Raw genomic sequence first — 72,089 nt, forward strand, 5'->3', positions numbered from 1 at the left:
TAGTGGATTACATGTTAATTTCTTATAACAGGTGTCACGAACAGCCGGGTGGGGGTCTCGCTGTTCACCAATTTTGACAATAAGTTAATGAGGCTGCTTAGCTACTAATGCCAAATGTCCGCACCGTCGCATTTACAATCACGATATTCTGCACAGACACCCCATGTGACTCAGGGAACATCATAGACTATGTTTTGATGGGAAAATTTAACCCCTCGCTTTAGTTACTCTTGAAAAAACATGCCTCCATTAAAGTCAATGGAGCTGCGAGCTATTAGGTTATTATTAGGAGCTATAATTGGTTGCTATAGGAAGAAAATAAATTGTTAGTATAAGAAGTTTGTGTGAGGTAATAAGATGTCGGTGGGGAGACGGATGGAGAGAGAGACAGAAAGAGAGACCGACAGTCGAAGAGACAGACAGAGGCAGACAGACAGATAGACAGAGAAGGGGATGATATATGTATCATGTATATACATACACAGCAATCATTTTGCATAGAGCAGAATAGAGCATTTCTATTTCAAATAGAGCAGAAGATAAGAGATGGTAAATTTTATATAATTCTAAACAGTGGACATACGAACCGCTCACCACAATGGAAGTCAGCCAGATTAATTCCACCAGATGAGTATCCTTGGTCCCAGCAGAGTTCATGGCAGCCAGCCGTATATAGACATGAAGCAAGCAGAGGAAGGATTCATCTCAGACTCCAAGGATTTGAATAAAAGGCATTCCTTTATTTCAGCTTGTTAAACCTAATGAAGGCGTACTGCCATCTACCATCTGTCAGTGTTATCAGTCGGTGTCATTATACTTTTTTATTTTTTATATATATATATATATATAGCAGATGTTGAGGCTTTATATACCTCCATAAGGCATCACGATGGCCTCTCGGCTACTGCTTGGTTACTCCGCAATAGTAATTTGGATCCCAAAATGGCCACACTATTATTGACATGGCTAGAATTTATTTTAACACACGTTTCTGTTTTCATAAACAAATTTACCTCCAGACGCAAGGGACCATGATGGGGGCGGTGTGCATATTTTCATATGCAAACCTTTTCATTGGTGCTTGGGAACTTGAGATCTTCATCAGTGAACCCATACCTTAAATGAAAAAAAGCACAACAATGGATGAGGTATATTGATTACATACTCTTTGTATAGGAGGGTACAATTCATGAGCTTGACAGTCTAATGGCCCAGCTGAACACTACAATATCAATGTAAAATTGTCATAAATATGGCAAAAGCATTGATTTCCTCAACATTAAAATAAACATTTGCGACAATGGTGACATTTCTACTGAAATTTTTAGAAAGGAAACGGCCAATTCATATATATATATTTATTCTTTTTAACAAGTTGACATAAAGAAATGCCTTTTATGATCTGTTTTTATTGAATTTTCACAACAAAACAAACAGCCTTGTAACAAATAGTAAGAAAGTAGTAAAATAGAAGAGAGAAGATTAAATAGACAATTTGCATGTATGGTCCCACTACGGGTTGACCCATCCTATATCCTCCATTACATATAGTGGTTAAAATGCTAATCAAGATCTTATCATTTACTCTACATTAACATTGCTCCCTATATGACCAATTCCAAAATATTTCGAATTCACTATCTTACTCTAATTTGAAACTATGCTATTTTCCTATTGTTCGGTCTGGGGAGGATCATAAGCTTTGCCCCCTTGTTAACAGAATGTCTTCTGCCTGGCGAGGACAAGAGTGAAGATCGAAAAAAAAGTGTACGTGATAGTAGGGGGTAAGCTTTGCGTCCACGGTGTAGGGTAATGAAGTTCCAGAGGGTATTTGATTACTGAGGATGTGTATGAGGCAGAACAGGGAGAAGTGAGATGTTCTAGTGTAAGAGTAAAAAGTACCAAGAGAGAGAAGGAAGGGAAAAGAAAGAGAACAAAGAAGAAAACAATAGATAGAGGAGAAAGGGAGAGGGAAGAAAAACACGCACAAAAAAAAAAAGGGGGAGGGGGAGGTGGAGTGCATGGTTTGGAGGGGGCTATATGAAGACGGGGAGATTAGGAGAGAGGGGTAGAGAGGGGGAGGGAGAGGTGATGGGGTTAAGGGTAGATGTGACTTGCCCTTAGATTCTCCTTTACTGAGCCAGTAACCTCGAGAAGTCCTGAGTTTCCTTAAACATGATCCAAAGTTGCTAAATCCGGGTGTAGGTGTCAGTAGTGTCATTGGCTATTTTAGAAAGTTCTTCCATTAGGGCTATGTGTGAGAATTCTTTAAACCAGTCCCCAACAGGTGGCGTCTACGTCCTCCGCCAGTATCTGGGAATTACTGATCTAGCTGCAATCAGGCAAAACCTGAGGAGATCTCTTTTTTGTGCCCCGATGGAGCCTGGCAGCATGGAGAGAATCGCCACCTGAGGGATAGGTCTGACCTGGGTTCCTGTAATTCTCGTGTAGGCCCCGAATACCGCGTCCCAGAAGGGTTTGAGTTTATCGCATTCCCACCATATGTGGGACATTGTCCCCTTTCCAATTCCACAGCGCCAGCATTTATCCGGAACTGAAGGAAATAGCTTGTGAATTTTGGTAGGGCAAAGGTACCACCGTGCCAGAATCTTGTAATTCTTTTCCTGAGCAAATCCTGCCACCGACATTTTATGTGTAAAGAGGAAAGCTTTTTGTCTGTCCCCTTTGAAAACGTAGTTCCCAATTCCCTTTCCCATGCCTGGACATAGTCCGGGTCCGGGTGATCAGGCTGTCCGTTAAGGTGTCTATATATCACTGAGATCAGATGGGGGGTGGTGAATCCCTTAGGAACAAACCTTCAAACACTGTTGGCGACGTCAGGTGAGGGTGTTAGCCCTCGGCCCTCCATTTCCCCAAAAAGGACCGCAGCTGTACATACTGCAACCAAGAGAGTTTCATGGGAGAATTCCTTGCCTCTAACTGTTCTCGCGTGGGGATATGTGTGTCCTGTAGTAAGTGAGCCATTCGAAGATCAGAGTTTTTGTGCCAACGAAGGAACCTCTCCACCCCCAACGCAGGAGGAAACTCCGGGTTGTTGAAGATAGGGGTCAATGGGCTGAGGGGTTTAGTCAGCCTGCTGTTTGTTCTCAAACTATCCCACAACGTCAACGTTGCCTTCACCAAAACCCCCTTGGGTTCAATATGTATCTTATCCCGTTGTCCCACCCATGGGAGGTTCTTCAGAGGTGTCTGTGTGCAATTTTGCTCCAGTTCCACCCACTGTATTGCGTCTGTCTGGAAGTGCCAGTCAAACAATCTGACCAACACAGACGCCTGGTGATAAAGTCGTAGATTTGGCAAACCCCCCCCCCCTTGCTTGTGTCTAGTAAGGGTGAGGAACTTTATTGTGGGTTTTGCTTGCTTCCATATAAATTTTGTAAGAGCGGATTTCATGGTTTTAAAAAAGCGTATTGGAGGGTTGATGGGTACAGCCTGGAATACATATAAGAATCTTGGGAGGATGTCCATTTTAAAGGTGTTAATTCTTCCAAACCAAGATAGAGTTTTTTTGTTATATGTGTTGAGGTCCCTAAGGGTCTTGTCTAATAGGGTTTGGTAATTTAGTGTGTACAGTTTACTGAGGTCGGAAGGTATCTGAATTCCCAGGTACTTTAATGAGTGTGCCTGCCACTTGAATCGGAAGTTGTTTTGGGATCTTTGGACTTCCGACGCTGGCAATGAAATGTTTAGGGCTTCCGTTTTTTTGTAGTTGACTTTGAAGTTACTGAGGTCCCCATAACGTTCAAATTCCATCATAATTGAGGGGAAGGTGATATGGGGTTCTGAGATATATAGCAACAAGTCATCTGCATAAAGGGTCGTTTTGTATTGTTTCCCAGCCACACTTAGACCCCGCACACTGGGGTTCTTCCTGATAGCCATTGTCAAATGTTCCATAACAGTGGCATAGATCAATGGGGATAGCGGGCATCCCTGTCTAGTACCATTGTGGATCTGGAATGGGGTTGAAAGGGAGCCGTTAGCTTTCATCCGTGCTGTAGGGCCATTGTAGAGGGCCATTATTTTAGTTAAGAAACCTCCCCTCAGTCCAATCTGTTTAACCCCTTAACGACCGCGGGCAGTAAAATTTACGTCCTAAATGTCATAATGTTACTGCCCGCGGTCCTCCGGCGGCAGCATGCCGCGATCGGCGCACATCTCAGCTGATTTTCACAGCTGAGATGTGTGCCTGCTAGGCACGAGCAGAATCGTTATCTGCTCGTGCCGATTAACCCCTTAAATGGCGCTGTCAATATGTGACAGCGCCATTATAAGCGCGATCGCGGTAAACTTTTACTTACCGCCCGATACCGAAAGTCACATGACGCGATCACGTGACTTCCGATAGTTGTCATGGTAGCACAGGGTCATGTGATGACTCCTGTACTACACATGACTTGCTTTCACTTTCGCCGTGCCAGCGGCACAGCAAAAGAGAAAGAGAGTGTATCTGCTGTTTACAGCTGTGTATCTGTGATCAGCAGATACTGCAGAGCGATCGGATTGCTGATCGCAATAGCTCCCTAATGGGACTAGTAAAGTAAAAAAAAAAAAGTTAAAAAAAGTTTTAAAAAATTAAAAAAAAAAACAAAAAAACCTAAAAGTTCAAATCAACCCCCATTCACCCCATTGAAAATTAAAGGGTTAAAAAAATAAAAAATATACACACTTTTGGTATCGCCGCGTTCAGAAACGCCCGATCTATCAAAATATAAAATCAATTAATCTGGTCAGTATACGGCGTAGCGTCAAAAAAATTCCAAACGCCAAAACAACGTTTTTTTTGTGGCCACAACTTTTGCGCAAAATGCAATAAGAGGCGATCAAAACGTAGCATCTGCGCAAAAATGGTACTGTTAAAAACGTCAGCTCAAGACACAAAAAATAAGCCGTCACTGAGCCATAGATCCCGAAAAATGAGAATGCTACGGGTCACGGAATATGGCGTAAAACGTGCGCCACTTTTTTCGGAGAAACTTCCGATTTTTTTTTAACACCTTATATAAAAGTAAACCTATACATGTTTGGTGTCTACGAACTCGCACTGACCTGAGGCATCACACCCACACATCAGTTTTACCATATAGTGAACACAGTGAATAAAATATCTCAAAAACCTTAGTGCTATCGCACTTTTTTTGCAATTTTTCTGCATTTGGAACTTTTTTGTCGTTTTCCAGTACACTATATGGTAAAACTGATGGTTTCATTTAAAAGTACAGCTCGTTCTGCAAAAAATGAGCCCTCACATGACCATATTGACTGAAAAATAAAAAAGTTACATCTCTCAGAAAAAAAATGGCGAAAAAAAAAACGGAAAGCAAAAAATCGTCCGGTCGTGAAGGGGTTAAGGGCCGCCTCCATAAAACCCCAGTGTACGCGGTCAAAGGCCGCCTCGGCATCTATTGATAACAGGCCCACTCCACCCGGGCACGCCCCCGCCCCAGCGATTAACAAGATAGTCTTGCTCACATTGTCCCTTGCCTCGTGTCCCTGTATAAATCCCACCTGGTCCGAGTGTATTATGTCTGGAAGTATCGGTGACAGTCTATTGGCTAGTAGTTTTGCAAAGATTTTGATGTCTACGTTAATCAACGAGATTGGGCGATAGTTTGAGACCATCGTTAGGTCTTTCTCTGGTTTGGGTATTACGACTACGTGGGCCTCCAATGATTGCGGGGCAAACCCGTTGGTATATGTGACTGAGTTAAACACCTTTGTCATAAAGGGCGTAAGTTTGTCTCTAAAAATTTTAAAAAATAATGGGGAAAACCCATCTGGTCCAGGGCTCTTTCCGCTAGGTGTATTATTGATTATTGAGAGCTTCCTCTACCTCCGCCTCAGTGAACTGTTCCTCAAGCTGTGCTGATACTTCGTCCCCTATTACCGGGAGGGCTGTGTCTATTATGCATTCTTCTACCCGCCTTTGAAATTCCTGGGGATCCAGGTCTGAGAATTTTCCTTTGATATTGTATAAGTTGGAGTAAAATGTTTTCATTATGTCTAGGATTTCTACAGGGTTGTGTTCCTCTGTCCCATTTGGGTGCCTTATTCGGGGGATGTATTTAGTCTGTATACGGGGATGTAGGAGGCGTGACATTGGGCGACCACATTTATCCGAATAGTTGTAAAGGGTCTTTTTGAACTGATTTTTGAATCTAAGGTAACTGAGATTTAAAATGGATTTCAGTTCATCTCTGCATTTAGTGAGTTCTATGTGTTTCTGAAGATGGTGTACCCTTGTGATGAGTTTCTAATATTTGAACTTGGGCCAGGAGGTTCCTCACCTTAGCCTCTTTAGCCTTTTTGATGCGTGATCCCTGTATTTTATAAAAGTGCCTTTCAGGACACATTTCAGAGCCTCCCACTTAATGGGGTATGGTGTGCTGTCCCAAGCATGTACTGAAAGGAATGAGTCAATTGAGTCTCCAATATCCGCCACGCACGTGGGATCCCAAAGCAAAGTGTTGTTGAGTCTCCAACTCCAGTTCTGCTCAGGTCTATCCGGTGGGGACAGTTTCGGAAAAATTGGTGTGTGGTCTGACCACACGAAATTGCCGATGGAGGGGCTGGGTTGCCATTTGAGAGCGTGGTGACTTATTAGAAAAAAGTCAATTCTACTATATGAATTGTGGGGGTTTGAGAAAAATGTATAATCTTTTCCCTGGGGGTTCATTATCCTCCAGATGTCTACCAACTGCACTCTATGTATTTCTTTTTTCAACGCCCGCAGGGACCCCTCCAGGACAGCGCTCCTCCCCGATGTGGTGTCCACCCTCGGGTTCAATGTTAGGTTGAAGTCTCCTCCTATCACCACCACCCCCTCAGAAAACCTGGATAAGGTTTTCAGGAAGGAACCGCACGCTTTTGCTTGATTCTGACTCGGCGAGTACCATCCCACCACCGTGTAAAGAGTTGAGTCGATTCTGATTTTTATCATAATGAATCTGCCATTGGGGTCTATAATTGAGTCAACTACTGAGTGACCCAGGTTTTTATGAATCGCTATGGAGACCTTCCTGGAACGCGATTCCGAGTTGGAACTGTGGAACCATTCGGTAAAATATCTATCTTTGATGTTAGGGACATGACCCGTTTTAAAGTCTGTTTCCTCTAGGATGAGTATCTGGATCTTTTGTTTATGCACGCCATATAGAACCTGTGATCGTTTCTGCGGGGTGTTGAAGCCTCGAATGTTAATCGAATGTTAATGGATCTGAAGTTTAGAGATGCCATGTTCTCCAGTCACTGTCGTGTCAAGACTTTGTAGGGCCTGTGTATCTACTGATGTGTATTGGTAACTGGGGAACAAGGGTAGGATGGGGAAAGGAGAAGGGGGTGGGAATAGAGAAGGAGAAAAAAAAAGGGGGGTAGGGGAAGAAAGAGAAGAGGGCGGTTGATAGGGAAGTGGAAAAAAAAAGAGAGCTCAGAGAGTTTTTAAAGAATCAGGAAGAATAGGGTATTGAAGTAGGAGGTAGTAGGGCGTCCCCTAAAGGAGGGGTACCCCTAGAGTCAGAGGGTATGGGGGAAGTAGTTTTCCTACTGTACCGCGTCCAGCGAGGTTAAACTCCCCCTGTTAGTAGCGAGCTTTCCACCGAGGAGATCTCCCCCCAGACCGATAGAACCACAATCTGAAACTCAAAACATATCAACAGTTATCTCATAACCACCGCTCTGGGTAAAGTCATGATATCATAAACAACAAAAAAAGATTTTTAAATAGTGTATCGAACACTCTGCGTAGAGAGGCAATCGCCCCCCATTTTTCCCATTCCCCCCCACCTCTCCCTCAATTTTTTCAAGTGACTACCACTGTCTCTAAGGCAGCGGGCTTAACTGCCCCTATGATGGTCTTTGATCACACTATTTGCACCTCTCCCTCCATCTCCGCCTCAGATAAGACAGTCTCATCAGTTTCTTCGGGGGGAGAAATAATGGGTGTCCCTGTGAACGAAAAACTGGTAATGACTTGGAAAGCGATGACCTCTCAGCGCGCAACTCCAATCTCAGTGATCATCCCCCCTCCTTCTGGGGTCCCGCCTTCTCTGAGGAAGCGGCGGTGCTGGGTGTGGGGGTCCCCCTCCCAAAAGGCCTGAGGGCAGCTGGGGCCAGTCCGTGACCTCCACCGGCAGAAGGCGTAAAGCTGCAGTAAAGGCGTTGATTCCTGTGGGATGGCTGAGGGTGTGGACTCTACCATCTTGTCAGACCCTTAGGCGGAACGGGAATCCCCACGTGTATGGCATGTTGTGTCGTCAGAGGACGTCCAAAAGAGGTCTCAGCGCCTTCCGTTTTTGCAGTGTCCATCTTGATAAGTCTGGGAGTATTTGAAGTTGTGTATCTTGATGACGAATGGTTCCAGAGGCACGGGCCCGTGCCATTATGGCATCTTTTAGCTGATAGCGATGAACTCTGCAGATCACGTCTCTGCGGTAGGCTGGATCCATTGATTTGGGTCCTAAGGCCCTGTGAACTCGATCTAGTTCAAGGTTGGTATCCAGAGGAACCTGTAGGAGTGAGTTGAATAAATGACGTGTTGTTTTGTCCAGCTTACCCGGTTCAATAGACTCTGGGAGGCCTTGTATCCTTATATTATTTCGTCTTCCTCTGTTTTCTGCATCATCCATTTGGTCAGCTAGGTAGTGCAGTTGGTAAGAATGGATTGACAGGTCAGAGGAGTGGGTGTTCAATGTTTGTGACATAGATGTAGTTGCCTCCACGGCGGTCACACTCTCCCCCACGTGCTGTATATCATCTTTCAGGGCCCCCAGTTCAGCTTTATATGCATTTTCTAATCGGGTAACATAGCTCTCCATTTCCTCCCTTGATGGCATATTTTTGATTCTGTTGCTTAAGTCCCTAAGATCTGTGAGGGCTGCCTTCCTCAAGGACCTGTGGCCTTCATTCCCTTGCTGTAGCATCTGATCCTGGGTTCCCTGTGGGGTGTCAGCGCCTCCCCAGGGGGAGCCTGTATTCTGAGAGTGGGCTTCCTTCCCCTGTTTCAGGGTCCCTGTCTCCTGAGGCTTAGCTATATGCTGTGAGTCATGGGCTGGGGTTGCCTCTGTATGTGGTGAAGCTACAGTCTGGAGGCACTCCATCTGCTGCACTATGGGGGGTGGCTGCTGTCCCATCCTATCAGCCTCATTATGTTTTTGTGGGTCCTGTCTGTGTCCACTTGCCTGCTGTTTTGGAGAGGTGTCTGGGATTATCTTTTCCACTGCTGCCCCTGCCTGCAGCATTCCTTGGGCGCCGCTTATCTCTCCACACCGCTCCTGAGGTCCTCCCTCCACCTCCGCCTGTGCTGCCAGCTCTGGTGTTCCTCCTGCTTCCACTGCGGCACCATCTTGGCCTCGTGGTGTGGGTCCCAGTCCACCCCCTTCTCCTCTGACCTGCATTTGAATCGTTGCCTGCTCGCCTCCCACCAGTTCCGTTGCTTCTCCGCTGTTCTCTCCAGGGGTGAGTGTGTCTGCTGGCGGTTCCCTCTGCTCCGCACCGCCGCCTGCCTGCGACGCCATTACAGGCCCTGGTCCCCGCTGCTCCGTCTGGCCCGCTCCCGACATGAAGCGGGATATGTCCTGGGACAGGGGCTCCACGGTGCCTATCGCGCTGGAGGGTGCTCATTTCTTCTTTCTAGCACCCATGGAGGTCCTTCTGGGTGCCGTGGTACTCTGGAATATTGTGTTTCTGTCGGCCTGGGCTGGGAGCTAGAGAGACGTGTGTCTTTACTCCTCCATAGCCAGGCCACGCCCCCCCCAAGAAATGCCTTTTATTCAAATCCTTGGAGTCTGAGCTGGATCCTTACCCTGCTTGCTTCTTAAGTTTTATATATTCCATCCAAAAATAGACAGTGTTTATAATATATACAAGATGTTAAAAATGGGATCAATACAAATACAGTGTAGACAATTACATGAAAATCAAAGGGATAAACATGAAACTTACTAAACTCGTGCCGTAGATGTGTCGTCTAAAAATTGATGGAGCTAGGGTCTCCAGAATAAGATTCAAACAGGCAGCACCACCACATTGGTATGCCCTCCAGTACTGACCAAGGTGAAAAATGAGCTTCTGACCTAAGTTCACCCTCCCATCTGTGACCTCATTTTACAATATCTTGTAGGCTGTGCCGAGGACTTCCGGAAAATTAGATAATTCTAGTTTTCGCATATCTGTGCCCCTGGGCCACACAGGTGAGAGATATTAGCGTCATATTTTATATCTCGATTTTTTTCATTCGCATGAATACCAAACACAACGCATCTAGCATGATTTTATTGGCCAAAGCCCATTTGTCGGGATACCAGCAATCACTTAGCAAAGCCAAACGGTGCTCCGTGTTCAGCGGTTCACTGGGATTCCAGCAACATACTTTTCATTTTTCTAGCATTAACGTGTCACCTAAAAACTGGGTTAATAGCTTTTCTACTTAAAAGAACAAATGAGCGTTTTTGTGTGTACATATCTGGATTCAGTTGTTCCATCCCGCTTGTCGTAAATACCAAAACTCTCAGGCCGATCAGATAGTGTCATCATGGCGATCTGTGCTAGTGCTGGGGTGGGGGGTGGTATAAGGGACCGTAAGAGTTTTAACATGACACCTCCCCCTTTATGAGGTAGCATGGGAGATTGATTTGCCAATAGTCTCCCAAGCCTACCTCGCTGGCATTCCCCTCCTGGGACAGCCCGTAAGCGTTGCCATGTTCGGTTCCCTTCTTGTGTTGAATGGTAAAATCATACTGCTGTAGAGCCAAGCTCCACCGCAGTAGCTTACCATTGTCGCCAGCCACCCGTTGCAGCCAGCTGAAACAGTTGTGGTCTGTTACTATGGTGAAGTTACATCCATATAGGTAGGGCTGCAGTTTCTGCAGTGCCCACACTATAGCGAGGCACTCCTCCACAGTGGTGTAGGCCACGTCCCGGGGTAAGAGCTTGCAGCTGAGAAACACCACCGGGTGCTCTTCCCCCTCCCCGTTTTACGTGGCTGAGTACTGCACCTAGCCCAAATGCACTGGCGTCTGTCTGAACTATGAACCGTCGAGTGAAGTCCGGGTCTTGTATGAATGGGGAACTGGTGAGGGCAGCTTTCAATGCTCTGAAGGACCGCTCACAGTCAACTGTCCAGGTGACTACTTGCAGTAGCTTCTTTTTGGTGAGGTCCATCAACGGCTTAGCATGGGCACTATAATTAGGAACGAACTTCATATAGTACCCTGCTTTACCCAAGATGGACATAACCTGCTTATTTGACTTGGGGGTAGGCCAGGAGGTGATGGCATCAACCTTTCCTGGCTTTGGTTTGAGAGTTCTGCCATCCACTTGGTGTCCGAGGTACTGCACCTCTGTCATGCCGATCTGTCACTTTCCTGGCTTTACATTCAGACCAGCTCTCTGGATCCACCTGAGCACCTGTTCCAGGTGCCCCGGGTGTTCCTGCCAAGTGGGACTAAAGATAGCAATGTCATCCAGGTAAGCGACTGCAAACCCTCCTAGTCCCTCGAGCAGCTAGTCGACCAATTGCTGGAAAGTGGCAGGAGCATTTCTCATGCCAAAGGGCATGACAAGAGATTCATACAGCCCGAATGGGGTGATTAAGGTGGACCTTTCTTGTGCTTCCTTGGACATAGGAATCTGCCAGTACCCTCGACTCTGGTCCATGATTGTCAGGTACCGAGCCCCAGCTAAGCAATCTAGCAGCTCATCGATGCGTGGCATTGGGTATGCGTCAGGTGCTGTAATGGCATTTAGCCTCCTGTAGTGCACACAAAACCAGGTCGTCTGGTCCTTTTTTGAAACCACCAGTAATGCGATGTCATACAAAAAAAAAGTATGAACAGAAAAACTGTATGCAATACAGTGAAAAAGAAAAGAAAATATGAAAAATAGTATAAAAATATGTATAAATGAGGTGAATGCTAGATGTGTAGAACAATATGTGGGGAAAAGCAATCATAAAATGTCTATGAGAAGAATGAAATATTATACATGAAATACAGTATGACAAAAAATGAGAGTAAAAGAGGACCGTAGGAAGAAAAATGTGTAAAAGGTCAGTGTATGTAAAGAAGTGCCAAAGAAGTGTGTAAAGTGTAATTCATGCAAAATAATGAGTGTATGAATATATGCAACAAATGGATGAAAGTGCAAAAAAAGTGTGTAGTATGTGATATGTGAGCGTATGAGCTTGCAGGAACATGAATACTGTAATAAAATTGATGAAATTGAAAAATAATAATAAATCCCCAGCAGTAAAATATATATGTACAGTATATATGCAATTAAAGCATTAATGTGCAAAAATGTATAGTATGTGAGATGTGTACGGATGAGCTTGCATGAACATGAATACTGTGATATACTGTATTTTTTGGACTATAAGACGCACTTTTTTTCCCCCCAAATGTTGGGGGAAATTGGGGGGTGCGTCTTATAGTCTAAATTTAGGGCACGACTGCGGGGAATGAGGGTGCTGAGGTGGAGCGGGTCATCGGGGGCATGGGCAGGCTGTAGCTGCACCTGGTGTGACCACGTGCGCCCGCTCATTTCATATGCACGCCCATCATCTCACCCACCATCTCTCAGCGCTGAAGCCGGCGCTGACAGGTGGGTGGGGGATGCGCGCATACTAAACAGCTGGCCGGCATGATCACCCCTGGCAACTACAGCCTGGAGTGATCATGTGTAAATAAACGTTCACACTCACCTTTCCTCGCTCCATGCACCATCGCTCCTCCTCCCGTTTGTGCCAGCAGCAGCGCCGCTGACCTGTGTAGAGCCATCCACGATCCCTGCAGCATCGCTCGTCCTCCTGTCTGCCGGCCGCGGCTGTGTAGAGACTAGTGGTGCGCACAGCGATGACGTTATCACTGTGTGCACGTGTCCACATAGCCGTGGCCGGTACAGACAGGAGGACGAGCGGTGCTGCAGGGATCGTGGCCGGCTCTACACAGGTCAGCGGCGCTGCTGCTGGCACAAACAGGAGGAGGAGCGATGCTGTGTGGAGCGAGGAAAGGGGAGTATGAACGTTTATTTTTTTCTGTGCCACAGGATGCGACCGTACACCAGGATGGGGTATATAGCAGGATGCAGCCATATGCCACGATGGGTGTATATAGCATGATGCGGCCATTTACCAGAATGGGGATATATAGCAGGATGCGGCCATATGCCAGGATGGGGTATATAGCAAGGTGCGGCCACATGCCAGAATGTGGTATATAGCAGGATGCGGCCACATGCCAGGATGGGGTATATAGCAGGATGCGGCCATATGCTAGGATGGGGTATATAGCAGGATGCGGCCATATGCTAGGATGGGGTATATAGCAGGATGGGGCCATATGCTAGGATAGGGTATATAGCAGGATGCGGCCATATGCTAGGATGGGGTATATAGCAGGATGCGGCCATATGCTAGGATAGGGGTATATAGCAGGATGGGGGTATATAGCAGGATGGGGGTATATAGCAGGATGCGGTCATATGCCAGCATGGCAGTATGTAGCAGGATGCGGCCATATGCCAGGATGGGGTATATAGCAGGATGCGGCCATATGCCAGAATGGGGGTATATAGCATGATGCGGCCATATGCCAGGATGGGGGTATATATCAGGATGCGGCCATATGCCAGGATGGGGGTATATTGCAGGATGCGGCCATATGCCAGGATCGGGGTATATTGCAGGATGCGGCCATATGCCAGGATGGGGGTATATAGCAGGATGCGGCCATATGCCAGGATTGGGGTATATAGCAGGATGCGGCCATATGCCAGGATGGGGGTATATTGCAGGATGCGGCCATATGCCAGGATGGGGGTATATTGCAGGATGCGGCCATATGCCAGGATGGGGGTATATAGCAGGATGCGGCCATATGCCAGGATGGGGGTATATAGCAGGATGCGGCCATATGCCAGGATGGGGGTATATAGCAGGATGCGGCCATATGCCAGGATGGGGGTATATAGCAGGATGCGGCCATATGCCAGGATGGGGGTATATAGCAGGATGCGGCCATATGCCAGGATGGGGGTATATTGCAGGATGCGGCCATATGCCAGGATGGGGGTATATTGCAGGATGCGGCCATATGCCAGGATGGGGGTATATAGCAGGATGCGGCCATATGCCAGGATGGGGGTATATAGCAGGATGCGGCCATATGCCAGGATGGGGGTATATAGCAGGATGCGGCCATATGCCAGGATGGGGGTATATAGCAGGATGCGGCCATATGCAAGGATGGGGGTATATAGCAGGATGCGGCCATATGCCAGGATGAGGGTATATAGCAGGATGCGACAATATACCAGGATGGGGTATATAGCAGGATGGGAGCACATACCAGGATGGCAGTATATAGCAGGATGGGGGCTATACCAGGATGAGGGACATATATATACAAGGCAGGAGGATCATATACAAGGCAGGAGGATCATTTCCAGGATGGGGTACCTTAGTAGAGAATTTGGGGACGTTACCCCCATAAGGCCCTGTGCGCACTTGCCGGTTTTTGCTGCGGATTTCCTGCGGATTTGCTGCATGTTTTGCTGCAGAAAATGTTCATAACATCTCTGCAGTGATTCACCAGAAAATCCTATATGAAAAAAAGTTGTGCGCACTATGCGGATTTTGACAGCTGCATGTTTTGCTGCGGGATTCCCGCAGCAAAAACAATTGCATGTCACTTCTTTTCCGCAGGTAGCTGCGCCATTTCACTCCATTGACTGTAATGTAATCATGAAGTCCCGCAGGGAATAACGCAGGTAGCAAATTCTGTGCAGTTCATTGAGCTTTCCTGCGTTATTCCCTGCGGTATTTGGGTTTTCGGGACATAATGTTCATCATTGCCCTGCGTTTTGCAGGGAAGTGATGTCATTATGACAGGAAGAGGAAGCTGAGCCAAGAGTAAACACACACATATCCGACACAGACATATAGAAAACACAAGAAATATCAAAAAACTGACCCGCACATCCAACAAATGTGAACAGGTGCTAACTGAAAAAACATAGTAACTATAAATGCAAACAGTTGCACACTGAACAAGCCAAAAATGTACTAGGGAAAATATGGCACTGCATTACTGCAAAAGAGAGATATTTAGTTTATGTATTGGCCAATGCATGTAAGCCCGGAAACCAAACGGCAAGGTATATCTCTGTAATCTGGGAACGTTAGGTTCCCGGATTACAGAGATATACCTTGCCGTTTGGTTTCCGGGCTAACATGCATTGGCTAATACATAAACTAAATATCTCTCTTTTGCAGTAATGCAGTGCCATATTTTCCCTAGTACATTTTTGGCTTTTTCATTGTGCAACTGTTTGCATTTATAATATATAGAAAACACACACATCACACTCTCACACACAGACATATAGAATACACATAGAAATGAAACGTACATATATATATAAAAAAACAAACAAAAACGTGGGCTCCGCTGTATTTGTACCGTCCAGCTGAGGTAAATACACAGCAGCGGCCCGGTATTCTCAGGCTGGGGAGGGCGAGGGCAATGGTTAATGCCACCTCCCTCCCACAGCTGAGAATATCAGCCACAGCTGCCCCGGTATTGTCGCTTCCATTATGCGACAGTCCCGGAGTGTCCCCGGCTCTTCCAGATTGCCGTGATGCGGTGGCAATCCAGGTAATAAGGAGTTAAATGGCAGCAGATCGCTGCCATTTAAGTCCAGGCTTAATCATGGCAGTGTCTATGAGACAGCTTTCGTGATTAACCCGTAAGTAAAGTGAATAAACACACACACACCGAAAAATCCTTTTTTTTTTAAATAAAAGACAAAAAGCCCCTCTTTCACCCCTTTATTAACCCCTCCAACACACAGCTCCTGCGAAAATCCACCGAGGTCCCACGACGCTTGCATCCAGCTGCGACTGACACACTGTACTGAATGCAGCCTCATAACGAGCCTGCAGAGGTAGCTACAGGACATTTCTCACGGTCGGTAATGTGAACACACCACTGATCGTGAGAACTGCAGCGTGTCCTCACAGGGACTCTATCTAATGACTATCTATCTATCTATCTATCTATCTATCTATCCATTATCTATCTATTTCTCTATCTATATCAGAAGGAAATTACCTTTTTTTTTTTTTTTTTATTCTTTCAATGTGCTTTATTGCATTAAATGCATTAAAACACATGTACCAACCCGCGGAAAAAACGCACCGAAGCCACGCCAAAACACAATAAAAGGCGGATTTGGATGCGTTTTTTTTTGCGTTTTTTTTTCCGCGGGTGCGGTAATCTTTCAGTGCCTGCGGAATTTTCTTAAGAAAATTCCTTTTCTCTATCGTTTCATTGGGGGACACAGGACCATGGGTTATGCTGCTGTCACTAGGAGGCTGACACTAAGTAAACATAAAAAAGTTAGCTCCTCCCTAGCAGTATACACCCCGAGCCGGAGGCGGGCTCAGATCAGTTTTAGCTTAGTGTCGTAGGAGGCTGATGTGGGCCATCTCGGCCCCCCTCAGCCATGTATGTTTTTGCGCTTTTTTCTTTTATTTCGGCGCCGCTCATCGCTCTCATACCTGTCGTCTTCTTCTCTGCAGGTATTCGCTTCACTCATTCTCCGCAGCCCCGTGGGTACCACTCCCCAGGGTCGCAGGGGCTTGAGACTTCGGGGCCCTCTCCCCCGCCCGTCCCCGTGGTACCACTCCCGGGGGTGCGCGTGTGGGCAGGTTGTTTTGTGGGCACCCCTGATTCGCCCTGAGGTATCACCCCAAAGGGCGTACAGGGGAGTACAGCAGGGATGGATCCTCCGCAGCGTGTGTGATAGATGGGGCCCTGTCACGCTGCATTCTCCTGGAGGGGGCTGTCTACCCCCATCATGATGTCCACTACCCTGCCTTCAGCACGCTCTCCCCCGGAGCCTTCCTGGACGAGCAGCGCTGTTCACAGGCAGGGCCAGGGAGCCCTGCCTGCACCGCATCCATCGCTGAGCCGGCGCTGCCGATTGCAGGTAGGACCGACTTCCCTGCTCTTTCCCCCGGCCCTCTCCATAAATTTAGTCCCCGGTCTCGGCCTAGTCGCTCCTGCGTCCTAGCCACGCCCCCGCTGCAGCGCTATTGGCCGCCGGTCGTCTCCCTCTGTACCTGCCACTGCTCTGCCTCCTGGCTGATGGTGGGGGCTGTGAATCCTCCGGTTTTTTCGCGCCGGAATCCTGCTCCTCCCCCAGCCTCCTCCAGCGTCCCCTCGCCATTTTAGCCTGCCTCTGGTCCCCTGAGGCTGCAGCGCGCCGGCGTTCTCCCTCTCTGGCCAGCTCACTCCTGGACTCCCTCTTCTGGACTGGTGGGCAGCACGCAGGACCTGGGTAAGCTCTGCTCCTAAGGAGTAGCCCTCACTAGGTAGCATTCTCTGAGTTTAGGGACAAGTTAACCCTCTCCTGTCTCCTTCCTAGCAGCCACCAGGGAGAGTACCTGTTTGCACCATGCCTAAGGCTAAGCCCACCCAATCCAAGCAGGCCCCCTTTGCACTATTTTTTGCATGCTCCTCCTGCAGCTCCAAATTTTCCCAGGGTCAGGACGCCCCACTATGCTCCGTCTGTTCTACAGACGCGCAGCCTCCGCAGAACTCCGCGGCCGACGTTTCTGATACCGCAGACGCCACAGCGCCATATGCTGCAGGGCCCTGCGTCCCGCCCCCCCGACTGGCTAGCGTCCCTGTCCCAGTCCGTAGATTCCCTCTCTGAGGCTTCTCGGACCATCGCGCAAGCTCTACGCCTGCTGCCGACGCTCGCCCAGATTCCCGCAGACCCGGCGCAATTGCCTCCGGAGCAGGTGAGCACCGTTGCAGGGTCCTCCTCTGCTGCTCAGAAACGGACCCGCCAGGTCTCGTCCTCAGACTCTTCCCAGGTTTCACCTTCATCCCCAGGTCCAGACCGTCAGTCCTCCAGGGAGGCTTCTGACTGCTCCGAGGATGATTCCGATGCGGTACCCCTGCAGGACTCAGAGCAGGCGGCCGATATTCGGCACATGGTAAATAGCCTGATAGAAGCAGTAAACCAGACCTTGAAGGTACAGGTGGACCCAGTCTCCTCCCAGAGCACCCAGATCTCCTTTAAGCGGGTGAAGCGGGCCCAGAACACATTCAGCGGACATCCAGAATTCGCTGAGTTACTGCGCAGCCACAGGCAACAGCCGGACAGGGTATTTACCAGCGGTAAGTCCATCGATTTGCATTATCCCTTTCCTGAGGGTCTTCGAAAGGATTGGGCAGGTTCCCCTGTGGTCGACCCCCCAATCTCCCGCCTGTCTTCTCACACAGTCCTTCCACTCACTAACGGTACGTCTTTCAAAGACCCTACGGACCGTACTATTGACAGGTTGGCCCGTTCCGCCTTCGAGGCAGCGGGCTCATCCCTCTCTCCGGCCTTCGCCTCGGTTTGGGTTGCGAAGGCCCTGATGTCCTGGGCGGACACGCTACGCTGCGGTCTCCGCGCCATTCCTACCAATCCGGACCTGGTTCCCATCGCCTCGCAGATTTCCCTCGCGGGTGAGTACTTGCTCAATGCAGCCCTGGCGTCTGCAAGTTGCGCGACCCAGGCCGCCAGCAACAATGTGGCCATCCGTCGAGCCCTTTGGCTCCGGTCCTGGAACGCGGATGCGGCCTCTAAGAAGTCACTAACTTCCCTGCCCTTCCTAGGGGAGCGTCTCTTCGGAGATAGGCTGGACCAGCTGATCTCCGATGCAACGGGAGGAAAGAGTACATCTCTCCCCCAATTGCGCCCCAAGCGCTTCCAGAATCGGCGCCCCACCGCTCGTTTCCGGCCCTTTCGCAGTTTCAGCTCCAATCCCCAGCCGCGGAAAAGCCGCTCTCCTCCGAGAGACAGGAAGACCCCGTCATTCAAGACCAATCCCGCCTGGCGTTCACGCCCCCGCTAGTCCACGAGATCCTCTTCTGGTTACCGCCGTCGTTCCTCCAAGTGACTCGCGGTCGGCGCGCAACAGCGCCAGACTTGTGGGAGGGCGTCTGTCTCGTTTTCAGCATGTGTGGATCCCCCTGACCGCCGATGCCTGGGTCAGAGAGATCATCACATCAGGCTACAAAATAGAATTCGAGGCAAAGCCACCAAGACGTTTTTTCCTATCTCGCCCTCCCGAGTCTACCGCGCGGGCTCGCGCGTTCTTTCACTCCATAGACTCCCTCCTCCGAACCGGAGTCGTGGTACCAGTCCCTCCCGCAGAGCGTTTCAAGGGGTTCTATTCCAACCTTTTCGTGGTCCCCAAAAAGGACGGCTCTGTCCGTCCCGTCCCCGACCTAAAGCTTCTGAACAGGTCGGTGAGACCTCGGCCGTTTTGAATGGAGTCACTCCGGTCCGTCATCGCGTCCATGGAGGTAGGCGAATTCCTGGCATCGCTGGATATTCAAGACGCCTATCTTCACGTCCCGATAGCCACCTCTCACCAACAGTTCCTCCGTTTTGCGATAGCGGAAGATCACTTCCAGTTCACGGCTCTTCCCTTCGGCCTCGCATCCGCACCCAGGGTCTTTACGAAGATCATGGCTGCTGCCATGTCCGTCCTGCATGCCAGGGGTGTCATGGTCATCCCGTACTTGGACGATATGTTGATAAAGGGCTCTTCCTTCGAGGACTGTCGTCTTGGGGTTCAGGTCACGATCGACACCCTTTCACGGTTAGGGTGGCTGATAAATCAGAAGAAGTCCTCTCTGATCCCGGCCCGTCGGATCACCTTTTTAGGCATGGTATTCGATACCATCCAAGGGCGAGTTTTCCTCACACAGGAGAAGATCTCCTCCCTACAACGAGGACTCTGCGCTCTCCGGCGTCAGCGCCAAGTGTCCATCAGGTTCGGCATGCGAGTCCTCGGTCGTATGGTGGCGGCGATGGAAGCGGTACCCTTTGCACAGTTCCATCTCCGGCCCCTCCAGCTGGCCTTGCTGAAGAAGTGGGACAGATCTCCCTTTTCTCTGGACCGCAGGTTTCATCTTTCGCCGGAGACCCGCCACTCCCTCCATTGGTGGCTCAATCAGCGCAACCTCGCATCAGGGAGGTCTTTCCTCCCGCTCCACTGGAAGATAGTGACCACCGACGCCAGTCTCCAGGGCTGGGGAGCAGTGTTTCGACATCACACAGCGCAGGGCCGATGGTCACCGAGAGAGAGTTGCCTCCAGATCAACATTTTGGAGATAAGAGCCATCCGGCTAGCCTTGCAGCAGTTTCGGCACCTAGTACAGGGTTGCCCGGTCAGGATCCAGTCGGACAATGCGTCGGCGGTGGCGTACATCAACCACCAAGGCGGCACAAGAAGTGTCGGGGCGATGCGAGAAGTCAAGAAGATCTTGCACTGGGCCGAGTGTCATCACTCCCTGATCTCAGCGGTACACATCCCAGGCGTGGACAATTGGGCGGCGGACTTCCTCAGCAGGGAAGGCCTTGCCTCCGGAGAATGGTCCCTCAACCGGGAAGTCTTCAACCAGATCTGCGACAGATGGGGAGTTCCGGACGTGGACCTAATGGCCTCCCGGTTCAACCGTCAGGTTCCGCACTTTGTAGCGCGGTGCCGCGACCGCTTGGCTTTAGGAGTCGACGCCCTCACCCTGTCATGGAGCCAGTTCAGTCTCCCGTACATCTTCCCTCCGCTCCCTCTAATTCCGAGGGTCCTCAAGAAGATCAAGGCGGAAGGGATACCGGTCATCCTAGTGGCTCCGGACTGGCCCAGGCGAGCATGGTTCGCAGAACTAACTCAGCTCCTCGCAGACGCTCCGTGGCGCCTTCCAGACCGTCCAGATCTCCTGCAGCAGGGGCCTCTCTTCCATCAGAACTCACAGGTCCTAAATTTGACGGCCTGGCCATTGAATCCTGGGTTCTAGCTAAGGCTGGTTTTTCCTCAAGAGTGATTCAGACAATGATTAGGGCCAGGAAGCCATCTTCATCAAAGATTTACCACCGCACGTGGAAGGTTTTCTTCAGGTGGTGTGAAGAGCAGAATATTTCTTCTCCTCTCGCCTTCTCCCTTCCTTCCCTATTGGCATTCTTGCAGTCAGGCCTAGATGCGGGTCTCTCGCTCGCAACACTAAAAGGCCAGATATCGGCATTATCAATCCTGTTTCAGAAGCCACTGGCCGCTCGTTCACAGGTTAAGACCTTCATCCAGGGAGTGGCCCACCTGGCACCGCCGTACCGTCGGCCTCTAGAACCGTGGGACCTTAATCTAGTCCTAGGGTCACTTCAGGGCTCCCCATTCGAGCCCTTGCGAGAATCTTCCCTTTCTCACCTGTCTTGGAAGGTGGTGTTTCTTGTTGCCATCACTTCTATTCGCAGGACGTCAGAGCTGGCAGCTCTCTCTTGTCGTTCCCCCTTTTTGATTTTTCACCAGGACAAAGCGGTTCTCCGGCCAGATCCCGCTTTTCTCCCAAAGGTGGTCTCCCCGTTCCATCTTAACGAGGAAATCGTCCTTCCGTCCTTCTGTCCTGGCCCCTCTCACAGCTTGGAGAGGTCCTTGCACACCCTGGACCTAGTGCGTGCACTTAGAATTTATGTCTCCAGAACCGCGCCGTTCCGTAAGTCAGATGGTCTGTTTGTTCTCCCTTCTGGTCCCAAGAAGGGTGAATCGGCATCCAAGGCCACAATTGCCAGATGGATCCGTTCCGCCATATCAGAGGCCTATTGGATTCGGGACAAGTCTCCGCCGCGGGGGGTAAAGGCGCACTCTACCCGCGCAGTGGGAGCCTCTTGGGCGATTAGGCATCAGGCGTCAGCCGACCAGGTCTGCAAGGCCGCCACCTGGTCTAGCCTGCACACCTTTACTAGGTTCTACCAGGTTCACACCCAAGCATCGGCAGATGCTATTTCTTTTTCGCTCTATTGGGAGACCCAGACAATTGGGTGTATAGGCTATGCCTCCGGAGGCAGCACAAAGTATTACACTCAAAAGTGTTAAGCCCCTCCCCTTCTGCCTATACACCCCCCGTGCTCCCACGGGCTCCTCAGTTTTTTGCTTTGTGCGAAGGAGGCAGACATGCAAGCACAGCTCCACAGATTAGTCAGCAGCAGCTGCTGACTAGGTCGGATGGAAGAAAAGTGGGCCCATATAGGGCCCCCAGCATGCTCCCTTCTCACCCCACTTTTGTCGGCGGTGTTGTTAAGGTTGAGGTATCCATTGCGGGTACGGAGGCTGGAGCCCACATGCTGTTTTCCTTCCCCATCCCCCTTAGGGCTCTGGGTGAAGTGGGATCTTATCGGTCTCCAGGCACTGAGACCGGGCTTCATCCACAACTCCTGTGGAGCCTGATGGATAGGAGCCGATACCGTTCAGGGACATGGCCCTGCATCTTAAAGGTACTCTGTATCCCTATGGGGACCGCGCACGGCATCACCTCAGCTTTGCTGGGTGTGCTAGTGCACCGGGGACCGCGGCGCTGACCGGGTCTATATGTGCCATTACACACTCAGCGTCGCTGAGTGTGTTTATATGTAAGGGCTACCGCACTGACCGCCGTTGCCACGGGACACTGCGGCGCGGCTGGGACTTGTAGTTCGCCGGGGACTTTCATGCGACCGCGTTTATTACTACGGTCCCCGGCTTCATTGCGGCCTAGTTTCCCTTTTTCTCTCCCGCCCTCAGCCCTGACAGGCAGGGGAAGGGCGGGACGCTGCACGGAGCGAGCAGCAACGAGGGCTGGAGTATGATTTACATGCTCCACTCCCCTCACCGTGCACAGTGTGAGCGCCCGTTTCGCGCTCTTTCCAGGCCACGCCCACAGCTTCCTCAGCTCGTCAGGACGCCGCAGCCATTCCTGTCAGCTCCACCGACGCTGCAGAGAGGGACATATTCATGGGAGACCCAGACATGGTCTCTGGTGGCCTCACAACCGCTTAGGCGGCTGGTAAGCAGCACATGTGGTGCTAGCCCCATGGTGCTGTATTGTATTGGTACATTATTTGTGTACTGTATATAATTTACACTGTATGAGCACAGTTCTTTCTGGCTATATACCCTATTGTGTTACTCAGGGAAAACTTTAGCATGGCGCCCACAAAAGGCAGGGGTGCCAAAACACAGGCTTATTATGTTGCCTGCGCCGCATGTAAGACCCAGCTACCGGCAGGTTCCACTGACCCTCATTGTGTACAGTGTTCGACCCCTGTGACACTTCCTCAGCCGGATCCTCTGCTAAGAGGGGCCCAGGGGGAGCCACCTATTGACAATGTCCAGGTGACGGGGACTGAGTTTGCAGCCTTTAAGGATCAACTCTCTGAGACTATGGCTAAGATACTAGAAGCCTTGCAGTCCAGACCGGTATCTCAGCAAAGGGACTCTGTTGAATCATTGGTCCCTGACCCCCCTCAGTTGGACCAACAATGTCCTCACGGGGTATCTCATACCTCCCAGACGGAGGGTTCGGACTTAGAACCTAGCCCCAGATCGTCTAAGCGGGCCCGCTTAGAATTTCCCTCGACATCATATTGTTTAGGGTCTCAGCGGGGGGATTCTCTGGTTGATGATGCGGAGACAGCTGATCAGGATTCTGATCCTGGGAGCGCTCTCAATCTTAATTCTCCAGACGGGGACGCCATAGTGAATGATCTTATTGCATCCATTCATCAGTTGCTGGATATTCTTCCCTCAGCCCCTCCGGCGGAGGAGTCAGATTCTCAGCAGGAGAAATTTCGCTTCAGGTTCCCCAAGCGTACACAGAGTATGTTTCTAGACCACTCTGATTTCAGAGAGGCAATCCAGAATCACCATGCTTGTCCGGATAAGCGTTTCTCTAAGCGCCTTAAGGATACACGTTATCCTTTTCCCCCGGAAGTGGTTAAAGGTTGGATTCAATGTCCCAAAGTGGATCCTCCAATCTCCAGACTGGCGGCTAGATCCATACTTGCAGTGGAAGATGGGGCCTCGCTTAAAGATGCCACTGACAGGCAGATGGAGCTCTGGATGAAATCCATCTATGAAGCTATCGGAGCTTCTTTTGCCCCAGCATTCGCAGCCATATGGGCGCTACAAGCTATATCAGCAGGTCAAGCGAAAATTGAAGCGGCTGCGCCACAAGTGGCTTCCATTACCTCCCAGACCTCGGCAATTGCGTCTTACGCTATGAATGCTGTCCTGGACTCTGTGAGCCGTACGGCAGTTGCGACCGCCAATTCGGTAGTAGTCCGCAGGGCCTTGTGGCTACGGGAGTGGAAGGCAGATTCCGCTTCCAAAAAGCGTTTAACCGGTTTGCCAATTTCTGGCGACAGGCTCTTTGGCGAGCGCCTGGATGAAATCATCAAACAATCCAAGGGAAAGGATACATCCTTACCCCAGCCCAAGCAGAACCTCTCCCAACAGAGGAGAGGGCAGTCGAGGTTTCGGTCCTTTTGGGGCGCGGGCCGGTCCCAATTCTCCTCGTCCAAAAGGTCTCAGAAAGAACAAAGGAACTCTGATGCATGGCGGTCTAAGTCACGTCCTAAAAAGGCCATTGGGAAAACCGCTAACAAAGCGGCTGCCTCATGACTTTCTACCTCCTCTAGTAGCATCCTCGGTCGGTGGCAGGCTCTCCCGCTTTTGCGACACCTGGCTGCCACAAATAAAAGACCGCTGGGTGAGAGACATTCTCTCTCACGGTTACAAGATAGAGTTCATCTCTCGTCCCCCGACTCGATTCTTCCGGTCCTCTCCGCCTCCCGAGCGAGCCGAGGCTCTTCGGCAGGCGCTGGGCACCCTGAAGGCAGAAGGAGTGGTGGTCCCTGTTCCTCTTCAGCAACAGGGCCACGGTTTTTACTCCAACTTGTTTGTGGTCCCAAAGAAGGACGGGTCCTTCCGTCCTGTCCTGGACCTGAAACTTCTCAACAAACACGTAAAGACCAGGCGGTTCCGGATGGAATCCCTCCGTTCCGTCATCGCCTCAATGTCCCAGGGAGATTTCCTTGCATCGATCGATATCAAAGATGCTTATCTCCACGTTCCGATTGCCCCAGAGCACCAACGCTTCTTGCGCTTCGCCATGGAAAACGAACACCTGCAGTTCGTGGCACTACCATTCGGCCTGGCAACAGCCCCACGGGTTTTCACCAAGGTTATGGCTACTGTAGTAGCGGTCCTCCATTCTCAGGGTCATTCTGTGATCCCGTACTTGGATGATCTGTTGATCAAGGCACCCTCTGAAGAGGCATGCCAACACAGCCTCGACGCTACCCTGGAGACTCTCCAGAGTTTCGGGTGGATCATCAATTTTCCAAAGTCAAATCTGACACCGGCCCAATCGCTGACGTACCTTGGCATGGAGTTTCATACCCTCTCAGCGATAGTGAAGCTTCCGCTGATCAAACAGCAGTCACTACAGCAAGGGGTACAGTCTCTCCTTCAAGGCCAGTCACACCCCTTGAGGCGCCTCATGCACTTCTTGGGGAAGATGGTGGCGGCAATGGAAGCAGTCCCTTTCGCGCAGTTTCACCTGCGTCCCCTTCAATGGGACATCCTACGCAAATGGGACAGGAAGCCGACGTCCCTCGACAGGAACGTCTCCCTCTCTCAGGCGACCAAAGCCTCCCTTCGGTGGTGGCTTCTTCCCACTTCATTATCGAAGGGGAAATCATTCCTTCCCCCATCTTGGGAAGTAGTTACGACAGACGCGAGTCTGTCAGGATGGGGAGCGGTTTTTCTCCACCACAGGACTCAGGGTACGTGGACCCGGCAAGAGTCCTCGCTTCAGATCAATGTTCTGGAAATTCGGGCAGTGTATCTTGCCCTGAAAGCGTTCCAGCAGTGGCTGGCAGGCAAGCAGATCCGAATTCAGTCGGACAATTCCACAGCGGTGGCATACATCAATCACCAAGGCGGCACACGCAGTCGTCAAGCCTTCCAGGAAGTCCGGCGGATCTTGATGTGGGTGGAAGCCACGTCCTCCACCATATCCGCAGTTCACATCCCAGGCGTGGAAAACTGGGAAGCAGATTATCTCAGTCGCCAGGGCATGGACGCAGGGGAATGGTCCCTTCACCCGGACGTGTTTCAGGAGATCTGTTGCCGCTGGGGGGTGCCGGACGTCGACCTCATGGCGTCCCGGCACAACAACAAGGTACCAATGTTCATGGCACGGTCTCAAGACCCCAGAGCTCTGGCGGCAGACGCCTTAGTTCAGGATTGGTCGCAGTTTCAGCTCCCGTATGTGTTTCCTCCGCTGGCACTGTTGCCCAGAGTGTTACGCAAGATCAGGGCCGACTGCCGCCGCGCCATCCTCGTCGCTCCAGACTGGCCGAGGAGGTCGTGGTACCCGGATCTGTGGCATCTCACGGTCGGCCAACCGTGGGCACTACCAGACCGAACAGACTTGCTGTCTCAAGGGCCGTTTTTCCATCTGAATTCTGCGGCCCTCAACCTGACTGCGTGGCCATTGAGTCCTGGATCCTAGCGTCTTCAGGATTATCTCAGGATGTCATTGCCACTATGAGACAGGCTAGGAAACCAACGTCCGCCAAGATCTATCACAGGACGTGGAAAATTTTTCTGTCATGGTGCTCTGCTCAGGGTTTTTCTCCCTGGCCATTTGCATTACCTACTTTTCTGTCCTTCCTTCAATCTGGACTGGAAAAGGGTTTGTCGCTTGGCTCCCTTAAGGGACAAGTTTCTGCGCTCTCGGTGTTTTTCCAGAAGCGCCTAGCTAGACTTCCACAGGTACGCACGTTCCTGCAGGGAGTTTGTCACATCGTTCCACCTTACAAGCGGCCGTTAGAACCCTGGGATCTGAACAGGGTGCTGATGGTTCTTCAGAAACCACCATTCGAGCCAATGAGAGATATCTCTCTCTCACGCCTTTCGCAGAAGGTGGTCTTCCTAGTAGCAGTCACTTCTCTTCGGAGAGTGTCTGAGCTAGCAGCGTTGTCATGCAAAGCCCCTTTTCTGGTGTTTCACCAGGACAAGGTGGTTCTACGTCCGGTTCCGGAATTTCTCCCTAAGGTTGTATCCCCCTTTCATCTCAATCAGGATATCTCCTTACCTTCTTTTTATCCTCATCCAGTTCACCAATGTGAAAAGGATTTGCACTTGTTAGATCTGGTGAGAGCACTCAGATTCTACATTTCTCGTACGGCGCCCCTGCGCCGCTCGGATGCACTCTTTGTCCTTGTCGCTGGCCAGCGTAAAGGGTCACAGGCTTCCAAATCAACCCTGGCTCGGTGGATCAAGGAGCCAATTATCGAAGCTTACCGTTCGGCTGGGCTTCCGGTTCCCTCAGGGCTGAAGGCCCATTCTACCAGAGCCGTGGGCGCGTCCTGGGCTTTGAGGCACCAGGCTACGGCTCAGCAGGTGTGTCAGGCGGCTACCTGGTCGAGCCTGCACACTTTCACGAAACACTATCAGGTGCATACCTATGCTGCGGCGGATGCCAGCCTAGGTAGACGAGTCCTTCAGGCGGCGGTTGCCCACCTGTAGGAAAGGGCCGTTTTACGGCTCTCTTACGAGGTATTATTTTACCCACCCAGGGACTGCTTTTGGACGTCCCAATTGTCTGGGTCTCCCAATAGAGCGAAAAAGAAGAACGGAATTTTGTTTACTTACCGTAAATTCCTTTTCTTCTAGCTCTAATTGGGAGACCCAGCACCCGCCCCTGTTTTTTTGTGTACACATGTTGTTCATGTTGAATGGTTTCAGTTCTCCGATGTTCCTTCGGATTGAAGTTACTTTAAACCAGTTTGTAATTATATTTCCTCCTTCTTGCTTTTGCACCAAAACTGAGGAGCCCGTGGGAGCACGGGGGGTGTATAGGCAGAAGGGGAGGGGCTTAACACTTTTGAGTGTAATACTTTGTGCTGCCTCCGGAGGCATAGCCTATACACCCAATTGTCTGGGTCTCCCAATTAGAGCTAGAAGAAAAGGAATTTACGGTAAGTAAACAAAATTCCGTTCTTTTGGGAGAAAGGTCTTGCAGGCAGCAGTTGCACACCTGTAATAGGGTGGCAGCATTCAATTATAGTGCAAGCCCGCCGAGGGAGGTTGTTGTTTTTCTTCCTCTGCGGGTTTTTCGGTATTCCCACCCAGGGACTGCTTTTGGACGTCCCATGGTCCTGTGTCCCCCAATGAAACGATAGAGAAAGTAGGATTTTTGTGTACTCACCGTAAAATCTCTTTCTCTGAGTCTTCTTTGGGGGACACAGCACCCACCCTGCTTGGTTTTTTGGTTGATTCAATTGCATTTGCCTGCTATTTTTTCAGTGGTCTTATGTTCATAGACCTCTTGTTTGCACGGCTGCATTGTTTTAGTTACAACTTGGGTTTATGTATGGTGATTCTGGTACTCCTCCTACTGCTTGTGCACCAACTGATCTGAGCCCGCCTCCGGCTCGGGGTGTATACTGCTAGGGAGGAGCTAACTTTTTTATGTTTACTTAGTGTCAGCCTCCTAGTGACAGCAGCATAACCCATGGTCCTGTGTCCCCCAATGAAGACTCAGAGAAAGAGATTTTACGGTGAGTACACAAAAATCCTACTTTTCCAGTGCACACAGGACCTAACAGTGTCAGCAGCAGATCCTCGCCCCCTAACAGTGTGTCATGACCACAGTTTTTGCTTAAAATATTATTTTCCTCCTCTGAAACCAGGGTGCGTCTTATGGTCCAGTGCGTCTATATAGTCCGAAAAATACGGTATGTGATTAAAAAAAAAAAAAAAAAAATTAACAATAATAGATGCCCACCACTCTAATAATAATAAAGTAATGGATGAAGAAAAAATCCAAGAAAATAAGGAAAAAACAAAAATCCAGAGGGAGGTGTCCTGTTGATAATATACGGTAGGTGATGCAAATCCATATGCAGAAAAGTGTCCCATGTAATAATGAAAAAATATTTCAGATAGTCCTTATTCAGGATAATTCTGTAATGCATAGTGATGAGATCCCCTTTCTTCAATCATGGACCTTCTCATAAAAGAAATGTATTTTTCTTTTTTAGGACGCTCAAGATTCAGCATACTCCTCAACCCCTCACGGACTACCGAACACCAGAGAACAGCGGCACAAGCGTGGAGTATTAAGTATAAACTATGTAAAGAAAATATTAAAAACAAAATTAAAATATGTACAACTATAAAAACAACCACCCCTCACCCCATGCACACAGTTATTGTACTAGGGAAGTCCCATTATGGAAAATTAAAAAAATGCACTAAAGCCAAAATTTTCATTTAAGACAAAAGGATTGATCATGTTGATTCTATAGATCCATTTGCTCTCTATACGTGCCAGAATTTTGGCCAGGTTGCCTCCTCTAGTACTCAAACAAACCCGATCAATTGCCATAACCTTTAGTAAGCTTGAATTGCATTGGTGATGATGGAAAAAGTGTCTACCAAGAGTGGGAAGTGTCCTCAGTGGCTTTTCCTTAGTCAATGTCCCTAATATGTTCGCGGATCCGTATCCTAAGTTGCCTCGTGGTCATTCCTATATAAATTTTCTCGCAGGGGCATTTGGCCCAATAAATAACGCCCTTTGATGTGCAATTTAGAAGATGTTGTATTTCAAAGGTTCGAGAGTGGTCAACATTATGGAAATTCTTACTCTGAATCATACTGGGACAGGTCTAACAGTGTCCAGAAGGGTAAAATCCCTTAACAAATAGCCAGTTAGCCTGAGATTCTCTTTCTTGTTTAGGGTTAAAATGGCTATGGATCAAGATGTCCCTTAGGTTTCTGGATCTCCGAGCTGTCATTATTGATGGAATAGTCTGGTAAACTTTGTTAACACAAAAGATCATTTCTTTGTGAATTCTTGGCCCGCAAATATTCTTGCCTAATGCACTTGTGACCTTAACCTCTCTCTCTAACTCTAGAATATAGGTCTTTAGAGTGTTTCTCAAAAGATGATTTGGTAGAGCAGATCCTTCTTGCTCTGAGGAACTGACTAGTGGATATGCTGTACTTCTAATAGTAGAAGGTAAGTGTGAAGAATTGACCTGCAACAATGAATTGGCCGTTTCCTTTCTAAAAATTTCAGTAGAAATGTCACCATTGTCGCAAATGTTTATTTTAATGTTGAGGAAATCAATGCTTTTGCCATATTTATGACAATTTTACATTGATATTGTAGTGTTCAGCTGGGCCATTAGACTGTCAAGCTCATGAATTGTACCCTCCTATACAAAGAGTATGTAATCAATATACCTCATCCATTGTTGTGCTTTTTTTCATTTAAGGTATGGGTTCACTGATGAAGATCTCAAGTTCCCAAGCACCAATGAAAAGGTTTGCATACGAAAATATGCACACCGCCCCCATCACGGTCCCTTTTGTCTGGAGGTAAATTTGTTTATGAAAACAGAAACGTGTGTTAAAATAAATTCTAGCCATGTCAATAATAGTGTGGCCATTTTGGGATCCAAATTACTATTGTGGAGTAACCAAGCAGTAGCCGAGAGGCCATCGTGATGCCTTATGGAGGTATATAAAGCCTCAACATCTGCTGTAACTAAGATCATGTTATCTGGCAGATTGAGATGGTCCAGTCTTTGTAATGCTGCTGTGGTGTCTTTGATGTAAGAATGTAGGGTTGAAAACCAAAGGTTTTTTGACAATGATCTATTGTGTGACATATTTCACTCCATTCCAAAATGTGCAATAGTTCCACTTTGTACTGAGGTAGTGGATTACATGTTAATTTCTTATAACAGGTGTCACGAACAGCCGGGTGGGGGTCTCGCTTTTCACCAATTTGGACAATAAGTAAATGAGGCTGCTGAGCTACTAATGCCAAATGTCCGCACCGTCGCATTTACAATCACGATATTCTGCACAGACAACCCCATGTGACTCAGGGAACATCATAGACTATGTTTTGATGGGAAAATTTAACCCCTCGCTTTAGTTACTCTTGAAAAAACATGCCTCCATTAAAGTCAATGGAGCTGCGAGCTATTAGGTTATTATTAGGAGCTGTAATTGGTTGCAATAGGAAGAAAATAAATTGTTAGTATAAGAAGTTTGTGTGAGGTAATAAGATGTCGGTGGAGACACAGATGGAGAGAGCGACAGAAAGAGATAGAGAGACCGACAGTCAAAGAGACAGACAGGCAGGCAGACAGACAGACAGACAGACAGAGAAAGGGAACGGGACAGACTGGGAACGGGACAGACTGGGAACGGGACAGACTGGGAACGATGTACCTAGGATTTCACTGTGTTGAGCACCTTTGCTGGCTGCCGGCAATGTTTTCTCTGGCTGGTTTCCCAAAGATCAGTGATTGTTTTGTATTGCAGAACTGGAACAATACAGACCTGGAACGAGACAGACAGAGAGAGAGAGACTAAGACTGTTACAGACAGACAGAGACTGTGAGAGAGACAGTTACTATCCCGGGCGACACCCGGGTACTACAGCTAGTGTGTGTGTATAATATATATAATCTCACGACACGATACCCTTACTGATATCACCCCAATAATTCTACACAACAATCATTTTGCATAGAGCAGAATAGAGCATTTCTCTGATGCCTCATTGGGGGACACAGGACCATGGGTGTTATGCTGCCTATCCATAGGAGGACACTAAGTAGATGCAAAAGCATAGCTCCTCCTCTGCAGTATACACCCCCTGGCCGGGCCAGGCAGTCCCAGTTTTAGCTTAGTGTCTATAGGAGGCACTTCCTTTCAAGGTTTGTTATTTTTTGAGGGCGACGGTTTCCTTTTGGGACCGATGTCCCACTACCATCAATGGGCGGGAACGTGAAGTGTTGCCTACACGTACCCCCTCCCGCGACGCTGGATCCTGGGCTGGACGACGGGTTCCATAGACACCGATTTTCTAAAGCCCAGGGCAGAGGCACAATTCCTCAGCCCCTCTTTGCAAGCTCTGAGTTGAATATGGCACCGTTGTGACCGGATACAGCAAGCTGACTCTGCTATTGTCACTGCCTGGATTGAAGCAGTGTTTAAGGTGAGATCCCCCCTGACTGGTTTCCCAGACAAAGGGAGAAAAGGCTGTGCAGGAAAGGCTCCCAGGGCTGAATATACAGTATTTTTTATGAGAAAGTCCCTGGCTAATGCAAGGAAGAGAGCCCCAGGAATCCTGAACACACAGTGTTAACTTTTCCCTAGCTTGCTGGCTGGAGGAGGGGGGGGGCATGTCCCTCCTGTTTGCAAACTCCTGCACAGATAATTTCCCGGTGGCAGGGGGGAGGGGGTGGCTAGAGAATCACAGAGCTCAGGGACTCACGCTGTTTATTATCTGCTCTGTTTATTTGATCTAGCCGAAAAGCCGGCTGATAACCACCAGTGACATGCTGTGTGCTGACTAGAGGGAGAGGGAGGAAAACTATTAGAAGCTCCTTTCCCGCCGTTTTTTAAAACCCACAGCGGGGGGGCACACGGACTACTTCTTCGCGCTCTTTTAGCGCTAAGCCCCGCCCCCTCCCCCGCGGCTGCGATAAGTCTCCCCCCCAGGAAAGCGTGGGAAGATCTCCAGCCATTGGCTGATTCTGGTAAGGTGCTGCTCACTGTAGCTCTGCTGAGCATTGCTCCCCCTCCTGGCATACTCCTATCAGGAACATGCAGAATTCAAAAGGCACTAAGAGGGCTAAGGCTCACATAATCTATTATTCAGCCTGCACTGCCTGCCACGTTGAGCTACCACGTAAACACACCTCTTCTCTCTGTGAGTCCTGTGCCCCTATAGCCCTCCAAGACCCCCCTGCCACCACCGCTGTAACCGTCAGTCCAGAGCCTAGGGCTCCCAGCCCACCGGAATGGGCACAGTTTCTGTCCCAATCCATGGAAAACTGTCACAGAACCTGGTGCTGGCTATGCAATGTCGTCCTCCACACTGCTCCAGTGGGCTCTCCCTCGGGAGCACACAGGGCAGGCTCTCCCACACGCTCCACGGCTTCTGAAGAGCTGGAGGAGGGAGAATGCTGTTTGTACCAGGAGGATTCCTTGGTTTCATCCTCCACAGATGATCAAACTCCAATAGACTCCTTTATAGCAGCAATCAACCAAACTCTGCATGTGGAGGATCCCCCATCCACTACCACTGACCATGCGGTCTCCTTTAAGAGGGCAAGGAAACCCCAAAAGGTTTTCGCTGATCACCCTGAGTTTCAGGATATACTCACAAAGCAAAGGGAGAAGCCTGACAGGCGCTTCGGTAACCGAAAACTCATGGAGTCCTGGTACCCTTTTGCCTCACCTGCCCCTAAGGGCTGGGCCGATCCGCCCTCCGTCGACCCCCCGGTCTCTCGCCTTACCACAAAAACGCTCCTGACTTTACCCGATGGTTCCTCCATCAAGGACCCGACAGACAGACAGGTGGAGCACCTCGCCCGCTCTGCTTTTGAGGCTGCGGGTTCCTCCCTCTCGCCCTGCTTTGCCTCTGTGTGGGTCGCAAAGGCGATCTCGGTCTGGGCAGAATCCCTTAACACTTCGCTTGAGGAATCCCAGTTCACTCATACCTTCACAGAGGTGACAGCTCAAATTGCCACTGCGGCGGAGTACCTCATGCAGGCCTCCATGGATGCTGCTACCTGCGCAGCGTTTGCCGCCTCAAATACCATAGCCATCCATAGAGCTCTCTGGCTCCGACAATGGCGAGCGGGGCCTCCCCTTTTTTCCAGACCGATTGTTTGGCGAACGTCTGGACAAGCTCATTTCTGACGCCACGGGAGGAAAGAGTACCTCCCTCCCCCAGCTGAAGTCCAGGACGTCCTTCACCAGACGTCCACAGTCCTCCTTCCGATCCTTTCGGAAGTCATTTGGTTGGTCGACACCCCGTGCTGTCCACGCCACCAGCCGCGGACTACGCAGGGACCGACCTTCTCAGCTCTCCCCGAAACCTACTTCGTCATGGCAGGCTAGACTGAAATAGTCCAGGACTAGGGAGACTCGGCCACGACGTTTTCCCTCCTCGTGACTCCTTCGGCGCCCCGGAAGACACACTCATTGTAGGAGGTAGAATGCGGCTCTTTCAACACATTTGGGCTCCCGCCTCAGACGACAAATGCGTGCGAGACCTTGTGTCTTCCGGTTACCACATAGAACCGACTCGGGGGTCGGGTCCGAAATTCTAACAGCAGGAGTGATAATACCTGTCCCAGACGACGAGAAGTTCGGAGGTTTTTATTCCAACCTCTTTGTGGTCCCCAAAAAGATGGGTCCGTTCGACCCATCCTGGACCTCAAACACCTAAACAAGCATGTGCAGGTACGGAGATTCAGAATGGAGTCCCTAAGGTCCATTATTGCATCCATGGTCGAAGGGGAATTCCTCGCATCCATAGACATCAAGGACGCGTACCTGCACATACCCATCGCCCCAGATCACCAAAAGTTCCTCCGCTTTGCAATTCAGGACTCCCACTTTCAATTCGTAGCTCTACCCTTCGGCCTTGCCACCACATTAAGGGTCTTCACCAAAGTCATGGCGGCCGCCATGAGGGTCCTTCACGCCAGGGGAGTGGTCGTTCTCCCTTACTTGGACGACCTCCTCATCAAGGCTCCCTCCTTCCGCGACTGCTCAACCAGCGTACAGATCACTGTGGACACCCTATCCCGCTTAGGGTGGCTAGTGAATCTGGACAAATCATCCCCGGTCCCATCACGATCCATCACCTTCCTGGGCATGTCCCTGGACACCCGTAGGGGCTTGATCCTTCTCCCTCAGGACAAGGCGATCGCTCTTCAACGAGCGGTACGCTGCCTTCTACGTCCTCCGTCTCGCTCCATTCGATTCAGCATGAAAGTGCTCGGCAGGATACTGGTGGCTATGGAAGCAGTACCCTTTGCTCAACTGCACCTCCGCCCACTGCAGCTAGCCCTTCTAGCGGCCTGGGACAAGAGCCCCTTCTCCCTGGACAGACCTCTTCACCTGACGCCTTCAGTCAGGTACGCACTCCGCTGGTGGCTTCGGTCCTCATCCCTATCGAAGGGGAGATCCTTTCTCCCAGTGAACTGGCTGGTCCTGACCACGGACGCCAGCCTCCTAGGCTGGGGAGCAGTGTACCGGCACCACACTGCTCAAGGACGTTGGACGCCCCAGGAGTCTTCCCTACCCATAAACACCCTGGAACTCTGCGATCTTCCTCGCGCTCAGAGCGTTCTGCCCTCTGCTAGCGGGTCGTCAGATTCGAGTCCACTCGGATAATGCGACAGCTGTAGCCTATATCAATCGGCAGGGGGGCACCCGCAGCAAAGCGACTTATCTCGAGGCCCACAAGATCCTCAGCTGGGCCGAATCGACGGAATCAGTGATATCAGCGGTACACATACCGGGGGTAGAGAACTGGGCAGCAGACTTTCTAAGTCGCCAAGGCCTGGCCGCCGGAGAATGGTTTCTCCACCCAGATGTGTTTCTACACATCTGCACTCGCTGGGGCACACCAGACGTGGACCTAATGGCCTCAAGGTTGAATGCAAAGGTACCGCGTTCATAGCCAGGTCACGCGACCCGCAGTCCATCGGCGCGGATGCTCTAGTCTGCTCCTGGCACCACTTCCGCCTGCCTTACATATTTCCACCTCTACCCCTGCTGCCGCGGGTGATCGGGAAGATCAAGGCAGAGGGAGTCCCGGTGATACTGATAGCACCGGACTGGCCCAGGCACGCCTGGTTCGCCGAATTAGTACAAATGCTCACAGACGCACCGTGGTGCCTTCCAGACATCCCAGACTTGCTGACCCAAGGGCCCATTTCCCATCAGAACTCCAGAGCCCTGAAGCTGACGTCATGGCCATTGAGACCTGGGTATTAACAAGAGCGGGATTCTCCCCCGTGGTTATTTTCACCATGATCAGCGCCCGAAAGCCTGCTTCATCCCGCATTTACCACCGTACGTGGAAAATCTTCCTTTCATGGTGCAGAGAAACTAACATCCAGCCTATGCCTCTGGCCATCCCCAGAATTCTCGATTTTCTACAGTCTGGCTTGCAAGCGGGGTTGGCTCTCAGTTCCCTTAAAGGGCAGGTCTCAGCGCTCTCAATCTTCTACCAATGCCGCCTGGCTCAAAAACCGCAAGTCAAGACCTTCCTCCAGGGCATTTTCCATCTAGTTCCCCCGTACAAACGGCCGCTGGACCCATGGGACCTCAACCTCGTTCTGGATGGTCTCCAGAGGTCTCCCTTTGAACCCCTCAAGGAATCCTCCCTTCTGTCCTGGAAGGTAACATTCCTGGTGGCAATTACGCCCATCAGACGGGTTTCGGAGCTAGCAGCACTCTCTTGCCGCGAGCCTTTCCTGATCTTTCACCAGGACAAGGTGGTTCTGCGCCCCCTTCCAGATTTCTTTCCAAAGGTTCTTACCCCGTTTCATTTGAACGAGGACATTGTTCTGCCTTCATTTTGTCCACACCCAGTTCATAGGGTGGAAAGGTCTCTGCATTCGTTAGACCTCGTCACAGCTCTCAGATATTACATATCCAGGACAGCCCCCTTTAGGAAAACGGACTCTTTGTTCGTCATTCCTGAGGGGCCTAAGAAGGGACAGGCAGCTTCAAAGGCGACTCTGGCTCACTGGATTCGCTCTGCGATCCAGGAAGTCTACCGCCTGCAACTCAAGCCCATTCCTAGTGGGTGCGGGCTCATTCCACGCGAGCAGTTGGCGCTTCGTGGGCCATTCGGCATCAGGCTTCAGTGGAACAGGTGTCTAAGGCTGCGACCTGGTCTAGCCTACATACGTTTTCAAAGCATTACAGAGTACATACCCAGGTTTCAACTGAGGCAAATCTGGGTAGGAAAATTCTGCAAACGGCAGTAGAGCACCTCTCTCAGTAGGCGCTCCAGGCTGTCTGTGACTGGTTCCTAGTCCTTGGGTTGTGTTGTCTTCTTTTCTGTTTCCCACCCATGGACTGCTTTAGGACATCCCATGGTCCTGTGTCCCCCAATGAGGCGTCAGAGAAAAACGGATTTTCTTTGTCGCTCCATTGGGAGACCCAGACAATTGGGTGTATAGCTATTGCCTCTGGAGGCCACACAAAGTATTACACTTAAAAGTGTAAGGCCCCTCCCCTTCTGGCTATACACCCCCAGTGGGATCACTGGCTCACCAGTTTTGTGCTTTGTGCGAAGGAGGCAACACATCCACGCATAGCTCCACTTTTTAGTCAGCAGCAGCTGCTGACTATGTCGGATGGAAGAAAAGAGGGCCCATACTAAGGGCTCCCAGCATGCTCCCTTCTCACCCCACTGTATGTCGGAGGTGTTTGTAAGGTTGAGGTACCCATTGCGGGTACGGCGGCAGGAGCCCACATGCTGATTCCTTCCCCATCCCTTTTTACAGGGCTCTGGGTGAAGTGGGATTTACCGGTCTCCAGGCACTGAGACCGTGCTCCATCTACAGCCCCTGGAGAAGATGCTGGATGGAGCGGAGTACATCAGGGACATGGCCCTGCTTCCTCAAGGTACTCTGTGTCCCCGTGCATTTGGCGCTCACACCGCAGCATGCTGGGTGTTGTAGTGCGCCGGGGGACATCAGCGCTGCGGCGCCTGTGCCATGGCCTCATTCAGCTTCGCTGAAGCAGGCTCACTTATGGGAATTGGTCGCGCCGGCCGCTGGGACTGCGGCGCGGCTGGCACTTGTAGTGCGCCGGGGACTTCAGCGCGGCCTGCGCTTTTACGGCGGCCGCGCTGATAACTAGAGTCCCCGGCTTTTGCGGCCTGCTTCCGTTCGTTCCCGCCCCCAGACCTGCCAGTCAGGAGAGGGGCGGGACGCTGGCTTCCAGGAATCGGTCGCGCCGGCCGCTGGCAGCGGCGCGGCTGGCACTTGTGGTGCGCCGGGGACTTCAGCGCGGCCCGCGCTTTTACAAGCAGCGCTGAGAGCTGGAGTATGTTTTGCATACTCCACCCCTCTCACTGTGTGCACTGTGAATCCGGATTCCCGCACTTTCTCAGGCACGCCCACGGCTTCCTTCTCTACAAGGACGCCGGCAGCCATTAGTGTCAGTTTCTGTACGATACAGAGACAAGTGTGGAAGACCCTGGCATTCTGATAGTCACACAATCGCTGCAACAGGCGTTAAGCAGCACCTGTGGTGCTAACCCCACTAGTGCAGAAGTGCACTTATAGATATGCTTGTACTATATACATTGCACTGTTTGGTCGCACGTTGTATATACCCTCCTGGATTATGCGGAGGAGTTATCAGCATATTCTCTGTGTAAAACAAAGGTGCAGAACCACATGTTTTTCTATACAGCTGGTACAGCATGTACGGCTATACGGCCGGCAGGTTACATAGACTCCCATTGTATGCACTAATGGCCAGGGGATGAGGACGGTGTCTGCAGTATTTACTGACAGTTTTTCTGAGACTATGGCTATGATACTAGAAGCCTAGCAGTCCGGACATGTCTCTCACAACATGGGCACTGTTGAATCAGATCCGACCCCGACCCTATCGATAACATATCTAGGCATAGAGTTTCTTACTCTCTCAGCGATAGTGAAGCTTCCGCTAGACAAACAGCATTCACTACGGGCTGCAAGCTCTTCTTTAAGAACCAGTCGCACACATTGAGACGCCTCATGCACTTCCTACGTAAGATGGTAGCAATGGAGGCAGTTCCTTTCGCGCAGTTTTACTGCGTCCACTACAATGGGACATTCTCCGCCAATGGGACGAGGAGTCGACGTCCCTCAACAGAGTCGTCGTTCTTTCTCAGGCGGCCAAGGAATCTCTACGGTGGTGGCTTCTTCCCACCTCTTGGTCAAAAAGAAGGTCCTTCCTATCCCCATCCTGGGCGATAGTTACGACAGACGCGAGTCTATCAGGGTGGGGAGCAGTTTTTCTCCACTACAGCGCTCAGGGTACGTGGCCTCAGCAAGAGTCCACCCTTCAGATCAATGTTCTTGAACACAGAGCAGTGTATCTTGCCCTACAAACCTTCCAACAGCGGCTGGAAAGCAAGCATATCCGACTTCAGTCGGACAGCTCCACAGCGGTGGCATACATCAACCACCAAGGAAGAACGCGCAACCGGCAAGCCTTCCAGGAAGTCCGGCAGGTTCTGATGTGGGTGGAAGACACGGCATCCACCATATCCACAATTCACATCCCAAGTGTGGAAACTAGGAAGCTGACTTCCTAAGTCGCTGAGGTGTGGCCGAAAGAGTATGGTCTCCTCACCCGGACGGGTTTCAGGAGATCTGGCGCCGCTGACAGAGGCCGGACGTCGATCTAATGGCGTCACGGCACAACAACAATGTGCCAGCTTCATGGCACGGTTTCACAATCATCGAGCTCTGGCGGCAAACGCCTTAGTTCAGCATTGGTCGCAGTTCCAGCTACCTTAGGTGCCACCTCTGGCATTGTTGCCCAGAGTACTGCGCTAGATCAAGACCGACTGCGGCCGCGCCATCCTCGTCGCTACAAATTGGCCGAGGATGTTGTGATACTCAGTTCTGTGGTGCCTCACGGTAGGCTAACCGGGGGCACTACCAGACCAATCAGACTAGCTGTCTCAAGGGCCATTCTTCCATTTGAATTCTACGGCCCTCAACCGGATGGTGTGGCATTGAGTCCTGGAACCTAGGGTCGTCAGGATTACCTCAGGACGTGGTTGCCACCATGAGACAGGCTAGCATACCAACGTCCGCCAAGATTGACCACAGGACGTGGAAGATGTTCTTATCTCGGTGCTCGGCGCAGGGTGTTTCTCCCTGGCCGGTTGCATCGTCTATGTTTCCTTCCTTCCTGCAATCTAGGTAGGAAAATGGGTTGTCGCTCAGTTCCCTTTAGGGACAAGTCTCAGCGCTATCTGTATTTTTTCAGAAACGACGACTTCCTCAGGTACGCACGTTCCTACGGGGAGTTTGTCTTCTCAGCACTCCGTACAAGCGGCCGTTAGAGCCCTGAGATCTGAACAAGGTTCTAATTGCTCTCCAGATGCCGCCTTTCGAGCCTTTGAAGGATGTCTCCCTTCCCGTTTTTCACGGGAAGTGGCCTTCTAGTAACGGTCTCGTCTCTTAGGAGAGTTTCCGAGCTAGCAACGCTCTCATACAAACTCCCTTCCTGGTCCTTCACCAGGACAGGGTAGTTCTGCGTCCGGTTCCGGAATTTCTCCCTAAGGTGGTATCCCATTTTCATATCAATCAGGATATCACCTCACCTTCTTTGTGTCCTCGTCCAGTCCATCAATTTCAGAAAGATTTGCATCTGTTGGTTCTGGTGAGAGCACTCAGGTTCTACTTCCCGCATGGCGCTCCTGCGCCACCCGGATGCACTCTTTGTCCTTGTCGCTGGTCGGCGTAAACAGTCGCAAGCTTCCAAATCCACCCTTGCTCGGGGGATCGAGGAACCAATTCTTGAAACCTACAGTTCTACTGGGCTTCTGGTTCTCTCAAGGCCGAAGGCCCATTCTACCAGAGCCGTGGGTGCATCCTGGGCATTACGGCACCAGGCTACGGCTCAGCAGGTGTGTCAGGCACCCACCTGGTCGAGTCTACTTACTTTTACCAAGCATTATCAGATGCATACCTACGCTTCGGCAGACGCCAGCCTAGGTAGATAAGTCATTCAGGCGGCGGTTGGCCACCTGTAGGAGAGGGCCGTTTGACGGCCCTATCATGAGGTATTCTTTTACCCACCCAGGGATTGCTTTTGGACATCCCAATTGTCTGGGTCTCCCAATGGAGCGACAAAGAAGAAGGGAATTTTGTTTACTTACCGTAAATTCCTTTTCTTCTAGCTCCAATTGGGAGACCCAGCACCCACCCTGTTTTCTCTGGGTTTTTCTGTTTTTTCGGGTACACATGTTGTTCATGTGGTATGGTTCAGTTCTCCGATGTTTCCTCGGATTGAATTGGTCTTTAAACCAGTTATTGGCTTTCCTCCTTCTTGCTTTGGCACTAAAACTGGTGAGCCAGTGATCCCACTGGGGGTGTATAGCCAGAAGGGGAGGGGCCTTACACTTTTAAGTGTAATACTTTGTGTGGCCTCCAGAGGCAATAGCTATACACCCAATTGTCTGGGTCTCCCAATTGGAGCTAGAAGAAAAGGAATTTACGGTAAGTAAACAAAATTCCCTTCTTTGTGTACTCACCGTAAAATCGTTTTCTCTTAGCCATCATTGGGGGACACAGCACCCACCCTGTTGCCCTGCGGGGCCTTGGTTCTCTCAGTACCTTATTTGGTTTTGACTCTTCTTTTCTCATGTTCCTCTGTTGAAAAGCTTTTTACTGCTTTTTTTTCCTACTGCTTGTGTACTAAAACTGAGACTGCCTGGCCCGGCCAGGGGGTGTATACTGCAGAGGAGGAGCTTTGCTTTTGCATCTACTTAGTGTCCTCCTATGGATAGGCAGCATAACACCCATGGTCCTGTGTCCCCCAATGATGGCTAAGAGAAAACGATTTTACGGTGAGTACACAAAAAAAGTTTTTCTATTTCAAATAGAGCAGAAGAAAAGAGATGGTAAATTTTATATAATTGTAGACAGTGGACACACGAACCGCTCACCGCAATGGAAGTCAGCCAGATTAATTCCACCAGATGAGTATCCTCGGTTCCAGCACGGTTCATGGCAGCCAGCCGTATATAGACAAGAAGCAAGCGGGGGAAGGATTCATCTCAGTCTCCAAGGATTTGAATAAAAGGCATTTCTTTATTTCAGCTTGTTAAACCTAATCAAGGCGTACTGCCGAAACGCGTAGTTTTTTTTTTTCTTTACCTACCATCTGTCAGTGTTATCAGCCGGTGTCATGCTTTTTTTTTATATATATTCTTTTTAACAAGTTGAAATAAAGAAATGCCTTTTATTCAAATCCTTGGAGTCTGAGCTGGATCCTTACCCTGCTTGCTTCTTAAATTGTATATATTCCATCCAAAAATAGACAGTGTTTATAATATATACAAGATGTTACAAAGGGGAACAATACAAATACAGTGTAGACAATTACATAAAAATCAGAGGGATAAACATGAAACTTACTAAACTCGTGCCGTAGATGTGTCGTCTAAAAATTGATGGAGCTAGGGTCTCCAGAATAAGATTCAAACAGGCAGCACCACCACATTGGTATGCCCTCCAGTACTGACCAAGGTGAAAAATGAGCTTCTGACCTAAGTTCACCCTCCCATCTGTGACCTCATTTTACAATATCTTGTAGGCTGTGCCGAGGACTTCCGAAAAAATAGATAATTCTAGTTTTCGCATATCTGTGCCCCTGGGCTACACAGGTGAGAGATATTAGCGTCATATTTTATAGCTCGATTTTATTTTTTCATTCGCATGAATACCAAACACAACGCATCTAGCATGATTTTATTGGCCAAAGCACATTTGTCGGGATACCAGCAATCACTTAGCAAAGCCAGACGGTGCTCCGTGTTCAGCGGTTAACTGGGATTCCAGCAACATACTTTTCATTTTTCTAGCATTAACGTGTCACCTAAAAACTGGGTTAATAGCTTTTCTACTTAAAAGAACAAATTAGCGTTTTTGTGTGTACATATTTGGATTCAGTTGTTCCATCCCGCTTGTCGTAAATACCAAAACTCTCAGGCCAATCAGATAGTGTTGTCATGGCGATCTGTGCTAGTGCTGGGGTGGGGGGTGGTATAAGGGACCGTAAGAGTTTTAACATGACACCTCCCCCTTTTTGAGGCAGCATGGGAGATTGATTTGCCAATAGTCTCCCAAGCCTACCTCGCTGGCATTCCCCTCCCGGGACAGCCCGTAAGCGTTGCCATGTTCGGTTCCCTTCTTGTGTTGAATGGTAAAATCATACTGCTGTAGAGCCAAGCTCCACCGCAGTAGCTTACCATTGTCGCCGGCCACCCGTTGCAGCCAGCTGAAACAGTTGTGGTCTGTTATTATGGTGAAGTTGCATCCAGATAGGTAGGGCTGCAGTTTCTGCAGTGCCCACACTATAGCGAGGCACTCCTCCACAGTGGTGTAGGCCACGTCCCGGGGTAAGAGCTTGCAGCTGAGAAACACCACCGGGTGCTCTTCCCCCTCCCCGTTTTACCTGGCTGAGTACTGCACCTAGCCCAAATGCACTGGCGTCTGTCTGAACTATGAACCGTCGAGTGAAGTCCGGGTCTTGTATGATTGGGGAACTGGTGAGGGCAGCTTTCAATGCTCTGAAGGACCGCTCACAGTCAACTGTCCAGGTGACTACTTGCAGTAGCTTCTTTTTGGTGAGGTCCATCAACGGCTTAGCATGGTCAGTATAATTAGGAACGAACTTCATATAGTACCCTGCTTTACCCAAGATGGACATAACCTGCTTATTTGACTTGGGGGTAGGCCAGGAGGTGATGGCATCAACCTTCCCTGGCTCTGGTTTCAGAGTTCTGCCACCCACTTGGTGTCCGAGGTACTGCACCTCTGTCATGCCGATCTGTCCCTTCCCTGGCTTTACATTCAGACCAGCTCTCTGGATCCACCTGAGCACCTGTTCCAGGTGCCCCGGGTGTTCGGGCCAAGTGGGACTAAAGATAGCAATGTCATCCAGGTAAGAAACGGCAAACCCTCCTAGTCCCTCGAGCAGCTGGTCGACCAATTGCTGGAAAGTGGCAGGAGCATTTCTCATGCCAAAGGGCATGACAGGAGATTCATACAGCCCGAATGGGGTCATGAAGGTGGACCTTTCTTGTGCTTCCTTGGACATAGGAATCTGCCAGTACCCTCGACTCTGGTCCATGATTGTCAGGTACCGAGCCCCAGCTAAGCAATCTAGCAGCTCATCGATGCGTGGCATTGGGTATGCGTCAGGTGCTGTAATGGCATTTAGCCTCCTGTAGTCCACACAAAACCAGGTCGTCTGGTCCTTTTTTGAAGCCACAACTATCGGCGAGGCCTATGCACTTTTTTACCTCAGGATCCCCCCCCAGGGCTAGCATTTCATCTATCTCCCTTTTTATGTCCTTTTGTACCTCTAGGGAGACACGGTATGGGGATTAACGGACTGGGGAATGATTTCCTGTGTCCACCTGGTGGATGGCTACCAACGTCTTCCCAGGGACATTCGTGAAGATCGTCATATAGGGCAGGAATACCCCTCACAGCTGGGACCTCTGGTCCATGGATAGCTGTGGGTTGAATGCCGCCTCTTCAATAGACCCTCCATCCCAGGCCAATGCGAGCAAGTCTACCAAGACTTCGCTTTCGCCTTCCTTGGGAGGGCTACACACAGGAAGGACGAAGGTTTCCCTGTCATGATGAGCTTTCATCATGTTGACATGGAAGACCTTTTGCCTCTTCCTGTCGTGGTCAATGGTGACCACATAGTTTACGTCATTGACGCGCTGATGCACAAGGTATGGACCCTCCCAGGCCGCCTAAAGCTTGTTCTGGGTCATTGGGACTAGGACCCACACCTTCTGATCCACATCGTACACCCACTCCCGAGCGTGTTGGTCATACCACCGTTTCTGGCTGGCCTGGGCCTGCATCATATTCTCATGCACTAGCCGCATCATTGACTGCATTTTGTCACGGAGCCGCATGACATACTCCACAATGGACACTTCTGGGGAGTTCAGTTCCTCTTTCCAGGATTCCCATACCAGACCAAGAGGCCCCCGGACTCGTTTGCCATACAGGAGCTCGAAGGAGGAGAACCCCGTTGAGGCCTGTGGTACCTCTCGGTAAGCAAACAGCAGGTGTGGGAGGTACCGCTCCCAGTCGCGTCCATGTGACTCAACCAGCATCTAAAGCATCTGCTTAAGGGTACCATTAAATCGCTCACACAAACCATTGGTCTGAGGGTGATAGGACCTTGATACCAGATGCTGCAGCTGCATTTTCTTACAGCGAGCCTCCATTAAATGATACATGAATTGAGTAAGCATCTACCTGGGATATCCTACTCAGGAAAAATAGTCAAAATGGCATCTGCCACCTTATCGGCCCTAATTGAGGACAAAGCCACAGTCTCCGGATACCAGGTAGCATAGTCTACTACAGTAAGGATGAAACATTTTCCAGAACTGCTGGGGACAGCCGGAGGCCCAACGATGTCCAGAGTGACCCTCTAGAAAGGCTCCTCTATCACCGGCAAAGAGATCAGGGGAGCCTCGAGAGCAGGCCCTGACTTTCCCACTCTTTGACACGTGATACAGGAGCAGCATTTGTTGGCAACATCTGTCCCCATTTTGGGCCAATAGAAGTGGTGAGACAGCCGAGACTTGGTTTTGCTGACCCCCAAGTGTCAGGCGAGTGCGATCTCATGGGCAATCCGCAGCAACTCACCCCTATAGGGGCAGGGCACTACCAGCTATTTTTCCCTCAGCCACTCCTGTTGGGGGTTACAGGGAACAGTCTCCCGGTACAACCTCCCCTGATCCCAGAATACCCTCTCCTTATCGGTCTTGGACTACCTCTTGAAGCTCATCAAGAGATTGCCATGAGTGTGCAAAGCAGTAATCAAAGCAAAGGGTGGCTACTTTGAAGAACCTAGAATATAAGACATATTTTCAGTTGTTTCACACTTTTTTAAGTATTTCTTTCCTCGTGTTAATTCATAGTTTTGATGCCTTCAATGTGAATCTACAATTTTCAGAGTCATAAAAATAAAGAAAACTCTTTGAATGAGAAGGTGTGTCCAAACTTTTGGGCAGTACTGTATATACCACCAATTCCCGCTAATGGAATATACTGTATATATACCACGATACCCTTACTGCTAGCACCCCAATAATTTTACACAACAGTAATTATGCTGCGACCACTGAACTTTCCACAGGTAGTTTGGATACCCATTACAGATAGCAAAAGGCTCTTCGGGTTCGGATTCGTAAATAGAGCAGGTGGAACGAGCTGTTAAATTTTATACATAGAAACCAAAAATAGGCAGTGTTTATAAAATATACAAATTGTTACAAAGGGGAACAATACAAATACAGTGTAGACCATTACATAAAAATAAAAGGGATAAACTTGAAACTTACTAAACTTGTGCCATAGATGTGACGTCCTAATTTATGGAGGGAGGGTCTCCAGAATAAGATGCAAATGGGCAGCACCACCACATAGGTATGCCCTCCAGTACTGACCAAGGCAAAAAATGAGCTTCTGACTTTTATGACATGCTGAGGACTTCCGAAAAATTAGATAATTCTAGTTTTTGGATATCTTTTCCCGTGGGCCACACAGGTGAGAGATATTGGCATCATATTTTATATCTCGATTTTTCATTCGCATAGATACCAAACACAACGCATCTATCATGATTTTATTGGCCAATACCCATTTGTTGGGATACCAGCGATCACTTAGCAAAGCCAAACAGTGCTCCGTGTTCAGTGCTTCACTAGGATTCCGTCAATATGCTTTTCATTTTGCTAGCATTAACGTGGCACCTAAAAACTGGGTTAATAGCTTTTCTACTTAAAAGAACAAAGGAGCGTTTTTGTGTGTACAGATTTGGCTTCAGTTGTTCCATCCCCCTTGTCGTAAATACCAAATCTCTAAGGCCGATCAAATAGTGTCATCATAGGGATTTGTGCTGGGGTGGGGGGTGGTATAAGGGACCTTAAGAGTTTTAACATGACAACAGGTGTCATCATTAAGCAGTTTGTTGGCCTGCCTAATGCACCTATCATGTGGCCGAATTACAAGGTTACCACCTTTTGTCAGCAGGCTTGAAGACCATATCATTCAAGCTTTGCAATTCCTTTAGAGCTTCCCTTTCATTTTTATCCAAGTTGAGAATCCACAATGGTTTTTGTGCAATATTCTTAATCAACTGGGATACCACTCTAGTAAAAATATCAACTGCCGGGCAGACGTTGAGGTAAGGAAAGGTTTCTTTGTCGCTCTATTGGGAGACCCAGACAATTGGGTGTATAGGCTATGCCTCCGGAGGCAGCACAAAGTATTACACTTAAAAGTGTTAAGCCCCTCCCCTTCTGCCTATACACCCCCCGTGCTCCCACGGGCTCCTCAGTTTTTATGCTTTGTGCGAAGGAGGCAGACATGCACAGCACAGCTCCACAGATTGGTCAGCAGCAGCTGCTGACCAGGTCGGATGGAAGAAAAGTGGGCCCATATAGGGCCGCCAGCATGCTCCCTTCTCACCCCACTCTTGTCGGCGGTGTTGTTAAGGTTGAGGTATCCATTGCGGGTACGGAGGCTGGAGCCCACATGCTGCTTTCCTTCCCCATCCCCCTCAGGGCTCTGGGTGAAGTGGGATCCTATCGGTCTCCAGGCACTGAGACCGTGCTTCATCCACAACTCCTGTGGAGACTGCTGGATAGGAGCCGGGTTCCGTTCAGGGACATGGCCCTGCATCTTGAAGGTACTCTGTATCCCTGTAGGGACCGCGCACGGCAACACCTCAGCTTTGCTGGGTGTGCTAGTGCACCGGGGACCACGGCGCTGACCGGGTCTATATGTGCCATTACACACTCAGCGTCGCTGAGTGTGTTTATATGTAGGGGCTACCGCGCTAACCGCCGCTGCCATGTGAAACTGCGGCGCGGCTGGGACTTGTAGTTCGCCGGGGACTTCGGCGTCGGCCGCGCTTTTACGGCGGCGACGCTTATACTCGAGTCCCCGGCTTTCTTGCGGCCTAGCTTCCTTTTTCCCGCCCTTAGCCCTGACAGGCAGGGGAAGGGCGGGACGCTGCACGGAAGAGAGGGACAAACGAGCAGCATGAGGGCTGGAGCATGCTTTGCATACTCCACTCCCCTCACTGTGCACTGTGTGAGACGCCCACGGTTCCCTCCTCTCGTCAGGAAGCCGCAGCCATTTCCTGTCAGCTCCTCCGACACTGCAGAGAGGGACAAACCCTGGGAAACCCAGACACGGTCTCTGGTGGCCTCACAACCGCTTTAGGCGGCTGGTAAGCAGCACCTGTTGGTGCTAGCCCCATGGTGCTGTACTGTATTGATACATTCTGTGTTATTACTATATACTTTACACTGTATGAGCACAGTTCATTATGGCTATTTACCCTTTTGTGTTAATCATGGAAAACAATAGCATGGCGCCCACAAAGACAGGGGTGCCAAAAAACAGGATTATTATGCTGCCTGCGCCGCTTGTACGACCCAGCTGCCGGCAGGTCCCATTGACCCTCATTGTGTGCAATGTGTGGCCCCTGTGACTCTTCTTCAGCCAGAGCATCTGCTAAGAGGGGCCCAGGGGGAGACACCTGTTGACACGGTCCTTAGTGACGGGGATGGAGTTTGCAAAACTCTCTGAGACTATGGCTGAGATACTAGAAGCCTTGCAGTCCAGGCCGGTATCTCAGCAAAGGGACTCTGTTGAATCATTGTTCCCTGGCCCCCCTCAATTGGACCAACAATGTCCTCCCGGGATACATTCCAGGCTGAGGGTTCTGACTTAGACCCCAGCCCCAGACCGACTAAGCGGGCTCGCTTAGAATTTCCCTCGACATCATGTTGTTCAGGGTCTCAGCGGGGGGAATCTCCGGTTGATGATGCGGAGACAGCTGATCAGGATTCTGATCCTGAGGGCGCTCTCAATCGTAATACTCCAGACGGGGACAACATAGTGAACGATCTTATTGCGTCCATCAATCAAATGCTGGATATTTCTCCCTCAGCTCCTCCGGCGGAGGAGTCAGATTATCAGCAGGAGTAATTCCGCTTCAGGTTCCCCAAGCGTACACCGAGTATGTTTCTAGACCATTCTGATTCCAGGGAGGCAGTCCAGAATCACCATGCTTGTCCAGATAAGTGTTTTTTCTTAGCGCCTTAAGGATACACGTTGTCCTTTTCCACCTGACGTGGTTAAAGGTTGGACTCAGTGTCTCAGAGTGGACCCTCCAATCTCACAGACTGGCGGCTAGATCATTACTTGCAGTGGAAGATGGAGCCTCGCTCAAAGATGCCACTGACGGGCAGATGGAGCTCTGGTTGAAATCCATCTATGAAGCTATCGGAGCTTCTTTTGTCCCAGCATTCGCAGCCGTATGGGCGCTACAAGCTATCTCAGCAGGTCAAGCGCAAATTGAAGCAGCCACATGCACGGCCGCGCCACAAGTGGCATCCATTACCTCCCAAACCTCGGCAACGCTATTAGTGCTGTCCTGGACTCTGCGAGCTGTACGGCGGTTGCGGCCGCCAATTCGGTGGTACTCCGCAGGGCCTTATGGCTACGGGAATGGAAGGCAGATTCTGCTTCCAAAAAAGCGCTTAACCAGTTTGCCAATTTGTGGCGACAGGTTGTTTGGCGAGCGTCCGGATGAAGTCATCAAACAATCCAAGGGAAAGGATACATCCTTACCCCAGTCCCAACCAAACATATCCCAACAGAGGAGAGGGCAGTCGAGGTTTCGCTCCTCTCGGGGCGCGGGCAGGTCCCAATTCTCCTCGTCCACAAGGTCTCAGAAAGACAAAGGAGCTCTGATGCATGGCGGTCTAAGTCACGTCCTAAACAGACCACCGGGGGCGCCGCTAACAAAGCGGCTTCCTCATGACTTTCGGCCTCCGCTAGTAGCATCCTCGGTCGGTGGCAGGCTCTCCCGCTTTTGCGACACCGGGCTGCCACAAATAAAAGACCGCTGGGTGAGAGTTATTCTGTCTCACGGTTACGAGATAGAGTTTACCTCTCGTCCCCCGACTCGATTCTTCAGGTCATCCCCGCCTCCCGAGCGAGCCGAGGCTCCTCTGCAGGCACGGCGCACTCTGACGGCTGAAGGAGTGGTGATCCCTGTTCCTCTTCAGCAACAGAGCCACGGTTTTTACTCCACCTTGTTGGTGGTCTCAAAGAAGGACGGGTCTTTCCGCCCGGTCCTGGACCTGAAACTGCTCAACAGACGGGTAAAAACCAGGCGGTTCCGGATGGAATCCCTCCACTCCGTCATCGCCTCAATGTCCCAAGGAGATTTCCTGGCATCAATCGATATCAAAAATGCTTATCCCCATGTACCGATTGCTCCAGAGCACCAGCGCTTCTTGCGCTTCGCCATAGGACACGAATACCTGCAATTCGTGGCACTGCCGTTCGGCCTGGCAACAGCCCCACGGGTTTTTACCAAGGTTATGGCTACTGTAGTAGCGCTCCTACACTCCCTGGGTCACTCGGTGATCCAGTATTTGTACGATCTGCTGATCAAGGCACCCTCTCTAGAGGCATGCCAACGCAGCCTTGACGCTACCCTGGAGACTCTCCAGGGTTTCGGGTGGATCATCATTTTTCCAAAGTCAAATCTGACACCGGCCCAATCGCTGACATATCTTGGCACGAAGTTTCATACTCTCAGCGATAGTGAAGCTTCCGCTGATCAAACAGCAGTCACTACGGAAAGGGGTACAATCTCTCCTTCAAGGCCAGTCACACCCCGTGAGACGCCTCACGCACTTCCTGGGGAAGATGGTGACAGCAATGGAGGCAGTCCCTTTCGCGCAATTTCACCTGCGTCCCCTTCAATGGGACATCCTATGCAAATGGGACAGGAAGCCGACGTCCCTCGTCAGGACCGTCTCCCTCTCTCAGACGACCAAAGCTTCCCTTCGGTGGTGGCTTCTTCCCACTTCATTAGCGAAGGGGAAATCTTTCCTACCCCCATCCTGGGAAGTAGTCACGACGGACGCGAGTCTGTCAGGGTGGGGAGCGGTTTTTCTCCACCACAGGGCTTAGGGTACGTGGACCCAGCAAGAGTCCTCGCTTCAGATCAATGTTCTGGAAATACGGGCAGTGTATCTTGCCCTGAAAGCGTTCCAGCAGTGGCTGGAAGGCAAGCAGATCAGAATTCAGTCGGACAATTCCACAGTGGTGGCATACATCAACCACCAAGGCGGCACACGCAGTCGGCAAGCCTCCCAGGAAGTCCGGCGGATTTTGATGTGGGTGGAAGCCACGGCCTCCACCATCTCTGCAGTTCACATTCCAGGCGTGGAAAACTGGGAAGCGGATTATCTCAGTCGCCAGGGCATGGACACAGGGGAATGGTCCCTTCACCCGGGCGTGTTTCAGGAGATCTGTTGCCGCTGGGGGGTGCCGGACGTCGACTTCATGGCGTCCCGGCACAATAACAAGGTACCGACGTTCATGGCACGGTCTCAAGATCCCAGAGCTCTGGCGGCAGACGCCTTAGTTCAGGATTGGTTGCAGTTTCAGCTCCCTTATGTGTTCCTCCGCTGGCACTGTTGCCCAGTGTGTTACGCAAGATCAGGGCCGACTGCCGCCGCGTCATCCTCGTCGCTCCAGACTGGCCGAGGAGGTCGTGGTACCCGGATCTGTGGCATCTCACGGTCGGCCAACCGTGGGCACTACCAGACCGACCAGACTTGCTATCTCAAGGGCCGTTTTTTCCATCTCAATTCTGTGGCCCTCAACCTGACTGTGTGGCCATTGAGTCCTGGATCCTAGCGTCTTCAGGATTATCTCAAGACGTCATTGCCACTATGAGACAGGCTAGGAAACCAACGTCCGCCAAGATCTACCACAGGACGTGGAAAATTTTCCTGTCGTGGTGCTCTGCTCAGGGTTCTTCTCCCTGGCACTTTGCCTTGCCCTTTTTTTCTGTCCTTCCTTCAATCTGGACTGGAAAAGGGTTTGTCGCTCAACTCCCTTAAGGGACAAGTCTCAGCGCTCTCTGTGTTTTTTCCAGAAGCGCCTAGCCAGACTTCCACAGGTACGCACGTTCCTGCAGGGGGTTTGTCACATCGTTCCTCCTTACAAGCGGCCGTTAGAACCCTGGGATCTGAACAGGGTGCTGCTGGTTCTTTAGAAATCACCATTCGAGACAATGAGAGATATTTCTCTCTCTCACGCCTTTCGCAGAAAGGGTTTTTTCTAGTAGCAGTCACTTCACTTCGGAGAGTGTCCGAGCTAGCAGCGCTGTCATGCAGAGCTCCTTTCCTGGTTGTTCACCAGGACACGGTGGTTCTGCGTACGGTTCCGGACTTTCTCTCTAAGGTGGTATCCCCCTTTCATCTCAATCAGGATATCTCCTTACCTTCTTTTTGTCCTCATCCAGTTCACCAATGTGAAAAGGATTTGCACTTGTTAGATCTGGTGAGAGCACTCAGACTCTACATTTCTCGTACGGCGCCCCTGCGCCGCTCGGATGCACTCTTTGTCCTTGTCGCTGGCCAGCGTAAAGGGTCACAGGCTTCCAAATCAAACTTGGCTCGGTGGATAAAGGAGCCAATTCTCGAAGTCTACCGTTCGGCTGGGCTTCCGGTTCCCTCAGGGCTGAAGGCCCATTCTACCAGAGCCGTGGGTGCGTCCTGGGCTTTGAGACACCAGGATACGGCTCAGCAGGTGTGTCAGGCGGCTACCTGGTCGAGCCTGCACACTTTCACGAAACACTATCAGTTACATACCTATGCTTCGGCGGATGCCAGCCTAGGTAGACGAGTCCTTCAGGCGGCGATTGCGCACCTGTAGGAAGAGGCCGTTTTACGGCTCTCTTACGAGGTATTATTTTACCCACCCAGGGATTGCTTTTGGACATCCCAATTGTCTGGGTCTCCCAATAGAGCGACAAAGAAGAAGGGAATTTTGTTTACTTACCTTAAATTCCTTTTCTTCTAGCTCTAATTGGGAGACCCAGCACCCGCCCCTGTTTTTTTGTGTACACATGTAGTTCATGTTGAATGGTTTCAGTTCTCCGATATTCCTTCGGATCGAAGTTACTTTAAACCAGTTTATGATTCTTTTTCCTCCTTCTTGCTTTTGCACCAAAACTGAGGAGCCCGTGGGAGCACGGGGGGTGTATAGGCAGAAGGGGAGGGGCTTAACACTTTTAAGTGTAATACTTTGTGCTGCCTCCGGAGGCATAGCCTATACACCCAATTGTCTGGGTCTCCCAATTAGAGCTAGAAGAAAAGGAATTTACGGTAAGTAAACAAAATTCCCTTCTTTGGATTTCTGAAATAATCTTGTAGGAAAATTACTAACCTCATTGGGTGAGCTGTTCTCTTCCAGAAGAGATTGCAGAGTGCCAAGTGCATCAAGTTCCTCCTTTTGTAGAGAAATCATCATGTGATTTGAAGTGTAATTTCTTCAGAATGATTTTTCTGGCAAAATAAATGCACATCCTTTATGGTCAAAAACAGATCTAGGGAGCGAGCAGGAGAAAATGAAAGTCCCTTACACAATAAATTATTTTAAGTTGGGCTCAGCAGGTACGATGACAAATTTATTACCTTCTGCTCTCTGGAAACTTTATTCCTTCCCATGTTGCTGGTACCAGGGATTTGCTTCCTTTTTCCTGTTAGTCTTGTATTGGGGCCATTGTAACCATTTCTCTCCTGATCACTAATGGAGGTATTGCTTTCATTTGTGGATAAGGCGGACCTGACTGAACAATGTCTGTTCTGTGAGTCTTTTCTCATCGGTTTCCTAAATTGTCAGCAATATATTCTGTTATTGTCATAATCAGTCATGTCCCGAGTAAATTTTTTCATTTTATTTTGGTTTATTTCTTTCTCCCATTTCTTAAGGTCTTGTTCAATTTCATTAATATGGTTATCAAGAGTTTCCTTGTTCATGTCGTTTGCTAAAGAAGATTCAATTTTAGCAATTTCCTCATCAATATTTCGCAGCATCCTGTTATGTTCATTAATTATTTGAATAAAAGTAAAAGAACAAGTAGAAGCCGCCTCTTTCCATCTCTGTAATAAATCTTCATTATCTAAGTTAAAAGTAGGAAACAATTGTATTCGTAAACCTCTGGGTATGATCTTACGTGTTAAATAATTGTCGAGAGATGTTACGGTCCACCACATCTTGTTTTTTTTTTTAAAAAGTGCATTTTTGTATGTTTTTATAGTTTCCCTATTTACAAGTGATATTTCATTGTAGTCAGGGGAAGCTCGCTGTCTAAAGATTTCTGAGGCCTTAAGCGGGCTTTACACGCTATAATATATCTAACGATTTGTCGGCGGGGTCACGTCGTAAGTGACGCACATCCGGCATCGTTAGTGATATTGTAATGTGTGACCCCTACGTGCGATCATGATTGTACGTTAAAACATTGATCGCATACACGTCGTTCAATTTCTAAAAATTAAACGTCCGGTTGTTCAATGTTCCCGAGGCAGCACACGTCGCTCCGTGTGACACCTCGGGAACGATGAACTGCAGCTTACCTGTTTCCCGCAGTACCCGCCGGCTATGCAGAAGGAAGGAGGAGGGCGGGATGTTTACGTCCCGCTCATCTCCACCCCTCCGCTTCTATTGGCCGGCCGCTGTGTGACGTCGCTGTGACGCCGAACGTCCCTCCCACTTTAGGAAGTGGATGTTCGCCTCCCACAGTGAGGTCGTTCGGCAGGTAAGTACGTGTGACGGGGGTTAATCATTTGTGCGACACGGGCAACAAATTACCCGTGCCGCACATACGATGGGGGCGTGTGCAATCGCATACGAGATCGCATATGTGATTGCAACATGTAAAGCAGCCTTAAGTTTTCCAAATTTGTTCCTTAGTTTTCATATACATCTTCAATTTCTATAGATATCGGGATATTCTGTTGCAACAAACAAAGGAATATTAATGCTAAATCATAAAATCCCCTAATAAGGTGCTCAAAAAACACTATCAAAATTTCAAAAAGCTCCCATGAACAAATAACAGGCATGAAATTACTCATGAGTCAAAACACCATACGAAAAATGTAAAAAAAAAAAAAAAAAATCTTTTATTAGAAACATATTTTAAAAATATAAATATTATGATACTTTATAATTTCTGGGAACAAAAAAATGCTTAAAGGGAACCTGTCATCAGAAATTTCGCCCAAAAGCTAAAAGATTCCCCCTCTGCAGCTCCTGGGCTGCATTCTAGGAAGGTCCCTGTTATTATTGTGCCCCATGTGAGACCAAAATAAAGCCTTTATAAAGTTCTACCTTTTTGTATGCAGCTTCTGTAAATCCGTCACGGGGGCGGGCTCTCTGCCGTCCGTTATTCTGCCTCCTGGTCCTGTATGCCGCCCCCATCGCTCCTTTCCATATCTGATGCACCGCCCACTGCTCCAGCCATCCCCGCGCATGCCCAGTGCCAGTCTCACGGGACTGAGCACTGTGACTGCTGGTGACGTGTGCGCAGGCAAGTGATTATGGACGGGACTGTGACTGTTATCAGCAAGTACCCGGCCATAATCTCTTGAGCGCGCAAACCTCTCCAGCATTCACACTGAGCTCAGTGTAGATGCTAGACTGTATGGGCTGCTTCCAGGGATGACGTCCCTTTGTCATGTGATAGGGGCGTGTTCGAAATACTATCACATGACAAAGGGACGTCATCCCTGGAAGCAGCCCATACAGTCTAGCATCTACACTGAGCTCAGTGTGAATGCTGGAGAGGTTTGCGCGCTCAAGAGATTATGGCCGGGTACTTGCTGATAACAGTCACAGTCCCGTCCATAATCACTTGCCTGCGCACACGTCACCAGCGGTCACACTGCTCAGACCTGTGAGACTGGCACTGGGCATGCGCGGGGATGGCTGGAGCAGTGGGCGGTGCATCAGATATGGAAAGGAGCGATGGGGGCGGCATACAGGACCAGGAGGCAGAATAACGGACGGCAGAGAGCCCGCCCCCGTGACGGATTTACAGAAGCTGCATACAAAAAGGTAGAACTTTATAAAGGCTTTATTTTGGTCTCACATGGGGCACAATAATAACAGGGACCTTCCTAGAATGCAGCCCAGGAGCTGCAGAGGGGGAATCTTTTAGCTTTTGGGCGAAATTTCTGATGACAGGTTCCCTTTAAAAAGATAGGGATATTCAACAAAGGCATATGACGAGGGGAATAAATACCAGAGGGACCACTAAAGGTTATAATTAAATAGCCATCAAATGACAATGAAAAAATAAACAAAGTACCAATAAAATAATTAAATTCACTGCATTTCTATTATTAAAGTTCCAATAGCAGATATTGATCTAATAGTAAGGTGTATAGTGCTCAAGAAGAAATGCTGCAACAGAGACTGCAAAGATGAAGTAGTTAGAGAGGGATATTAAATACCTAGGAATAGGGTTCATGGAGCTCGTCAGCCTGATGCGCGTTTCGTATTGCGTTAGACTTCCTCGGGGGATGGGATAGTGAAGCGAATAAGTGTCGGTTGTAGAAAACCAGCTATTTATGCAGGAGAAAGTGTAGAACCGGTGCAGATGAATTTCTAATTTCCTGGGCATAGCTGAATATGGCGGTGTACAAGTCATGTGACCAGTCCCTGTATCATGTGACTTTCGGTCGTGGAACGCAAGCACAGCCACTGTTCAGGAAGACACTGTGGTCAGTGCCTGATGCCCGATATGCTGGCGGCTAAGGAAGTCAACAAGGGGGTAACACACCTGTGCGCACATCCGGATGTGGAAGTGGGAATTATGTCTAATGCAAAAGGTTTTCAAGGACGGATAAAAAAAAATACACTAACATTAGTAATGCGATGTTATACAAAAAAAGTATGAATGCAGAAACTGTATTAAATACAGTGAAAAAAAAATATACGAAAAATAGTATAAAAAAATGTATGAATGAGGTGAATGTGTAGAACGATATGTGGGGAAAAAGCAATTATAAAATGTGTATGAGAAGAATTAAATATTATACATGAAATACAGTATGACAAAAAAATGGAAGAGTAATGGCGGACATTAGAAAGAAAAATGTGTAAGAGAGTCAGTGTATGTAAAGAAGTGCCAAAGAAGTGTGTGAAGTGTAATTCATGCAAAATATTGAGTGTATGACTATATGCGACAAATGGATGAAAGTGCAAAAAAGTGTGTAGTATGTGACGTGTGTGCGGATGAGCTTGCAGGAACATGAATACTGTAATAAAATTGATGAAATTGAAAAATAAACAATAATCCCAACCACAAGGATATATATGTATATATGCAATTAAAGGATTAAAGTGCAAAGATGTATAGTATGTGAGATGTGTACGGATGAGCTTACATGAATACTGTGATGTATGTAATAAAAAATTAACTAATAGATCCCCACCACTGGAATAATAATAAAGTATTGGATGAATGTATTCAAGAAAAAGAATCCAAGCAAATAAGAAAAAAATTAAAAGTCCATGCTGCTGTGTAATATCCCCATTATGCTGTATGTCACCCATGCAGTCCATGCTGTAGTGTAATGTAGTGTAATATCCCTCATTTTGCTATGTAATATCCCTCATTCTGCTATTTAATATCCCCCATGCTGCTGTGTGATATCCCCTACGCTGCTATATAATGTCCCTCCCCCCTGCTGCTGTATAACGTCCTCCATGCTGCTGTGTAATATCCCCTATTCTGCTGTCCAATAACACCCATGTTGCTGTGTAATATCCCCCATACTGCTGTGTAATATCCTTGTCACAAGCTCCTTCTTCGATATCACACAATCAACAGAGCGAGAGATGGGTGAACAATCCAAAGAACATTTATTCCAAGCAAGTCAAAAGGTCCATAACATATTCCACCACACACAGGGTAAAATAGTCCAGGAACATGGATATAGTCCAGTAAGGGATAACTGTCCAGGTCTCTCTGGGGAGCCTCAGCTTCTCCCTCAGAGGATCAATCTTCCTGCTTGTCTCTTGTAGTTCTCAGGCAGAATGAATAATACCTCAGAGGTGGAGAGAGATTGGGTGGATCCCAGGCCCCCTCCCCCAGACTTAGGGACAAAAACCCGGTAGGTGGTGACTAACTTGCAAACAGGACAAATAATACATAGAATGGACAGAGCACCACACCTAAAATACAAACCTACACAAAATGATACATAACCCCCCCATATCACTATATCACTATCCCCCATTCTGCTGTATAATGTCCCCATGTTGTTGTGTAATATCCCCCATTCTGCTTTATAATGATTCTCAAGAAAACCGCAAGATGAACATTAAATCATGGGTGATCTTGACATGTTTCGAACCAGTACATATAAACAAAAAGTCCGTAATTATAAATAACCTATACAGCCCATGATATCGGGTTTATATGTCAGACAAATACCTGAGTGAGAGAGGTTTGAGGGTGTGACCATTGTTAGGGATAGAAAACAGGTGTGAATAATATTAACTCAATGGACTGAAAATGTAAAAACAGAATGAAGTGGAATAAAGTAAAAAAAATGTATAATGAAATTCCTTATCCAGGAATGAAAAATAAAATAAAATAAAATGAAAAGAATGTGCAAAGTGTATGTGTATTGTATATGATTTCATGATTAATCTGAAAGAAAGTAATAAGAAATATAGAAAATACTTTCAAATATTATGTAAAGAAGGAAGCCAAACTGTTGGATATGGACCATTTCTTGTCCAGGAGAAAACTAGGCCTATAGGATATGGGAAAAAAGGTATTAAATTAAAATATGTTTCTGCGTTGTTATGATGGATCAAAAACTCCTGTTTTTAGACCTTAAATTCTAGAGATTGTTTGTGCTTATGTAGAAAAAAGGAAAGGTTTATGACCTATTTAAAGATTTGAGGGCTATCAATAAAATGACAAAGTCCAACAGTTGTAATTATTTACTACAAAATTGTTATAAACAAATTCCCATAAATCAATTAATAATTATTCTACCTATATGCATTAATTTATATAAATTCTAGGGGGACCTGCAGGGTAAAAAAAAAATAAATATATATATATATATATATATATATATATATATATATATATATATATATATATATTATAGTGATATATTTCATCTGCAAAGGGTAAATTGGATCATATCTGGTGGTAATTGGTTGCAGAATAAAACCCAAAAGGTATATTTAAATGATAAAACGCTAATCTTTACGAAAATTAAGGCCTAACGGTTGCCTGGTATCTAACTTAAGGATCCATTTTGCCTCTGCGTATAGTAAAGCTGCAAACCAGTCACTCCCTCTGGGTGGTCTGGTAACGTATTCAATATCTGCCACCTTTAAGTAGGTGAAATCCCCATCATGTAAATCTTGAAAATGTTTAGTGAGCCCCAATGAGGAGCGTTTTTTCTGCATATTGCCTGCTGTAGTAATTGATGAATCTGAAGTGGTTCTAATGTGTTCTGATATGCATGTTATAAGAGATCTGGATGTACATCCTATATAATTTTTATTGTAGACTAGCTGTACTACCCGGCTTCGCCCGGGTTAATAACTGCTGCCCGGGATAGTAACTGTCTCTCTGTTTCTCTCCCATTCTCTGTCTGTCTCCCCCTCTGTATAACTCTCTCTGTCTCTCTCTCTCAATCTATTTGTCTATCTGTCTCTTTCCCTGTCTGTCTCTGACTGTCTCTGTCTCTTTCTCCGTGTGTCTAATTCTCTTTCCATGTCTATCTTTCCCTGTCTGTCTCTTTCCCTATCTGTCTCTTTCCCTCTCTTTCCCTGTCTGTCTCTTTCCCTCTTTCCCTCTGTCACTTTCCCTGTGTCTGTCTCTTTTTCTGTCTCTTTACCTGTCTTTGTCTGTCTCTTACCCTGTCTCTCTCTTTCCCTGTCTGTCTCTTTCCCTGACAGTCTCTCTTTGTCTGTGTTTGTCTCTTTACCTGTCTGTGTCTGTCTCTTAACCTGTCTCTCTCTTTCCCTCTCTTTCCCTGTCTGTCTCTTTCCCTGACAGTCTGTCTCTGTCTGTGTCTGTCTCTTTGTGTCTGTCTCTTACCCTGTCTGTGTCTGTTTCTTATCCTCTCTGTCTCTTTCCCTGGCTGCAGCATTGTGACACGCCAACATTCCATATAAGGGCGTGGCTGCGCATTCTTCTGAAGTCTTGGCTGCACTGTGGCTCCCAGCTCCATTCGCTTTAATGGAAGCAGGCTTTTTGGTGAGTAACTGTAAAGCGCGGGGTTAAAATTTCCCCTCAAAACATAGCCTATGACGCTTTCGGGGTCCAGAAGTGTGAGTGTGCAAAATTTTGTGGCTGTAGCTGCGACGGTGCAGATGCCAATCCCGGACATACACACACACATACACACACACATTCAGCTTTATATATTAGATAAGGCAAGAGGCTCTATATACTACACGTGATGATGAGCAGTTGATAAAAGAAGTGATTTTGAAAATTTCCTATTGGCTCCTGGAAACTGTTTCGTACTATGCATGTATTAGCATAGACCATATCGCTGTGACCCGCATCAATGGGAGCCTGTAGTGCTCAACCATGTTTTGCTGGGTTTCACAGCTGTGTATAAGGTAGGTGATATGATGTTACCTTAATATTTAGCTTTTTTAGCCACAATATTGACACCTCGTGAGAGTTTGATTTTAATTCTCTATCCTGCTGTAAGAGAGGAATGTATTGTAAAAAAAAAAATTTTGATGTTGAAAAAATCCTGGCTATATGGGGTGGAAAAGGTAACACGTTCAGTATAGGTATTATTCTTAGATTTATCCCTCAGTAGATCATCACGTGATCTAGTTCTAGAGATGCTTAGTGCTCTATTCAAAGAATAATCGGTATACCCTCTCCTCTTCAACCTGCTCCTGATGTTCTTGGCTTCTGTAGAAAAGGAGGTTTCAGAGGAACATAGCCTCTTGGCCCTGAGGAATTTGCCTACCGGTAAATTGAGTAGAGTGTGTGGAATGTGACAACTGTCCGCATGTAAGGGGTACTTATCACTTAGCGAGATCGCTAGAGATCTGGTTTATTTTTTGCTCGTTGGTCTCCCGCTGTGCAGCACACATCGGCGTGTTTGACGGCAGGAGACCAACGAGCACCGACTCTGTGTAAGCTGCGTATGCTGGTAACCAGGGTAAAAAAGCGGTTTGCTTGATTACCCGATATTTACCCTGGTTACCAGCGTACACCGCTTAGCGCTGGCTCCTTGCACACATAGCCAAGGTAAATATCGGGTAACTAAGCAAAGCGACGCACCAGCGATCCTGACCAGGCCATATTGTGATCAGAATCGCTGGTATGTTGTTTGGTGAGACGGTACCCTACGGTGGTGTTTCCACTGATCTCTTTCCTGTACAGAGTTGTCTCGATATCGCCTGTATTGGAATTACCTGATAGTTGTATGTCAAGAAAAGGGGCAGAATGGGTAAAATAGATTAACTGAAAACCGCAGATTCAAGTTATTGTTGTTCAGATATGTGCTCAATGATTTGATAAACTCCTGTGGAGTGATATCTGTTTAATGATCACAGATAAATATCTGGTCATTTATGTACCTAGCGTACCATCGGATGTGTGTAAGGAATGGATTGTTTGCGGTATGTGTGTATTCTTCTTCCCAGTATGCCATGTATAAGTTTGCTAGAGCGCATGACAAACTAGCTCCCATAGGGCATCCTGTGATTTGTAAATAATATATTCCATTAAACTGGAAGAAATTATGTTTAAGTAGATAACCAGTTACTGTAAGAATAAATTCTTTATGGATGTCATCCAGGGTGCTATATTTATCTAGATGGAAAAATAGGGCTTGTAAAGCTTCTTCATGGGGAATATAGGGATAGAGTGAAACTACGTCGCTAGTAATCCAAAAGGAATGTTCAGTCCATTTCATCTCCCTAAGATTCTGGGGGATGCTTTTTGTGTCCTTTATCTAAACGACGGTGCGCTTCATGAGCGGTTGTAAAATATTGTCTAACCAATCTGAAAGGTGGCTGGCTAGCGATCCCGTGCTAGCAACAATGGGTCTTAACGGAGGGGGGAAGGTGTCTTTGTGAACTTTGGGTACACTCTGAAAGATGGGGCAAATAGGAGTATCCACCATGAGGTATTCCTAGGTTTTCTTGTTTGGAATCCCCCAATCATAACCTTGTTGTAGAATATTCTATAATATGGTAGAAATAATATTTGTTGGGTCCCCCTTCAAACACCTATAGGTAGAGTGGTCATTTAGTATGGTGTTATTTCTCTTTCATAAAGAGTTTTAACTAAAATGACCACTGATCCCCCCCCCCCCCCTAACCATCGGACCACGAGCACCCCTCGGATTTTGTGGCATAGGAAGACAGGTGAGCTGAACAATAATTTTTTAGGGGAAAAAAATGACCGGAGTGCTTCTTTAAAGGGAACCTGTCACCAGATTTAGTGACTATAAGCGGAGACCACCACTAGTGAACTCTTATATACAGCATTCTAACATGCTGTAGATAAGAGCCCAGGCCGCTGTGTAGAACATAAAAATCCCTTTATAATAGTCACCTAAAGGGCGGTGTGGTGCAGACTGGTCGGATGGGTGTCTCCATTCACCTGTAGCGGCGCCTCCTCTTTCGACCATCTTTGTCCTCCTTTTGAATCCTGGGTGCATGATGCATTGTACGTCATCCACAGTAGCCGACATTGAGGTCCTGCGCAAGCGCACTACAATACTTTGATCTGCCCTACTCAGGGCAGATCAAAGGGCTTCTCAAAAAGTAACTAAACTTTTGGGAGAATTTTTTGTTTTATGCCCAATAATTCTGAGCAGATTGGTGAGGAATCTGTTCTTGAAACTCCCCAAAATAGCTGAAAAGCTCTTTTAGAAGAGCACACACAGCACAGAGAGAATGCTGTAGAATGTAGTCCTGTCTCCTGAGCCGTGCACTTCTAAGGGGTCTTTTGAGCAATTTACGGGGGTCTCAGGACCCAGACCCACATAAATGTGCTCAGAATTAATGTACCTAAAACATAGAAGATATCTCCCAAAAATTAAGGTATTTTTTTAAATGTTTAACAGTACTATGGTTCCTGTATTGTACGCAGTCTGATGATGGCTGGTAACAAATCCTGGTATCTCCTTATTATTGTTACATACATACTAGGAGCTGCAGTTTCATGCCAGACAATTTTATGTTGGGTTAGCTTTAGTTCTGGTGACGTAGTAGTGATTTGAGCTTGATTTTGGTAATGTAGTCATGTACCAATGATGGTTCTGGTGATGTAGTTGTGATTTTAGCTTGGTTCTGATCATGCATTTATATACCAATGGCGGTTCTGGTAATTTAGCAGCAGTGTGCAGATCGTGGTTCTGGTGATGTAGCAGTGTGCAAATGGTGGTTCTCGTGATGTAGTAGTGATTTGAAGTTGGTTCTGGAGATGTTGTCATATACAGATTGTGGTTCTGGTAATGTTATCGTGATTTGAGGTTGGTTCTGGTGATGTATTTGTGTAGATGTAGCAATATTTAATTTATTAGGTTTATTAGTAGATCATTATATCTCCTATACACTATAGATAGGTGTCCCATCATGCGGCTGGCAGTTATCCTGCCTGACTCTCCCATACACTATACACAGGTGTCCCATCATTTTGGCTGGCAGCCATCTCCCTGACTCTCCCATACACTATAGACAGGTTTACCATCATGCTGCTGGCAGCTGTCTCCCTGATTCTCACATACACAGGAGCGTTCACTTTGTTGAGTGGTCGTGTTCTCTATGAGACAGACGCTACTACACATCTCTGGCAGTGGCTCACCTCTTAGAGAGAAAAGGATTCACAGTCCAAAATTGGACCTGCTGGGTCATCACTCCTCTGACAATCAGACTGTCGGCCGAGCCTGTCTATCTCCGGGTTCAGCCAACTGTAGTCTGTGTACAAGCGCCTTAACTTCTTAATCTGAAGGGAATGTGAACGGTTTGAGTGTGTGCACACCATGGCCTTTAAATATCTGTGGATCTATTGAGTTTTTCAGGAGGAGGACAGGTTAGGAAACACTGGCATCTTTTTTAAATTGAAATTGTTTTAAGTACTAGTCAGCGACTTCTTGGTGGCAACAGCATGAAAAATGGTTCAAATACCTGTTTTAACCACTTGGTGTCTTTGAAAACCTGAAGCTGTTAAAATAAGCAAAATAAAACTGAACGTATGCGCAGCAAGTGCAGATCTTTATTCCTATGGCGTTTAGCACTTTTTCAAGTATGTTAGAGTGGTGTCTTAGATGTCGCGTGCACAAAATCATAATTTTACGTTGTCAGTAAAGGGTGTGACCACATAAAGTGTCTAGGGCAGCATGACGGCCAAATACAGCCCTGCCCATGCTACTGTGTAATATCCCCCATTCTGCTGTAAAATGTCTCCAATTTCGCTGAATAATATCTCCCATGCCGCTGTGTAATATCCCCCATTCTGCTTTGTAATATCCCCCATGTTGCTGTGTATTTTCTACCATGCTACAGTGTAATATCCCTTTATTCTGATGTATAATGTCCCGCATGTTGCTGTGTAATGTCCCCCATGCTGCGGTGTAATCTTCCTTAAGCTGCTGTGTAATATACCCCCATTCTGCTGTATAATGTCTCCCATTCCCCTCTGTCATGTTCCCTATGCTAATGTGTAAACTACCCAATGCTGCTGTATAATGTACCCAATGCTGCTGTGTAATTCACCCCCATGCTGCTGTATAATGTACCCAATGCTGTTGTGTAATATGCCCCATTCTACTGTATATCCCCCATGCTGCAGTGTACTATCCCCCATTCTGCTGTGTAAATGTCCCCCCTACTGCTGTGTAATGTTCTCCATGCTACTGTGTAATATCTGCGGTATGTCTCCCATGCTGCTGTTTAAAATCTCCATAATCCTGTGTAATATCCCCAATTATGCTGTGTAATATCTCCCATGCTGCTGTGTAATATATCCCATGCCGCTGTGTAATATGCCCCATTCTGCTTTCTAATATCCCCCATTCTGGTGTATAATGTCTCCAATTTTGCTGTATAATGTCCTTCATGCTGCTGTGTAATATCCCCCATTCTGCTATGTACTATCCCCCATCCTTCTGTATAATATACCCCATGGTGCAGTATGATAAACCCTATTCTGCTGTTTTATGTTTCCCATTCTACTGTATAATGTCCTCCATGCTACTGTGTAATATCTGGCATTCTGCTGTATGTATCCCATGCTCCTATGTAATACCCCCATTCTTCTGTATAATGTCTTCCATGCTGCTGTGTAATGTATCCCACTTTTTGCTTTGTAATATCTCCCATTCTGCTGTATGGTGTCCCCAAATATTTGTGTAATGTTCCCCATGCTACAGTGGAATATCCCCTATTCTGCTGTATAATATTCCACTGGTTCTTGTGTAATTTTCCAAAAGCTGCTGTGTAATGTTCCCTTTGGTGATGTGTAATATCCCCTATTCTGCTGTATAATGTCTCCCATGTAGCTGTGTAATGTCCCACATGCTGTTGCGTAATGTTCCCCATGCTGCGATATAATCTCCCCTATGCTGCTGTGTAATATACCCCCCTTCTGCTTTATAATGTCTCCCATGCTCTTCTGTCATGTTCTCTATGCTTCTGTGTAATATCCCCCATTCTGCTGTATAACGTCCTCCATGCTACTTTTTATTTTCCGCCATTCTGCAGCATGCCTCCCATCTTTCTGTGTAATATCCACATTCTGCTGTGTAATGTCTCCCATGCTCTTGTGTAATATCCCCATGCTGCTGTGTAACATCCCACATTCTGCTTTGTAGTATCCCCCATTTTGCTGTTTAATGTCCACCATGTTGCTCTGTAATGTCCCCCATGCTGCTTTGTAATATCCCCATTCTGCTGTATAATGTCCCTCATGCTGCTGTGTAATATCCCCATTCAACTGTATAATGTTCCCCATGTAGCTATGTAATATCCCCCCGTTCTGCTGTATAATGTCCTCCATGCTACTGTGTATTATCTGCCATTCTGCAGCATGCCTCCCATCTTTCTGTGTAATATCTCCTATCTGCTGTATAATGTTTCCCATGCTCTTATGTGATATTCCCATTCCGCTGCATAATGTCACCCATGCGGCAGTATAATATCCCCCATTCTGCTTTTAACCTCTTCATGACTGCCGATTTTTACGCTTTCCGGTTTTTTTCGCCCTTCTCTTCTAAGACACGTAACTTTTTCATTTTTCAGTCAATATGGTCATGTGAGGGCTCATTCTTTGCGGAACGAGCTGTACTTCTAAATGAAATTATAAGTTTTACCATACAGTGTACTGGAAAACGGCAAAAAAATTCCAAATGCAGACAAATTTGCAAAAACGTGCGATAGCACTATAGTTTTGAGATATTTTATTCACTGTGTGCACTGCATGGTAAAACTAATATGGGGTGTGATGCCTCAGGTCAGTGCGAGTTTGTAGACACCAAACATGTATAGGTTTACTTTTATATAAGGGTTAAAAAAAAATCTGAAGTTTTTCTGAAAAAAGTGGCGAACGTTTTATGCCATGTTCCATGACCCGGTAGCGTTCTCATTTTTCAGGATCTATGGCTCAGTGATAATATACCCCATGGTGCAGTATAATTAACCCTATTCTGCTTTCTTATGTTCCCCATTCTACTGTATAATGTCCTCCATGCTACTGTGTAATATCTGGCATTCTGCTGTATGTATCCCATGCTCCTATGTAATACCCCCATTCTTCTGTATAATGTATAATGTCTCCCATGCTGCTGTGTAATATATCCCACTTTTTGCTTTGTAATATCTCCCATTCTGCTGTATGGTGTCCCCAAATATTTCTGTGTAATGTTCCCCATGCTACAGTGGTATATCCCCTATTCTGCTGTATAATATCCCCCTGGGTTGCTGTGTAATGTTCCCTTTTGCTGATGTGTAATATCCCTTATTCTGCTGTATGTGCTCCCATGTAGATGTGTAATGTCCCACATGCTGTTGCGTAATGTTCCCCATGCTGCGGTGTAATCTCCCCTATGCTGCTGTGTAATATACCCCCATTCTGCTTATAATGTCTCCCATGCTCCTCTGTCATGTTTTCTATGCTGCTGTGTAATGTACCCCATGCTGCTGTGTAATGTCACTTATGCTGCTTTTTAATATGCCTCATTCTGCTTTACAATGTTTCCCATGCTTCTGTGTAATATCCCCCATTCTGCGGTATAACGTCCTCCATGCTACTTTTTATTATCCGTATCTGCCATTCTGCAGCAATCCGATCGCTCCTGCACTATCTGCTGATCACAGCTATACAGCTGTAAACAGCAGATACGATCACTTCCTGCTTCACTGGCCTCCGGTAAAAGTGAAACTGAAAGTGGTTCATGTCTAGCATAGGGAGTCATCACGTGACCCTGTGCTACCATGACAACCACCGGAAGTCACGTGACATGTCACGTGACTTCCGGCATCGGCGGTAAGTAAAACTTTACAGCGATCACGTTTATAATGGTGCTGTCACATATTGACAGCGCCATTTCAGGGTGTTAAACGCACGAGCAGATAACGATTCTGCTCTGTGCCTAGCAGGCACTCATCTCAGCTGTGAAAATCAGCTGAGATGTGCGCCCGGACCGCGTCATGCTGCCGCCGGCAGACCATGGGCAGTAACGTTATGACCGCTAGACGTAAAATTACTGCCCGCAGTCGTTAAGGGGTTAATGTCCCTCATGCTACCGTGCAATTTCTCCTGTTGCTGCTGTATAATGTACCCAATGCTGCTATGTAATATCCCCCATTCTGCTTGCCAATATCCCACGTTCTGCTGTGTAATGTCCCCATGGTTGCTCTGTAATGTTCCCCATGTTGCTGTCTAATATCCAAGTCTGCTGTATATTGTCCTCCATGTTGCTGTGTAACATCCCACATTCTACTTTGTAATACCCCCGATTCTGCTGTATAATGTCTCCCCATGTTGCTGAGTAATGTCCCCATTATATGTATATTGTGTATATTCTTCCTATACTGCTGTGTAATTTACCTCATGCTGCTGTATAATCTACCCAATGCTGCTGTATAATAGCCCCATTTTGCTGTGTAATATTCCCCTTGGTGCTGTGTAATATCCCCTTTCTGCTTTGTAATATCCCCCATTCTGCTGTGTACTATCCTCCATGCTACTGTGTAATATCTGCCATTCTGCTGTATGTCTTTGATGCTGCTGTGTAATATGCCCATTTTGCGGTGTAGTATTCCCATGCTGCTGTGTTATATCTCCCATTCTGCTTTGTAACATAGCCAATGCTGCTCTGTATTATCCCCATTCTGCTGTGTAATATCCCCAATTTTGCTGTATAATTTCTCCAATTTTGCTGTATAATAAACCCTTGGTGCTCTGTAATATCCCCATTCTGCTTTGTAATATACCCCATTCTGCTGTGTTATGTCTCCATGCTGCTGTGTAATATGCCCCATTCTGCTTTGTAATGTCTCACGTTGCTTTATAATGTTCCCCATGTTGCTGTGTAATGTCCGCCACGTTATCTATATATATAATTGCTAATTCTCTCTGTCTTGCTCCAAAATGAGTTATTACAGTGACAACCGTCGCATTGGCCGCTCGGCTTGGCCCGGCCACGCCCCCCACATGCATTGGCCTTTTGGCTCGGCTGGCCATGCCCCCCGCACACTGTGCCCGCTTGGCCACGCCCCCACAGACTGTGCCTGCTCGTCCAGGCCCTCACACGCTTTGCCCACTTGTCCATGCCCCCCTCACGTTTTTCCCACTCGGCCACGCCCCCCACACACATTGGGCACCTATACACCTCCCCTCAGGACTACTCAACCTATTAGACATGTTCCCCCAGGACTACTCACCTATTATACTCCTCCCAGGAATACTCCTATTATACTCCTCACCTCCAGGGCTACTCCTCCTATTATCCTCCTCTCTCCCCAGGGACTACTCCTCCTATTATACTCCTCTTCCCCCAGGACTGCTCCTCCTATTATCCTCCTCTCTCCCCAGGACTACTCCTCCTATTATACTCCTCTCCCCCAGGACTGCTCCTACTATTATCCTCCTCTCTGCCCAGGACTACTCCTCCAACACACACACACACACACTGCACAAAACATACGTCCCCCCAAAACGCGCACACACACCCCTGTTGTGAATGTCAGTTATGCTTTGGCTGCTGTGAGGCTCCTCTTGTTGCCAGGAATGGTTTGGACAGAGACCAGGTGTGTTGAGCAATGGGCGTTTCCATTGGTAACTCTCTGCTTATTTAAACCCTGGTCTGATAGCAGGCTATGCCGGATGTCAGTTGTTCTTTGTTCACCAGCCTGCTTCATCCTGCTCCAGACCACATCTACCCCAGATAAGTGCTTGGCTCTTTATTCTTGTTTGGTTCTTTTTGTTCTTATCTGAAGTTTGTCATTTGCTGTGGTTGTTTTCAGTTTATTTGCATGCAGGGATCTTCCCTCTCAGTTGCTTAGCTGGAAAGCTCCCTGCAGCTATGTTTGGAGTATTGCTCCTATAAGTCTATGTGTTTGTTGCTTCTTGAATTTGTAATGGCTCCTGATTTCTGTATGAAAAGAGCGCCTGGTATAGGACAGAGTTCAGATCTAGCGATCTGAGGGCTTTTTTGTCCTGTCCTATTTAGTCAGTAGGGCCTCACCTTTTGCTAATCCTATCATCTATCTGTGTATTGTGTTTTCCTATATCACCGCAGTCTTTGAATGTGGGTGGCTTGCTATTCTTTATCTATTTTCTGAGGCAGAAAGTTATTCATCTTTCCTTCCTTTAGGATAGCTAGTTCTCCGGCTGGGTTCGCGGTGCACAGGATGTTAGTTCACCCCTTAGCTACTTCTAGTTGTGATGGTTAGTAAGGGGATGGCGGCCAGATTAGTTGCCAATGCTCTTGTCACCTTTTACCAATGATTTATAGTTGTCTTCCATGGTTCCAAATCATAACACACCCCACACACACACACACACACACACACACACCCCACACACAGCAGGCGGATCCTATTCAGCCCGATACTGACAGAGTGAGGTGCTGAGGTCCATTCTGCATTAACAGGAGGACCATCCGACTACCATTTACAGTCTCTGAGGGATCCTTTGGCAGGACACTGAAAACTTAAAGGTGACCTGGATTATGTGCATTGTCATGAGATGGTAACATCCCCTGATGAACCCCGAACAAAGTGGGGGAAACGCGTCGGGAATCTTCTGTGAGGTTGTTCTCCAGCAAGTTAAGTTTACCCTACTGGGATTTAATTCTTACAGGTCCACTTTAATGCAGTTGGTCATCTGCACTGGGTAACGGATTTTTGACAGCTACCTGTGTACTCCCTCTCACCCATTAGAGTGCATCTGAGGGGAGCATTTTTTACAACTACTCTGTATGGGGATTTCCCCTATGACCAACTAATATATTTAATACTAATCAGCATATTGACTATGCACCTAGTGTGATTGAATAATCCTGACTTCAGCACTAACCACACTTTCTGGGCTTTAGGTCAATTATTGACACACAGGCAGTTCTAGGGCCTACTAGGGATAGCCGACGAGGAGCGGGGGCGCCCGAAACATTATGGTGTTTACCTCCGCTGCCAGGAAGGTGAAGGACTAGGGATCTATGACCTGGCCATTTTTTAACATCTTAGTTGATATTACAATTTCTATCAAAAAGAACCTCACTGGGCTATCCTTAATTTCCCTAGTCTGATATCCCTTTAGAGTATATCTAGCTCTGCACGACTGGATGTGTGTTCACTGACCGATATAGCTACATACAATGAGATATAGCTTGAACTTATAATTTTAATGTTTATAAATAAAAATTGTTTTTAGAGTAATCAGTTTTCGGTCTATTAACAGTTGAATTCTCTAATTCTTATTAAAATTGGTGTGCAATAGTAAGGGGATGGCGGCCAGATTAGTTGCCAATGCTCTTGTCACCTTTTACTAATGATTTATAGTTGTCTTCCATGGTTCCAAATCATAACACACCCCACACACACACACACACACCCCACACACAGCACCACACCCACACACACCCACACAAACCGCACAACACTCACAGCACCACATACACACAGTGCTCCACAAACAACGCAACCCACAAGTAACACCGCTCTCTCACACCGCCACACCCAGACAACACCCAGAACATTTACAGCGCCCTTTACAAACACTTGGTTACTACACACAACATCTATATATATAACAAAAATCATACATTAACTACACAATAAATTCTAGAATACCCGATGTGTTAAAATCGGGCCACCTTCTAGTATTGTAATATTCCCCTACTGTGCCTTATAATATCCCCCATGCTGCTGTGTAATGTCCCTTATGCTGCAGTGTAATATACCCCATTCTGCTGTATAATGTCTCCCATGTTCCTCTGTAATCGTCCCCATGCTTCTGTGTAATTTCTCCTATGCTGCTGTATAATATCCCCAATGCTGCAGTGAACTATCCCCCATTCTGTTGTGTAATGTCCCCGCTACTGCTGTATAATGTCCTCCTTGCTACTGTGTAATATCTGTCATTCTGCTGTATGACTCCCATGCTTTTGTGGAAAATCAACATTCTGCTGTGTAATATATCCCATGCTGTGGTTTTATATGCCCCATTCTGCTGTGTAATATTGCCCATTCTACTTTGTAATATCCACCATTCTGCTGTATAATTTCCCCCATGTTGCTATGTAATATCCGCCATGTTACATTGTAATATACCCCTATTCTGTTGTATAATGTCCCCCATAATGCTGTGTAATATCCCCCATGCTGCTGTGTAATGTCCCCTATGCTGCTGTGTAATATCCCCCATTCTCCTTTGTAAAATCCCACATTGTGCTGTATAATGTCCCACATGTTGTTTGGTAATATCCCCCATTCTGCTGTATATTGTCCCCATGCTGCTGTGTAATTTCCTCCCATGCTGCTGAATAATGTACTCAATACCAAGCTGTAATATCCTTCATTCTGCTGTGTAATGTCTCCCATGAGGCTCCAATGTGAGGTTTGTGGGGGGGGGGGAAGGCAGAGGTTATAGTCTGGGGATTGTGGGGGAGGGGCAGGATTAGGCTATAGTCGGGATTGCGAGGAAGGGGCAGGTAAAGGCTTTAGTCTGGGGATTGCGGGGGGGGGCAGGCATAGGATATAGTTGGGATTGCGAGGGAGGAGCAGGTAAAGGCTATAGTCTGGGGATTGCGGGGGAGGGGCAGGTAGAGGCTATAGTCTGGTGATTGCGGGGGAGGGACAGGCAGAGGCTAAAGACTAAGGATTAAGCGGTCTGTTATTGTAGTCTGGGGATTAGGGGGCCTATGACTCTAGACAGTGGTTGGGGAGCTGGGGCTGTTAGTATAGTCTTAGAGTTAGGGGGTCTATTGCTGTAGGAGGGGTGTTTAGGGAGGCTATTGCTGTAGGAGGGAGGTTTATCGAGAGTATCGCTGTAGGAGGTGGGGTTTAGGGGGCCTATTGCTGTAGGAGGAGTGTTTAGGGTCCTATTGCTGTAGGAGGGGGGTTTAAGGGGCCTATTGCTGGGGGGGGTTAGGGGGACTATTGCTGTAGAGGAAGGTTTAGGGGTCCTATTGCTGTAGATGGTGGGTTTAGGGAGGCTTACA

The 72,089-nt window shown here is 48.2% G+C and overlaps 1 long non-coding RNA gene across 1 annotated transcript; it reads left to right on the plus strand.

The window, feature by feature from the left end:
- The first annotated feature begins 29,839 nt into the window (after nucleotides 1–29,839).
- Nucleotides 29,840–59,408, plus strand: LOC142289784 (uncharacterized). The gene is made up of 3 exons (XR_012750160.1): nucleotides 29,840–29,924; nucleotides 30,184–30,286; nucleotides 59,344–59,408. It is a non-coding gene; the product is annotated as an uncharacterized LOC142289784 (long non-coding RNA).
- Nucleotides 59,409–72,089: the final 12,681 nt, after the last annotated feature.

This window comes from Anomaloglossus baeobatrachus, chromosome 2 (genome assembly GCF_048569485.1).
Source record: "Anomaloglossus baeobatrachus isolate aAnoBae1 chromosome 2, aAnoBae1.hap1, whole genome shotgun sequence".
Classification (NCBI taxonomy): Eukaryota; Metazoa; Chordata; class Amphibia; order Anura; family Aromobatidae; genus Anomaloglossus; species Anomaloglossus baeobatrachus.